At 32.1% G+C, this 72,089-nt stretch overlaps 5 protein-coding genes across 12 annotated transcripts; 3 read left to right on the top strand and 2 right to left on the bottom strand.

Annotated features, from left to right (window-relative positions):
- The first annotated feature begins 1,225 nt into the window (after positions 1–1,225).
- On the top strand, positions 1,226–1,889 carry LOC110639177 (glutaredoxin-C9). The gene has a single exon (XM_021790012.2). It carries the CDS (start codon positions 1,335–1,337, stop codon positions 1,779–1,781), a length of 447 nt encoding a protein of 148 aa, XP_021645704.1. The 5' UTR covers positions 1,226–1,334; the 3' UTR covers positions 1,782–1,889.
- Positions 1,890–3,058: 1,169 nt separating this feature from the next.
- LOC110639191 (protein ECERIFERUM 16) lies at positions 3,059–8,054 on the bottom strand. Of its 2 annotated transcripts, none has more exons than XM_021790030.2 (5): positions 7,971–8,054; positions 7,275–7,715; positions 6,151–6,263; positions 4,359–4,463; positions 3,059–3,820 (listed from the first exon to the last, which is right to left on the bottom strand). In XM_021790030.2, the coding sequence occupies exons 2-5, from the start codon at positions 7,645–7,647 to the stop codon at positions 3,143–3,145; spliced, it is 1,269 nt and encodes a 422-aa protein (XP_021645722.2). In that variant the 5' UTR covers positions 7,648–7,715; positions 7,971–8,054; the 3' UTR covers positions 3,059–3,142. The 2 variants fall into 2 exon arrangements, with proteins under 2 accessions (XP_021645722.2, XP_021645723.2); XM_021790031.2 differs by having other exon boundaries at positions 7,275–7,860; positions 7,971–8,040.
- A 16,996-nt stretch (positions 8,055–25,050) lies between these two features.
- Positions 25,051–28,077, top strand: LOC110668021 (zinc finger protein NUTCRACKER). Of its 2 annotated transcripts, XM_058150137.1 has the most exons (4): positions 25,052–25,384; positions 25,560–25,956; positions 26,566–26,947; positions 26,981–28,077. In XM_058150137.1, exons 1-4 carry the CDS (start codon positions 25,270–25,272, stop codon positions 27,536–27,538), a joined length of 1,452 nt encoding a protein of 483 aa, XP_058006120.1. In that variant the 5' UTR covers positions 25,052–25,269; the 3' UTR covers positions 27,539–28,077. The 2 variants fall into 2 exon arrangements, with proteins under 2 accessions (XP_021684740.2, XP_058006120.1); XM_021829048.2 differs by having other exon boundaries at positions 25,051–25,384; positions 26,566–28,077.
- A 3,498-nt stretch (positions 28,078–31,575) lies between these two features.
- LOC110667979 (protein-lysine N-methyltransferase rrg1) lies at positions 31,576–69,080 on the top strand. Of its 6 annotated transcripts, none has more exons than XM_058150136.1 (2): positions 31,576–32,347; positions 69,063–69,080. In XM_058150136.1, exon 1 carries the CDS (start codon positions 31,656–31,658, stop codon positions 32,331–32,333), a length of 678 nt encoding a protein of 225 aa, XP_058006119.1. In that variant the 5' UTR covers positions 31,576–31,655; the 3' UTR covers positions 32,334–32,347; positions 69,063–69,080. The 6 variants fall into 6 exon arrangements, with proteins under 6 accessions (XP_058006119.1, XP_021684723.2, XP_058006118.1 ...); XM_021829031.2 differs by lacking the exon at positions 69,063–69,080 and adding an exon at positions 38,959–39,091; XM_058150135.1 differs by lacking the exon at positions 69,063–69,080 and adding an exon at positions 38,372–38,457.
- LOC110668010 (homeobox-leucine zipper protein ATHB-52-like) lies at positions 34,039–34,667 on the bottom strand. Its single transcript, XM_021829039.2, has one exon. It carries the CDS (start codon positions 34,665–34,667, stop codon positions 34,086–34,088), a length of 582 nt encoding a protein of 193 aa, XP_021684731.2. The 3' UTR covers positions 34,039–34,085.
- Positions 69,081–72,089: the final 3,009 nt, after the last annotated feature.

Below are 72,089 nucleotides of genomic sequence, written 5' to 3'. Positions count from 1 at the left end.
AACTGAATTATTGGTGGTTCAAAGGTCTATTTTCTATAGGTATAATGAACCAAAATGTGATTGAAACATCATGTAAGCTTACGCACACAGTAATGTGGATAGTGTTTCAATGGGCATTTTGCACCTAAATTTATACTTTTCCCTACTCTTTATTTATTTATTTATTTTTGGTAAACGAACGTCATCACTTGTTAACATCAATATGACCACCACCAGCCCACCACCCCCACCACCCCCCCCCCCAAAACAAAAAAAAAAAAAAAAAAAAAGGCTGCGCCCTCTCTTATTTCTCATTCTTTATTTATCTAATTTACTTATGCCTCTTATAAATGAATTAACTGTCGAAAATTCTTATCCATTAATAGAATATTAGCATATTTATGAGTATTATCCAAATGTAAAGTTAATAGTGATATATAAAATCTAGGAATTATAATTATTTCTTAACCTGATTCAATTTGTCTCATTTAATAAATTTTTTTTAAACTTTGCATAAAGTTTAATATTGTATAGGGTAGAGATGAAGAATAGATTTCTCCTCTCTGAATCCCCAAAACTCACCCAATAATAATAATATTACTTTTTATTTAAAAATAATTTATTTATATGTATTTACATATTATAATTAGGAAAAAAAATATATGTATATTATTAAGATGATGTTTAAAACTTATATTTTCTTATAATTTATTCTTAATAAATAAATTTATATTATATAATAATAAATTAAATTAAAAAAATAAAAAATATGTAAATATAAATCTTAGTTAAAAACTCATCCCGACTTCGATCTCTTGTGAAGCGAAAAAAGAGGGAATGATCTTGCCTTAATATGTTCAGTTGCCATTCCTATTTAAATTAGTTTATTTACTTTTGAATTTATTTTCTTTAATAGAAAAATGAATGTATCGATAAGTTAATAATTTTTATATTTTTCACATTCATATACATTTAAAAATATATATAAAAAATATATATATATACTTAAGGAAAAAAAATAATTAACTTTAATTTAGTGATATTAAAACTGATTAGGGCTAATGATGGTGTGATTACGAAAGAAGACGTAAGAGCATTACATGTGCATAATAAAATAGGGAAGAAATGACACAATTTATACGTCACCCACAACCAGCGCGTAAAAAAGAAAAAACCAATTGCCGTTGACGGCCCAACCATTTCCATTTGTCCAAGTCTTCTCCTCCTTATATATACATATGCCAATATCCCCTCATTTCCCAAACCACACACACAAACTAGCCTTTTCCCATTTCAAATCTCTCTCTCTCTCCCTCTGTTTTTTCATTGATCTGTTCATCTCCAGCTAAGCAAAGATGCAACAAGCAATCCCTTACAAGTCTTGGGTGCCCTTATACACCAACACCAACAATCCTCTAGCCAACACCTCTACTAATAATCTTGTTGATACTAAACAAGTCTTAAAAGGGTCTAAAAATATGGCCACTATGGTTCAAGAGAATGCGATTATAGTGTTTGCTAGGCGTGGGTGCTGCATGAGCCATGTAGTGAAGCGGTTGCTATTAGGTCTTGGGGTCAACCCACCAATCTGTGAGATTGATGAGGAAGATGAGATTAGTGTTTTGCAAGAATTGGAGATGATTGTTAATAAAGTTGGAAGTGGAAATAATAATAAAAGAGTGCAGCTTCCTGGCGTTTTTATTGGTGGTAGGTTGTTTGGAGGATTGGATAGGCTTATGGCTACCCATATTTCAGGAGAATTAGTGCCTATATTGAAAGAAGCTGGAGCCTTGTGGCTTTGAATTTGATTGCTGCAGTTTTGGTCTCACCTGACTTTTTTCCCCCTTTTGTTTTCTGATTGCTGCATTCTAGTTCACAAGAAATGGAGGATTATTATTTTTTTTTTTTAATTTTTTTTTTTTATCTTAAACGCATGGTTTCCTTCAGGTTGAGAGTGGTACTTGGGTAAACCCCTCCTAATAATAGATATTTTAGGATTCAAACTCCTAATCTTGCAGGTAAATTTTACTCGTAAAATTTACTAAAAAATCATCAGTACGCCACTTATCCAATCAATTATTACAAGAAATTAAGATTTTCAAATTTTGGATTTTAATTAAAATTAAGATTGTAATTTTACTAGAAGGAAAGAAATTCAAATTTCTCTCTTCCCATGATTTGGGGAATTAAAAACGCTCTGGGTAGCAAAATTTTTATTCTCTTTAGTCTTTTTTTACAATTACTCGTGAAATTGAGCTTGATATCTCACAACTCTGTGTGCGACTTCAAATTTTGGTATTTTAAACAAGGCACAGCTGTTTCCAGGCATATTATACTTTAAACTTCTCACAACCAATTAGCAAATTTCTCTGGACACACCACCTAACATGCCTAATTTAAAAAATAAGGTCATATTCATTTCACTCTCATTGACAGCTAATGGCCAAGAAATTAATACTTCATCTAATTAGGCATGCAATTCAAAGAATATCACAACATCCCACCAACATTAATTTTGTTTGATTAAAAGAAATTTCGTCATGTAACCATTAACCAATGTATGAATTATAAAGAAATGAAACTCAAATCCAATCTAATCCCATTTCATTTTCATGAATGGAGTTTAAATAAGATTATAAATTTATAATATAACTTGTATTATTTTTAAAGAAAAAGAATACAAATTTTTAGGTGTGACGATCATAACTCCTTAAATTCAAGGTCTCAATTCCATAGAAAAACACCTACCACTAAACTCGAAATGGTCCCTAGATGTAGACGATCAACATTCACAATCAGACTATTTAATGTCAAACACTGATACGAAAATTAGTATGTGATTAAATATAGTCAAGACCAAAGGCCTACTATCAGGCCACCGCACCCGATGGTATAACTACCAATTGTTTGAAAAATACACAGAGTTAAAGCTATACAATGCATAAGTTGCGGTAGGAAACTGCACTGCCAGTAACAAAATTTCGAATCTTTGCTTTCTTGATTAAAAAATGACATTTTTTGATGGGAACGGCGCTTGTTTCAAAACTTGCCTGTCCATAAATAGGCTACCCATCCACAATGGTAAATATACTCCCTAGCTTGTATAGAGCATTAAACACAACAAATAACAATACACGAGTGAGGCATTTTTGCTTACAACGATTCAAATTGTATCTAACCATGAATCAAAATCATCCAAAACTTTAGAGTTGGTGACAGTCTGAGAGGAAGAAGATAGAGTTTCATTGTGGGCAGCAGTCACTTTCGTCAGCTGATATGAACCCTTTTTGTTCGACAAAATGGATGTTTCCTCAAGTAAATCATCGAGCACATCATCTAGCTTGACAGCAATGGGTGTTGTCTTTGAAGAACTTGGGTTGTTTCTTGTAAGTTGTGGCAGAGATATAGGAGCCTCTTTTTGGTACACAGGAATAGTTGCCGATGAGAATCCAGAAGAATCAAGTAACTTGGTCTCACTAAATGAGTCAAGAAGCATATCCAGCTCTGCCTCAGCAGCTGATGCCTCAAATGAGGATAGTTTCTTGGGTTCTGAAACAGAACTCACGTTGAATTCTGTGGGACACTCCAAAGCATTGCTTTGACTGTAAGTGCTGTCTTGACTTGAATTCTTAGTTTGACTTAATAAATCCAATCCCTGGTTAGGTGATTTGACATCCAAAAAAGATCCTGATGACATAACCTCAATATTCTGGTTTGCAACCTTTTTCTCCTCCGAAAAATCTTTGAATATCGATTCTTTGGATATTGTTGACGTTGCTTCAGTTTCACTTTTTTGCATTTGATCTGATTCCAGGCTGCTTGTCTTTGATCCATTGCCAGTCTGCCAAGTAAACCATGTTAGATTCAGCATTATAACCTTATTTTGTTATGATCAACAAATAGTTAAAACTTGGGCACCAAAAAACATCCCCACCAATCAATCCGTACAAGCAAAAGAATCCAAGCCAATAACAATATTCAGAACTGATTCATGCAACAGGAAACAAGCTTGAATACCAAAATAATTTCAATGAAAATTAGGTAATAATTGTTAATTCTGTCTTCTAGACATCTCAAAGAATCCCAGGATATTCTGTAGTGTTTGACTGTTTGTGACATACAAGGCAACTCTTTCCTAGCAGCCAGGGCACGTCTAAGCAGCTCAAAGAGGTTTTAGAAAACTTGTTAGAGGCCAAACTAGCCAACTATTAGAAGTTTACTCAACACACTCAAAGTCTCTATGTCATTCAACTAAACCATACTTTCAATCTAGTAAGGACCAATTATATGGATCATTTTCCATACAATTTGACAAATTTAGAGAAGTAGCATCAACTCTCAGCACGCATTCACAAACCAATTTAGAATGTCTAGCATACCAGCTCCATTGGTAATTGGTCTGCTTCAATGAAGAGCCTTGCTGAAATGTCTACTTTTGCTAATTGTTCCGCAAGAGCATTCAAATTCAGGGAGAGAAATGGTACCTGATTGAAAAACCATTTAGCAGGACAATAAGAAAAGGAAAAGGAAAAAAAAAAAAGAAAGCTAAGATAACATATGATAAGCTAAGCCATGAAAAAGAACAATAAAATACTGATAGGAATAATGGCATTGACATAATGATAAATGCCCAAACTCCAGAACACTGCTGCATATTCAACCAAAGATGCTTTTCATGTTTCCGTTCCATTTTCATTAGATGTTTAAACCTACAGAATTTATATGCTGTTGACATTTAATAGAGTTTGCAGCCAGTAAGCAACACAATTCTAGGAAAGGATCAGACTAAAAACTAAATCTCACAATCTCCAGCAAATTAGGATTGTGTCCCTCTCCTTTCCTTTGGCTTCTTTGTTGGAGAAAGGAAGTGCATCCCTTATCATTATTAACACATTCAATATTGTTTATGGTTTTTCCAGGTAACCGCAATTACACAAGTTTAAGTGCAGCATAACATTAGCTAAACTTGTAAAATTGTAATCCAGCCTAGAGCTGAGCACAAGTTTAGAATAATAATATAGTAATATTTCACCCTAATGTGAAGAGTTTAGTTGCAAAACAAACAAGATCAGGTTTAAGATAAGAGAAGGCTTCTTGACCATGTTCAACCATCTTAAGGAATCCAAAAATGATTTGTTGGAAAATGAGTACAATGAATCAGATTTATGTATAAAATAAAAGTAGCGAGCCTCAATATAAGATACTGAATACTAATGATGAAGTATTGGAAGAAGAATCAACTTATTATACTTAAGAATTATATTCATTGCATAATTAGGAAATTTAGACCTAAATTGACTTGGAGGAGAGTAGTACAACGTGACTTAGAAGCATTACACATTTCTGAGGATTTAACCCAAAATCGTTCAGAGTGGAAAAAGCGAATCCATATAGCCGACCCCAAATTTTTGGGATAAAGGTTTAGTTGAGTTGAGTTGAGTTGAGTTGAGTTAGATTATTATTAATTAGGAAGTTTATATCATATAGGAATGCTATTATATTATTCCTAATCCTAGCAGCAATAAGACTAGTTATTTTATTATCTATTTATGTGTTAACAAGGGATTTAGTGGATTCGATTATTATGATTATTGTTGAGAATTAATAAGAGTTATTGATAATCAGTTTCTCTTTTGTCTCGAGAATGTGTTTATCTTGATCTCTTTGTTCTTCTTGCTCTATATCAATTTGCCACTATGTTAATATGCATTAAATTTTCTAAACATTTAGTTCTACTCAAAGACAGATTGTCAATTCTAAACTGCAAATCTACAATATCAGGAATAATCTTAAGTCAAATAAGGACTCCTATGGTAGAGATATCAATTAAGGTAAGTGGGATTGCTCTTTGAGAAACTTGGGAAATCAACTCAAACTCAATTCTTTTGACACAGCAAATTACTTGATCTCAAGGATACCATCTACCCAGGGGTAAACACTAGCTTCATTTTCATAAAACTTAAGACATGGGTTATCACAAAAGCTGGCACAGCCAACATATAACCTACCATTAGCAAGGGGGACAATGAAAAGGGGAGAATTAATCTGTCCAGAATTACCAGCATGTCAAGGAGCTGTATGCTTAAAGTTTTTGAATCACAAGATTCCTTCTTTTCTCTTAGATATCAGATGTTATTATCACTAAAAACAGAATTATAAGTAACCAATTACCTCAGGGCTTGCAGCTGTTTGATCCTCTACCAAAAAATTATCATCCCCAATCCACAATAGAATGCTCTTTCCCCTGACTGAAAGCATTGACTCTACTCCAAGATTAAATTCTCCTGTAACATTATATGCCAACAATTTCATGCCAAGCATTTTAAATCCAATACCTCAACAACACTACTAAAAAACAATGCCAAAAGTACATTGACCTTAGCAGTGAAGCCATTCTATTTTCACGAACAATACATATAATCAAATGTCTAGATTAGCTAATCAGCACTCTAACAAACTAAGGGATGCAGTAAGATTTATTAGTTGATAGCTGAAGACAATATGTGAAAAATGGACAAACACTTTAATGAGGATATAATCAATCATTGTCAATTAAAAAAAAAACGAGATCTGTATTTATTTCAAACACCAAAATTAAACAAATAGAAAGAAAAGCCAACCGATATATAGAACAGCTATAAACATAAGTTTGAGATACCAAACTACCAATTTCTTTGGGGAAAAGATGGAAATGGAAGAATAAGCTACTATAGAGTTGTTTGAGTGAAACAATATTGCCCATCAATTGGAATCTAAAAGAAATTTATATTAGAAAAAGATGGGTCTACAAAATGGGAAACCTCCATTAATAGGTTGTAAAATTAACTTAGTAGGGTGTGCAGCCTTTTCTTAGGTTGTAAATGACTAAGCCATTCCTAGAACATAGATCCATAACAAGAGATTATCATATCTAGAGTCTAGATAGTGCAAGACTTACACAGTCTACATACAAGTCTTCATCAAGTTTATTAAAACTTGCATGTACTACACAAAATTGATTTAGTCCTGATACTATGCAGTATGGATAGAATAACTTTTAATTCTAATGAACTATACTGCCCAGGAAGTGCTAATCTAGTTCCATATATAAGCTTCTATAGCATATTGGAAATGGACCTATTACATTCTATTTCATCATTTCATCCATCTTTAAAATGCAGAAAAGTTTTTCTTGCACAGCATCGTAGTTAGAAGTTTGGAACTTCCAGTAGAAAGAGATTATACAATTAACCAACATTAAATAACTTAATCATACTGCTATTCACTGGTGAAGCAGAAAGCATCAGGAAAAATACCAGGCAAAATGTCATCCATTGAAGGAAAGGTATCCAAGTAGGAATCTGACTGGCACTGAGACTGAGCTTCAGCAAGCAGGTAACCGTAGTCTGCACCTTTACTCTTGGGCAAAATAACATCAGAGGCTTTATTTGTAGCATCCCCAGATGGGTCTTCAGAACCTGAATTAAATTCTTCCTCATAACGATCCCAATTCGAAGGAAGGCCGGACTGGCGAGCTTTCTCCTTGGTTTGCTTCCCCAATGCCTTATTTCCACTTCCAGCAATGTTAGCACCTCCAGACGTGGCTTTTGATTTTTGAGCAGAATGGGGCTTTTTGCTATGGTTTAGCGAGTGAGCCCTCTTTGATTTTGCCAACGCTTTTGCATCCATTATTGAAAACAAAGCTTATTGAAATACCAATCCCATTGCTATTGGAAATTGAATTCTGTAATTCACCACTGCCGTGCCATAGAAAATTAAAAATTAACTTCAATGGTTTACTTCTGTATGGAAATTGAAATTCCAATTTGAACAATCATCGAAATCAATCATGAGAGAAATATAAAACTTCCCTCTCAGGCAAACAAAATCAAACCCAGAAAACTGAAAGACAGAAGCAAAATTATAAAAATGGAAACGAATTGACTTATGTTAGTTCTACTAAAGCAAAAACCAGACAAGAATCTTCGATCAAGTGAATTGGGTAATCGCACCTGGATTTTCAGGTATCGGCTTGTACTGGAGAATCTGATGGGTGTTTGGTTTCGCTAAAGTAGTAGAAAGTATATTAGTATTTTATATAATATATTTTAATATTGAATTTAATTTTCAAATTTATACAAATTTAAAATTTTTAACCCTACCCAAATTTAAAGTTATTTAATTAAATTTTTATTATAATATAATTTTATATAAACTTTTATAAAAATATCTTTATTTTTATTTTTATAAATAATTTTTTAATAAATCTTAATAAAATTATTTTATAATTATATTTAAATTTATGTAAAAAAAATAAAAAAATAATAATTTTATTATGCAAACATATAAGTTTTTTTATTAATTTTTTAAAATTTTCATTTAAATTAATTTTTATAAGTTCATTAAAAAATATTTCATATAAAATAAATTTATATTTTTCTAAATTATAGATATATTTTTAAAATTTTTAATTATTACATTAATATATAAATTAATTTTAATTAAAATTAAATTTATAAATTTGATATATATATATATATATATATATATATATATATATATATATATATATATATATATATATATATATATAATGGACAAAATATTTCATATTCATTAATTTATAAAAAAATATTTAATTAATATGTAATATATATTAAAATTATATGAATATAAAAATTTTAAATAATATTTAATTACTTACAAAGCATAAAAATAAATTATATATATGAGAAAAAATATTTAAATAAATAAATATATAGTACTTAAAAGCTAATAATTAATAGAATATGTTAAGTTTGAATTTAATTGTAAAATTAATATAATTAAGAGGATAATTATAATTTATAATACTATTTTTTTATTTTAAAATAATACATTATTAAAATTTTATCAATGTTGATATCTGTATTTATAAAAAAAATAATTTTTTAAAATTTTTTAATATTATAATATTATCTAACTTGATAAATAGGGAATATATATAAAAAAAATTAAATATTATATTTTTAATATAGAATTATTTCAATTTAATAAATTTATATTTGAATATAAACATAAATTGATAATTTGATTAGAAAATGTCATAATTTTCATATGAATACAAGTATTATATTATTTAATAGAATTTTTATTTGTATAGATTTAATAACTTTTTTTTATTAAAATTTTATGTTTACTTCTAAAAAATAATTATAAAAAAATTATTTAAAAATATATTATAAGTTAATTTAATAAAATATTTTACTTTAAATCGAATTATTATTTATACATTTTTATTATAATTATTTTAATTAAAAATTATAATATATTAATGTTAGTATTTTTTATTCTATTAGCATTAATTTTTTATTTTTTTATATAAAAAGAACATTTTAATTATTAATTTATTATTTATAAATAATTTATTAGTATTAATATATTTTTCAATCTTATTTTAAAAATTTTATCTACATCATAAAGAAATATGAAATTATGTAAAATATTATATATCAAATAAAAATTAATAATATTGATACTTATTACTATGGATGCGCAAAATTAATTTTGTTAAATAAAATTAAAAATTAAATTGAAAATAACTAAAAATAAAAAATCAATATTATATAAAATTATATTAAATTGAATTTATTTTACATTATGTGTATAAATTCTTAAATAGTGATGTAAAAAATTTAAAATTTTCATATTAATTATATATGTTTTATAAAAATTGTAAAATAGTAAAAATTAATTAGTCTTGATAAATTTAATACTTATAAAATAACAAAATAACAAATGGTTAAAGCTATAAATTAATAAATAATAATAAAATTTTCATTATAAATTTCATCTCTATAATTTTTTTTTTATTTATATATTTTCATTTTCATTAACTTAATCGGAAAATGATAATTACATATTCAATATAAATATCACAAAAAATAAAAATTATTATATTATAATAATAATAATAATAATATTATATTATATAAAAAATAATATGTATTAAATTACGAGCACATACAGTGAATACGAAAAAATGTGTTTAAAAAAAATAATAAATTTAAAAAGGACCAAAAAGATTGTTAAAGTGTCTAATAATTACTCTTATAATCAAATAAGTTCTTATAAATTTAGTTGATATATTTAAACCCCTGACAATTACTATAAGAGTTAAATAAGCTTTTATCAATTTAATATAATACTCAAAATTTTAAATTTTATTATTTTATGAGCATTTTTGGTATTTTAATTTTATTTAAATTTTAGGAATTTTTTTGAGATTTTTCAGATTTTAAAAATCGGGTTCGATTTTCCGAAAATATAAACTTTGATGATTTTTAAAAATTAATTTAAAGACCACGTGGCAAAACTAAAATTATATTTGAAGTCTACGAATTTTTCTGAGTTTTCTGGAATTTTTTCGAAATTTTTTGACCTCGTTTTCTGTCCCGAGGCAAAGTAAAAATTCAAAATTTTGTATCCTGAATCGAACCGACCGAATCGAACCGAACCGGATCGGATCGATCGAATCGGACCGGCCTTTTCTTTTTCTTCTTCCCTTCCCTGCGCCCGTTCGACCTCCCCCCCTTCTCTCTCTCTTTTCTCTCTCCTCCCTCCTCCCCTTGCCGCACCGCCACCTCCCCTGCCTCCCCACCTCGCCGACACGCCACCTCAGCCCTCCCCCACGGCCGGCCGCCGCCTGGAACGCCGGAAAACGGCTCCAAAAATGACGCGCAGCGCGCGCGCGACTCCTCGACTTCCCGGTCGAAATTCGGCGGATCCAGCCACCAATTGGACCGGGTCTTGTGTCTAAAATCATCTACTCGTCGAGAGCTTTCCATAGACACCAAGAACACCGAAATCCATAGAGCGGTTTGTTCAATTTTTTGCCGGGAAGTTTTAGCCCATTTTGACTTTCGGGCTAGATTTCTCACAAACCGTGAATCCCACGAGAAAAACGAGAGTACCAGAGCGCTCCACTCGTCGAGAGCTTCGCGGCGACATAAATTTCGAATTTTTCCGAAACCGTTTTTCGATGGGTCCCACAGAACTTCACAGTGTTTTTCCGAGCATTAAATGAGCTTAGAAAATTCTGAAAAATTTATGTACTAACCCCCGTGTTGTGGGCTTCGTGTAGGTATCCTCAATTCGCGGAAATTCGACATTTGACCGGGTCTGTGAATTTCCGGCCAGACAGACCCATTACCGGAAAAGTCTCCGAATTGGACCGAGATTTTGGCTACCCCCTATTGTCGGACATCCCGAGCACGTTCCCGAAGTGAGAATCGGCAAAGGTAAACCTGAAACTTGCTTTTTCGTAATTTTCTAGTGCTTAAATAGGATTAAAAATCCATAAAATATTCGTGGTAGCTCAAAAAATTATGATTCTTTTTGCAATAGCCTAGTAATATTGCTAAGGACCGCGGGTCAAAGTTTTAGAATTTTTAAAGCTTGTTTGGGTAATTTTTGCAAAAATGATCAATTATAAGGACTAAATTGAAATTTTACATATTGTGATGGATGACTGATTTGATGGGCCCAGGAGGGGCTGTGTGATGTGATTGAATTGTGGATATATGGATTGTGAATATAGAAGTGTGTTTTGAGCCCTTTTTCAGGTTGGGTAGGTCCTAAGTATAGGGGAGACTCTGCCGGATTTTCGGCACGACTTAGGACGTACTTAGTCTTTTCTTGATTTGTATTGAGTCATTTGTATTAAATAAATGTAATGTAATTGTCAGGGAGCCGGGACAGCCTTCTTCCTCCGCCCAGCTACCACAGTGACCGTTGTCAAGTTTGTGAGTAAAATATTAATTTTAATTGTAATTTCACTATTATTATATGTTCAAGCATGCCCATGCATCACTTATATGCATATATCTATATAGATAAACTTTAGGCACGAATTATGTGGCATTCATAACTGTGAAAGTGCCATGTATGTTGCTGTGATAATTTGGAGCAGTGTGCGTGCGTTGGCGTGCGTGTAATGTGGTGTGGACTATGGATAGGACGGGTAGTCACGGCTTGAGATCTTCGCTGGGACCCGATCCTTCGGGGGGGTAGTCACGGCTTGAGTTCTTCGCTGGGACCCCCGATTTGGTTTATTAAGCGAAAGTCCGGCTTGAGTTCTTCGTTGGCACCAAGTTGGATTTAAGAGAGCTATATAGGGGATCAGCTCCCATATATTATGATTGATATCACTGGATGTGTGAATGCTCCAAATTACCTTTTTGATGTTATGATGTGAAAATGTTGTTGATGTTGCATTTCACTCTACAGGGTGCATTAGTTTTAGATAGTTATAAAGATTATGGTTAAAATTGATATTTTACTTTCTGAGTCGAACGCTCACTCCTGTTCAATATTTTTTCAGGCTACAGGAGGATTTTATTGTGGTTAACCTGCTTTTCTCCTTCGCAGGTTGTTTATCAATATTTGTGTAATTTTATTTACTCCTAGAATTTTCGCATGTGTTAGAAATATTTAATTGATTCGGGTCTGTAATATAAATTGTTATGTGGACCTGTAAAATTGTTATATGCATGTTTGATAGACTGGATGAGGAAGCTGAGCTCCCATTTATTTTATGCTGATATGAGTATGTGGAGGGTGAGCTGAGCTCCCCAATTGATGGTATATTTTGTTTACAGGTCGGGTGAGTCAAAAACTCCTCGTTGAAAGGTCCATTTTATGGCCGGACTTTGTCCGGTTGATTTCTTGGAATTTGGCCCAAATGGGCCTTCGAGTTGGGTTAGTGAATAGTTAGGCTTACTACGGGCCTCGGGGGCTTTAGGCTGGCCCAGGTCCTAATGCCGGTGCGGCCCATAGGTTGGGTCGTGACATAGTTTATCCATTTAAACCCCGTGATAATTACCATTAGCGTCAAATAAACCATTGTCAATTTAGTTGATCCATTGACAATTACTTTTTAAGTCAAAACATTGAAAACTTGGAACAAAGAGATTTAGTCTCTATTATGTGACTTATACGTGATGGACATATATTTAGTTAATGTCCATTTTTGTTACATAATTTAAAAGTTAAACTCTCTACTAGGACTTTCATTTCTCTCTTTGCAACTTAATTCCATCAATAGAAGACAAATGATCAAAAATATAAGTGTTATGCACTATTATTAACATTCACAATGCCTAGTACTAAATTCAGTACTTTTCGGCATGCCCCATGATAGATGCAAAAGATGAGCTTCAGGCGCTGTGAAATCCAGTGGCACTGGGTATGTGCTAGATTCATGTTTAACAGAACACACACAAGATCAAGTACGAGCTTGTAAAAATGAATTTTCAATTCATAGGGACTTAAATTATTAATTAAATTGATTAAAACTTATTTGACTCTATAAGCAATTAACATGAGGCTTAAAAGGATAAATTAAATTGATAAAAATTTATTTGATTCTAAAAGTAATTGTCAAGAGTTTAAAAAGATTAACTAAATTGATAATGATTTATTTGATTCTAAAGATAATTGTTATAGGCTTAAAAAAAGCTTTTTACCTTTAAAAAAATTAATTAATTAAGTCATGTATCTATTTACCATAAAATTATTTTTTTTAAATAAAAGATTATATTGTTTTAATAATTTTAAATTATTAATTTTTTATTTTAATAATTATAATATTATATTTTTTTATAATTTTAATAAATTAAATTATTTTTAAATATTTTTAATTAAATATTTGAATTATTTGAAATTTTATTTTTAAATAATTTTTTAAATAAATAATTATTTATTTTTAATTTAACTCATAAATTAAAAATAAAAATTATCTGAAATGAAAAGTTAATGGTAGTAATCAAATCGAACACCTGCTGAAGAAGAAGTTTGGTGGCGCCAGGAAAAACTGAAAACTTTCATGCTTTACGCGCAGAAGTAGGCTAGCACACAGAGAATCATTGGTGGGCTGATGCGCCTATTAGAAGCCCAACTTTGAAAAGACTGATACTTTTCCAGCCTCTCCATTTGCAGAAAGTATAGAGGCTCGATCCATTGTTGCCTTCATGCACCCACCCACGAATGCTCCAAGCAGACGTGGATGCATGTCATAAAGAATTAAAAAGTATTTGGCCTAGTTTATAAAAATTAATAATATTTATAAACTAACATAAATTTATAAGTATTTAAAATTTTAAATAATTATATATTTAATTAAAATATTTATAAATGGCTAATTATAATCGAAACGTTTGATAAAAAGTAATTTATAAATATATTTATTATTAAAATTATCAAAAAGGTTAATTATAAAAAATCTTAAAGTTTCATAACTTTACAATTAAATATTAAAGTCTGTATAATTATCAATTAGATCCTCATATTTTATTGATATTTCAAATTAATCTAACCATTCAAAAACTTAGTACACTTAATGAGAGTTTCACATTAATTATCATATCATCATTATAGAAACCACGTCAAAAACTCTAAATTAGGATTAATTATAAAAAAAAAAAACCATGATATTTGCTAATTTTTGTAATTAAAACCTAAAGTTTGCATAATTGCTAATTACCCTCACATTTGATTAATGTATCAAATTAACCCGATTGTCAATAAATCGTTATTATGTGATGCTTGGAAAGTAAATGCAATGGCTTTTATTTTGACTATTTTGATTGCGAGCTGCGCTTTGTAAGTTTGTTGATAGCTGATATTAATTAATAGTTGATTAAGGAGAATGATTGTTCTTTTTGCCAGTAGTTTGATCCACCTTATAATGGCCTGGAGAACGAGATACTGACACATTTGCTTCAGTAAAGAAATGTTGTTAAGGAGAAGGAGAAATTTAATAACAAAATAACTAAGAAATGGATGCAACTTAGTAAATAGTGTGATAAAATTATAAATTAAATAATGATTTGTCGAGCAGAGTTGAAGTATTGACAAAGGCAAAAAGTATAACAAAATTTGACTTGTAATTTTTTATTCATTGAAATATACTAATAGTTTATTGACTGCAAAATCAATTTGAGAGATCAATCAAACGTAAGAGTTTAATTGATAATTATATAAATTTCAGGGTTTAATTAAAAAGTTAGCAAATTTCATAGTTTTTTGGTAATTAACATTAATTTTGGGGTTTTTGATGTGGCTTCTACAATGATGATATGGTAACTGATATGAAATTCTTATTAAGTATACTAACAATTTTTTGATGGTCAGATCAACTTAAGACATCAATCAAACATGAGGTTTAATTGATAATTATACAAACTTCAGGGTTTAATTGTAAAAATTGTCAAATATAGGGTTTTTTTTGGCAATTAACCCATACTAAAAATGATATTAAATGAAATATGAAATTTTAAAAATTAAATGCTAATAACATGATAAGATATATTTAAAGGGTGCTTGGTTGGCTTATGCTTATAAGCTAATTTGAATTTATAAACATTTAAAATTTTAAACAGTTACATATTTGGTTAAAATATTTATGAGTAGCTGATAAACAGTTGACGCATTTGATTAAAAAATAGTTTAAATACATTATCAAAATGACTAAAAGGGATATAAATTATTTTCTCAAACAATAAATTATATTAAGTCAATGTTTTATTATAATTATCAAAATATATTTCAATCATATTACAATAATTTAATTTTAAATTAAATAAACAAATATTTTATTAAAATTAATAAAAATAATTTTCTAATTTATTAAAAGTAATGTAAAAAATTTATTTAAATTATTGCAGGAAACAAATTTTTTAACATGAATATGCGAATAAATACATTAGGATATATAGTAAATTATAAAATTAATTGAGGGTACCAAAATGAAAAACTCCTCTCCTCCAGCTTTTTTTTTTTTAATTACTTATAAGCACAACTTATAAGCTCTAAAAATGTTTTAAACAAACAGGTCAACTTAAAATTATAGCTTATAAACTGGTTTAACTAACTTATAAGTTAAAACAAACACCTTATTAAAAGGATATTTGGCTTAACTGATGAAAATTAGCTTATAAAGCACCTAGTTAATTTTAGTTTATAAGTATTTAAAATTTTAAACAGTTACATGTTTGATTAAAATATTTATAATTGACTAATAAGTAGTTAATATATTTAGTAAAAAATAACTTATAAGTACGTTTATTTTTAAAATAACTAAAAAGGATATTAAATAAGATTTATGATAAAATTTTAAAAATTAAATGAGGATGATATAGTAAAATATTTAATCAAATAATTAGTTTATAAACATATGACTTACATTAAAAGTTGGGTCCTCCTAGCTTATTTTTTTTAGCTTACAAACTCAACTTATAAGTTTACAAATCATTATAAATAAACAGGTTAGTCTATTTTTAAAACTTATTAAGAGAAATACCCTCTTAGTCAAACTAATTTATAAGTATCAAAATAAAAAGTTGATCTCTAATTTTTATTATTTTTTTTAACTTATAAACTTAAAAAATGTTATAAATAAATAGGTAAACTTATTTTTATAATTTACAATAAGTTGTTTTACAAGCTTATAACACCCTCTTATTACCTCTTATTATGCAATTTTCTCCAAACTGAATGGAGAATTATTCTTATTCCATCAAGTATAGTGAGAAGGAGATGGGTTTAGATATCCCATTCCAATTTTACATTGATTTTTAAAAATATGTGTATATTATAACCTTGTGCAACAATACAAGGACTGGTAGATCTTTGAACATTATGACTTGTTATTTCATGTTATTCTTTCTTTAGTTCTCAAAATATTAACTAATATTTGTTATGATAATATTAAATGTGGTTTTTAATAATTCATAAATTTATATAAAAAAAAATCAACTAGGATTTATTAGGAATGTAATGGATCAGGTTTTTGCAGGTACCTGATCTGATCGAATCCTAATAAAACGAATTTGGATAATACGTAATTGGGTTTGGTATGGTTTCGAATTTGAAAAATAATACACGTGACGAGTTCAAATTTTATATGTTGAGTATCCATTATCTAAACCGTTTATATAAATAGTCAATTAAATATAAAATATATGTTTTTTATATAATAATTATATATTTTTATATATTTTATTTTATATAAAATAGAACTTAAATATTTTATGGAATTATTAAATTTTTAAAATATAAATTATTAATTAAAATAATTTTTTTATGTATATTATTAATTAAAATATATAAAATTAAACAGGTAAGAGTTTTTTTTGAATAATAATAATTGGATTTATGACAGGTTTGGGCAGTTAAGAATTTTAATTAGGTTTAAGACGAGTTCAAATTGTGAAAATATTAATTAGATTCGAATATGGTAATTTTTGTGAGTACCCTACCCCTTGCCATCCATAGGATATATAGATGTACTTGCTCATTCATTTTAGAAAGAAAAGCATTCAAGCGGTATATATATATACACACACACACATATGTACATATATCCTCCAATTAGGATTCAAGGTCAATTAATTTCACATGGATAAGGTTGAAAGATGAATATTGCTACTTAGGGTTGATAATTAATTTGACTTCAATATATGATTAAAAATTTGTAGAGAGGATCAACAGTTAAAGAAGATGTTATAACAGACACACAAACCTAATCGTAGTAAAGAGAAAAGGAAAAAAAAATACAAAATTTATTTTATTTGACTATAAAATTAACGTCTATGAACAAGATATAAAAGAAAAAATTTATTATAATGAAAGCAATAAGATGAAATCTTATAAAACTCTTTAAACCCTAATCCCCCCATAAATTAATCCTAACTATAATAATACTCTTAAAAAAGATAAATTTATTAGCACTATCAATTTTCATAAGATATTTCATTTTACATTACAATGTAGGATTAAAATTTAAATCCATAAAAATACATATAAAATTTAATAGGCAAGTTATAACTGAAGAATTAGGATTTGAAAATAAATTAAAAGGACAACATAAGTGGTAATGGGGTATAGCAGCACACAGATAGCATATGCAAGTGGGTTTAGAATGGTAATGGATGCTGTGGCAACTAATGTGATACATTATGCATTTCAATAAGACTTAATTAATTATAAGCATGCCAAAGCCTACTACTTAATTAATTAATTTATTAGTTTTCTTTCATTTGTTGGGTTGCATGATAAAGCATGTTAATTAGAAAGCAAATAATCTGAATCTTTTACTAATATTCTATTTCAATCACAAGTGACTAATTAAACTGTGCACAACTGACCTACATGTAGCTATTTATGATCTTTTATGAACACATCAAGCTGTAAATTATATATTCACTTTTCCTTTTTTCTTTTTCTTTTTCTTTTTATTTATGCCTTTATCTAATGCTCAATTATTCCATTTCACTTGATATACTTCAAATTCTTGCATATACGCAGACCATATAATTGAAATAATAAATATTCGAGTTCAAATCTTTTTTGTCAAAAGTAAATTTCATTAATAATCAGAAAGAGAATACAGCCATGGCTTAATACAGTAATATCCTCACCGGCAGCCTACGCTCAACCCAAAAGAAAAGGCCTAAAGCCCATACAATGAACAACCCTAGTTAGATGGAGATTCGACTCTAAAAAAGGGAATCCCACAAATAAAAGAGATGCAATGCCGCCAGTCACGTCAAGCCAACTGGTCTCAAGAAGACGCTGAAATCACAAGGAGCACAAAGGGAGCCATGCATGGCCAAAAACAGTTCAAGAAAAGGCCCCAAAAAAACATCAACATAGGATCTCAAGCAAGGCCGAAGGAATCAAATACAATGATTTAGAGAATACCAGAGCCATGGAGATGCTGGATGAGGGAAGGCTTGGCATAGTTCTAGCTTGTCACTCTCTTATAGCCATTAAAGAATAGGAAACCTGAAACTGGTAAACTAATAATCTTTAAACTTGACTCGATTATAAATTTTAATTCCAAATTAAACGAACCTTTCACCAATATTAATCCTATCATTATAAATCCAAATATTTAGGATATAACCAACATCAAATTATGGGCACTACTAATTAATAAAGATAAACAAATATTACTTTTCTTAATCAATTTCTCTAATCATTGCATGCTTTTCTTGTTGGAATAATTGTAGTGATCAAAGAGTGGAAGATGCATGGCACTGCTTTTGAATGTTTGAATTAGCTAGTGAATACACTTTGAACAAGTTCTTGTCTTTTCTTATTTTGCTTCTTTGTGTAAATGAATATGCAATAATATAACAATGATTAACGATGGATAATCACCATCGCAAATCCTTATCAACATATATTACATATTGAACTTCTTTTTTCTTAGTGGAATTTAAGTGCTCATCAAGAATTTGATGGAGACCCAATACCTTGTTTCTTCTTAATACTTAATTGTGATTATGTTTTGAATATGAATACTTAATTCTTTGATTTGGGCATTATATGGTGTCTCTCTCTCCCTCAAACACAAACGTACACTTAAAGGTGAATCAAGAATAGGTATGCTAGTTTCCCATTTAAGAGAACAAGTAGGGACCATATATTCCATGAGAGAGAGAGAGAGAGAGAGAGAGAGAGAGAGAGAGAGAGTGGGATGTGCTTTAATTTAGCTTTGCTTTAATTTCCCGTGTCAAAAAGAGAAGCTTTAATCATCTTATTATATATGGTATTTTTGAATGGGTACATTATCATTTGGTTGATTGAGCATGTAGTGGTGGTCTCTTTCAATGTTTCTCGGAGGATATCCATTGCTTGAGCTAGCTTAGAAAAAGGCAGCTCTTGATATTTTAATTTATTTTTCAACAGAGCTAGAATATTGCTTCTTACAACCTAAATTAATTAATGGCAAAATGTTTAATTTAGCTCCCTCTACTTATCAGGGAAGTTTAATTTAGCTCATTTTTAATTTTTTGTTTAATTTAGCCCAAAAATTTAAATTTAAGCTCAATTAAGCTCAAAACTTTAAATTTATGGGTTAAATTTCTTGATTTTTTTTATTTAAATAAAAAATTAAAAAGTTCACTTTCCTGATTTTATGTCTAAATTTCTTCATTTCTTGATTTAAGTCCAAAAATTAAGAAACTAAATTTCTTGATATTCTTAATTTTTGAGCTAAATTAAACTTAAATTGAAAATTTTAAATTAAATTGGATAAAAAGTTAAAAAGAGCTAAATTAAACTTTCCCAAATAACTATAGGAGTATAATTGAGCTTTAATCCATTAATTAATTGTCTATTCATAAAAGAGGGTAATTAGAGATAGCAAATGAATTTGTATTCAACTTGAAATGATTTAAATCTAAATGATTATTTGAAATTAATATCTTTAGATTTGACTTGAAGAACTCAAATTTTAACTAATAAATAAATTAGTTTTTTTAAAATAACAATTTAATTCAAAATGACATACATATCGCAAATTGATAAAAATTTTTTCCAAATAGTAACTTAATGAATACTTAAAATAAAACCGTAATTCAAAATGATTTGATTGGATTCGCTTAAAAATAGACTCAAAATTACACGATTTCAATATAAATCGAAACCGTTGTGTCTAAATGTAATAATGTAATATATAGAACATTGTGTGTAATAGATATTTTCAATTCAATTTTGGGACAATTTGGATAGGGAGACTAATATGAAATTAAATCGACATTTATTAATTAAGTTTCTACTCTAACCGAAAATAATCTATGCTGTAAGTAGCAAAAATCAAAATATTATTTCATTACAAATGATCATATAAAAATATATTCAAGCACACTTTTATTAATTTTTTAAAATAAAGTGTTTCTTCTCTAATATACTCATTTATAGGGAATTCTTACTTAAATGACATAAATCTGCATAACTCCACTTTAAAAGCTAATTTTTAAGGTAAATGTTACAAATATATATATATAAAACACCCAAGACTCCTTTGCTGATGTGGCACGCGGCATTCTCAACCTTTGTAAATTGTGCATTATCATACAGAGAACTGGGATCATGGCCCACTTACCAGACAAGATGAGACTTTGATATCAAATAACATGAACTTGCCTAATGTTACCTTAAATGCCAACTTGTAAGGGGATGGTTATCCATATATACATGGTTTAGGAAGAGAAGTCTTGAGTGTTATATATATGAGTTTCCAACCCTCCCCTTACAAGTTGACTTTTAAGATGGAGTTAAGTAGATTCATATCATTAATCTCCTTGCTAAATTTTAATTTAATATTTATAGTTTTCTATCATTGGGTTATGGATCCTTTAATTTTCTATTGAATATTACTTAATTTTCTATCATATTGTTGATATTAGCTTAAGTAATTTTATTAGAAGAATTTAATATTGAGCTTTCGTGTGATTGAATCAAATATTGGTATTGGATTCTTTAACAAGTCTGGAGGAGTTTGCATCACTAAACCTAGTTTATCATGAATCCAAGACACATTATATATAATAATTAAGACCTACATATTAAATAGATAAAATCTACATATTTATATCTTAAATAATGATAAACTAAATAAGTTTCCCCTCTTTCACAATCACAGTCAACAAATGACAGCTACTCCTAGCTACTTTGTTTATATATCTTTTCAATTTGACCAAAAGTATGAAAGGGATCATATATATATATATATATAGGGGAGGACTGAGGAGGATGGGTTAATGGCTTGGTCAATATATACACAAGTAAAAACAAAAAAAAGAAGCCATTATCACCCACTAGGTGACATTTCCATACTTTAGTCTCTTCATAATTAAGCTCTATAATGTGTGGGTATGTGAAGATTGAATTATTCAGGGAAAACAATTTGTCTTCTTCCATATCCAAAATGCTTATAGATACTATCACTAACACATTAAGGGACGAAATTGTATGTGCTACCTTTTTTCGCTAGGCAAGTTGTCCTTCATCTTCATCACCTGCATATTATGAGACCTAGGTGGAATGCCCAGATACTGAAGTTTTTCAAAGTGGGGTGTATATATATATATATATTATACAATACTTTATATCAGAATTAGCTCCAACTGCAGATAATGACCATAATTAAAGAGTCATGCATGGTACCTATTAGAAGATTTTGATTAGTTCAGTGGAGACCTTTCAGATAATTTGCAATTGGGAGTTAATTATATGGTAGAATAGGAAAAATTATTTAATGAAATAGATGTATGTATAACGATTTCATTATAATTATTGATTGTGATGGGTTCTACCATGATCAATGATTATAATTAAACCATTGTATGTACAATGGTTGCACCAAATAAAAATTCAGTAAAATAGACATGATCTATTATGGACTCAAGATACAAATACGTGGAATCCATATATATTAGCAGCTTTCATGTATATCAGCAGCCTTGTCAGTTTGGGAAATTAGGAGGAAAATAATGGGGAGGAAAAGAGAAATACCTTCAAAGAATATTCACATCAACTTTCTTTTCTTTTTTATGTGTTTAAAGTTGGTTGGATTAGATTTAATGAGCCTTCCACTGCAATGTACATGCGTATCACAAATAAGAAAAAGAAAGTTATATAAAGAAAAAGGAGAAAAAAAAAAAAAAAGAGAAATAACATGGTTTGCAAAAAGGCATATATTCTCTAGCTTTTGATAGAGCCATAGCATGTGAGTTTCTGTAGGATTCCTAGATCCAAAATCTGCTCTCCCTTTTGGGATATTACTTGTTCATCTGAACTATAATCAATCTTACCTTCATTACAAAAGATTTCAGATTACAAGTAAACCCTTTAATTTCCACTTGTAATTTCAAAATGGAAAGTTATCTATTTATTGTAACATAATTAATTAAGTTAAATCCACAATATTATAATCTCTTTCATCCTATTCAATTTTAAAAATTAAATAAATATAAAAAATATTAATCAATGTTGAGTACAGTGATAACACTCATTACGCTCTTAAGAGTAGAACTCCAGTTCAATATTTAGAAAAAATATTATTAAGAAAGGCAGTTATATAATTTTGAAGATATTAATTTTTTATAGACCATAAAATAAATATAGAGAAATAACTTGATCAATAAAAAATAAATATGAAAAATGGAATGGAATGAAATCACATGACTATGTTTTCAGGGGATTTATCCATGTAATCCATCAAGAAACATAAGCTTGTGAGGATTTCTTTGAATTGCACAAACAATTATAAACTAATAATATAGGCATTTTTCAAAGTAATAGACAAGCAAAGAAACAAACATACTCTTGGTGACAACATTTTGATTTCCCTAAACCCTTCTATATATATATATATATTTCAAATGCCTATTAATTACATATCTATAGTATCAAATTGTTTCTAATTAAATTAATTAGATATAAAATTTTCCTTTTATTTATGCATTTCAATATCTCCAAAAGAGAGAGAGAGAGTAAAACTTTGATGTGCGGTTAGTATATATAAGAATCCCATAAGACATTGAAAGTTGAAGCCTTAGAGAGAGAGAGAGAGAGAGAGAGAGAGAGAGAGAGAGAGAGAGAGAGAGAGAGAAGGAGAGAATATTCTGAGGCTGCTTGAGTTCAACAGCTAAAATCCAAAGATTACATAATAAACTAACTTAGAAAGCAAAAACATCATTAGATTATGATTAATGTCAGCAGGAAGTCAGCCCACAAGGAGACGACTGCTCATACTTCCAAAAATTCACTGCCTTTGTCAGCTGGCTGTCTTAATGTGTACATATATTTAATTAATTAAACAAACCCTTGATGGTTAATTTTCTTTTCTTTACCAGAAAACAATATTAAATTATGTGATTGTATTACTTAATGGTTTATAACAAAAACCCAATATAAATAATAAGGAAAATAAAAAGAAAAATAGAAGTAGGCAACAAAAATAGAAGGGCAAGTGGGTAACATATCTAGTGAACTTGATGAACAGGGGAATGTCATGTTCCTACTGTCATTAGGACGATTATTCCCTTTTATGTGTAACTTTCGTCGTTTCCTTTGGATTTTACCTTCCTTGACAGTTGGGCACGTGCATGGTATGGATGCACGTGCATGGCAGATTTGCAAAATGACCAAGAAGATTTTCATCAAACATGAAAGCAATAACATAAGAAAATTGAATAGCCTGTGCATGATATCCATTTGTTGTAGAGATCATATATCTTCTTTGGAAAAAGACTAATAAGCTAGCTTTAGACTTTGACAAAGGAGGAAACCAAAATGAAGATAAAGATTTTTAATTACTTTTGTGGAAAATGAGGTTAAAAGAGAGAGTTTTGAGTGGAGGGGTGTCTGAAGCCAGTCACACTCAAACTCTGACATGCTAACTCATCTTTTTTGACAAAAAAACCAACAACATAATATATAATCAATGCCACTGCTTTTTTTTTTTTTTTTTTCATCCTATCATGAACATATAGCATTTTCATTTTTCTTGAAGGGATCAATGAAAAGTGGACACGCAACCACTAAATCACTAGCATTTTCATGATACTATGTTTTAAATGCAAAATTCTTGCACTTCCTGGGGTAGGGAACCGCCACCACCACCAAACTTCAAATTTGGAGACAGCACCTAGTTAATTTCTCCTTGAAGAGTTGCATGACTTTGTGTGGGGTATTGAGTTAGGTGTTCAATAGTCGTCCATGGGGTTATGGCCTATTGTAGGGATGCCAAATATTCAAGCATATGCATGTTACCCTTTAGTTTTAACTATACAATTAATCAGATCATTTTGGTTAATTACATGGCTAAATGGTTAGTAATAATTAATTAAAGATAAAGAAAACAATTGAATCTACTTGCTTTTGAGCATATATATATATAGGATAACCTAGGTAGGTAGTCTTGCATACTAATATTTTCAAAAGGGTTCTTGCATATATAAATTAATTAGCAATTTATAATATTTTAATATGGTAGATTGATTTATTAGAAAAATAGGAGAACAAAAGGCAAACAAATTATGGGATAATCATTCCAAGTAGAAAAGGCATAGAGACTAGCTTTCCCAACCTCATCATATGTGTCATCATGCACCTTTGGTTTTTGGCCTTCTTCGCTCTCTCCCTCCTCTGCCCAAAAATTTTTATTATTCTATTCCACCTAGCCAAAAAAGCAAAGTAATTAAAATGACTCTATCATATTAGAGAGAGAGAGAGAGAGAGAGAGAGAGAGAGAGAGAGAGAGAGAGAGAGGGATCGATCAAAATCTTTGTATATATCTGCTTATGTTATTAGGGTTCAGACCCATAACAAAGTATCTTTTCTCTTTGGGTTTTCTCTTAATTACACTTCTAATATATAACTCCTCTTTGATGAGACTTTCTTTCTCTGGGGCTCTTTCATACAGCTGAATTTTTTTGAGCCAAGTCAACTGAGAAAAGAGAAACCTTGCTTTTTGACATGTTAGAGAAGATGGCTGAAGAAGCAATCTCAAGTAATGATTTTGTTCAAAACCCGGTTGGTGGATCTAATCCTCCTGCTGTTAAGAAGAAGAGAAACCTCCCGGGAACCCCAGGCAAGCTCTCGCTTATCTTCATGATTAATCTTCTCCTTTGTCATGCTATATTATTCTTTCTGTCTCTCTTCTCTTCTCTCTTTTATGGTGACCACGAGTATATTCAAAGTTATTCATTTTTTTTTTCAAGATTTAATCCCGCATATTTAATGGGATATACTAATTCTATATACAGATCCTGAAGCCGAAGTCGTAGCCTTGTCACCAAAAACTCTCATGGCCACCAACAGATTCTTGTGTGAAATATGTGGCAAAGGCTTCCAAAGAGATCAGAATCTACAACTTCATCGCCGTGGACACAACCTTCCGTGGAAGCTAAAGCAGAGGACTACTAAAGAAGCAAGAAAACGAGTCTACGTCTGCCCAGAAAAGACTTGTGTCCATCACCACCCTTCTAGGGCTCTTGGAGACCTAACTGGTATAAAGAAGCACTTCTGCAGAAAACATGGGGAGAAGAAATGGAAGTGCGAGAAGTGTTCAAAGAGATATGCTGTACAATCTGATTGGAAAGCACACTCAAAAACCTGTGGCACTAGGGAGTACAAATGCGATTGTGGAACTCTATTTTCTCGGTAGGTATATTGTAAATATAGCTAGCCAAGAATTTCATTTTTCAAGAATTTATAGTGATGTTGATACTGGAATTTAATTCTCTGCTAATATAGTTAACAAGGCCTAAAAGAAGATAACAATGAAGGAGGGGCTAAAGTAGCTATAGCAAGATAATAAAGCACGAAAGTGTTCCCTGTGATTGTAATATGTTTGTGTGATAGATATATATATAATACAGAGAATCAATCACTTTTTTTCATGACAACAGAAATTATCAAACAACTCAAAGAAGAAAGTGATTTTTGTGGTTGTGATATCTTTGCTTGTGTGCCTCTTTTCTCTCTGTTCTCGAGAAGACAGAGAAAAGGAACTTGATGTAGTCAAGGCAAAGAGATAGGCAGAAAGACAATTTTGTTCATTCCCATATAGTCTGAAAAATATTTCTTTCAGACAATGATTTATACTTGTTATTTATCTTGGAATTTTTAGTGTACACCTTTTATGACCTATACCCACATCAGTGTTATTCTGCTTAATCTTGAAAATGTCAAATAATTAAATCTTGTTTAGTTAATTAAATTTCTGAATAACTTTTTTTTTTTAATTTTTTTTTAATTTCCTGTGGGCAGGAGAGATAGCTTCATCACTCACAGGGCATTTTGCGATGCCTTAGCTGAAGAAACAGCAAGAGTAAATGCAGCAGCTAGCATAAACAGCTTAGCTGCAGCTGCCACAAGCTTCAACTATCATCATCTTATGGGAACCCCAACAAGGCCTAACATGGAACCGCATTTCTCGTCTATTTTCAAGCCAATCTCAAGCAATGACCTGACAATAGACCAAACAAGAAGGGGACTCTCCTTGTGGGTGAGCCAAGGACCCCCAGTTGATCATCATGAAGTAATAGGCAACAATAGTATCCAAGAGATTCACCAACTTGGGTCTATGGGTTCATCAGGAGGAATATTTTGTAACCCTCTTGTTTCATCCTCAAATCCTTCACCATCTCATCTTGTTTCATCCTCAAATCCTTCACCATCTCACCATTATCAGTTAAACTGGCCGCTTTTTGGAAATAAGCTTTCTTCAAGTAATGCTCATGAAGAGTTAACAAGCACTAATACACTTCCATTAAACAACGTTAAAGAAGCTACAGCAGTTCAACTAGTAAGTGTTCCTTCCTTATATAGCACCCAACAACAGTCGTACCAAACCACTTCAGCAGCAAATATGTCAGCCACAGCATTACTTCTAAAAGCAGCTCAAATTGGTGCAACTTCAACTGACCCATCATTTCTTGGGAGTTTTGGGTTAAAGTGCAGTAGTAATAACAGTCAATTTCATCACGAAGAAAACAAGTTCTGCGGATTATTAGGTTCAAACCCAATAAGCACCTGCACTACAAATCTCCCAAGTGAAGTGGAAAACTCATCAGGGAATGATATTTCCAGCTTGAATGAGCTGCAAACGTACCCAACAACCAAACGCCAGAAAACACGGAGCGACCATCAAGATGCTACAGGAGGGCAAACTAGAGACTTTCTTGGGGTTGGTGTACAACAAGCCATATGCCACCCATCATCAATCAATGGATGGATTTGATTCTGATATGTTACAGTAATTGCAAGTGTCGCGTGTTTTCGGTCTCAATAGAAATTAATTTTAGTAATAATGATATGGAGGTCATTTTAGTATTGGGAAACTTTGCAGGAAGGAAAAGGAGGGCATTGAGTGGCATGATGGGGGCTAAAAGTTATGGTTAGATAACCATTGAAGAGGTGAAGGAATTAGAGATCCATGCATATTCCTGTTGAGACCGGAAAGCTGATACCTTTAAAAATTGTGGCTTTTTTGTTTTTTGATAAAAGGGGAAGGGAGTAGTGGGGGCAAAGTATGAGTGCCTTTTAAGCTCCATTATTGCATTTGTTTCATCTCTCTTTTGTGGTTGTTATCTTGTCGAACTAGGACTTGAAAGAAAGAAAGAAAGAAAGAGAGAATAGTATTCATATTTCCTAGTGGCAATAAGCATCATATATAGACTTAGCCCTATTAATTGTTTAAAATAAACTAATTATGTAGCTTTCTTTTCTTCCAATATTACCAAACCATGAATAACTGTATTATGAGAACATTAGCTATCATGCAATTACTTCATGCAGAAAATGGATCGAGGGACGCACATTACAATTTTTTTGTCATCCTCTAGCTGCCATAATATATAATGCAGTTAATTTTTTTTTTCCTCCTTATAAATGATTTCAATTATGTCTCTTTTCATTTATCTTGGATTGAAACTCAAATTCAAAATTTCAAGGCCTAGTAAATGACTCAAGTATTATTAAACCAAATTTCACATAGTCAATATTTGGAGATTGCAATGAGGCACTAGTGTTAAATTCACCATTTGCATGACCCTACTTGCCAATTTAACTTTTAATGGTGTCCCAAATCAAATATAATAAAATTCGATTCACATATTGAGGGTTTGAATAAAGGGATATGTAATTTTTTTTTTTAAATAAATTGGTGTTTAGTATAAGTTAAAAAAATTACTTAAAATAAGTTAAAAGTTATAAACAAATATTCCTTACTTATAGTTTACCTATTTATTTTAGAATTACTCTTTGGCTAAGTGAAAAATTGTTATCTTTATAATTTTTTTAAAATATTAATATTGTGCTCATTTTAACAATTACAATGTTCAACACATATTCTCTTTGATATTTTGGACAAATTAATTTACTTTTAAACACATCTTAATTAAATACTTAAACTATTTAAAGTTATTTTTAAATAATTTTATCAAATAATTAATACTTATTTTTAAATTAATTTATAAGTTAAAAAAAGTAAATAACCAAACTAAATATCATCTTACATCTTTGATGGTTGTTGGGGCAATTTTGTATTTGACAAATATTTGATGGAAGTCTTTTGATTTATGAGAATATATTCATTCCATTATATGTTCAGACAAATAGGTAGGTAAGGTTAATTGGTAAAACTTGGAGCACAAGAAGTACACAGTACCCAAATAAAAAGAGAGAAACAAAGATCAAAAGAAAAAGAAGTAAAGAGAAAAAGGGAACCATATTCTTGCATTATATGAGTGTCTTTGATTTTGTAAAAACTTTTATTTGATATGATTGATTGAAGGCTTTAATTTGCTTTTTGTGAGGCATAGGAGCTAATTTCATGGCAGTCGAGAACAACCCAGCTCCAAATTTTAGCTTTTGAAATGCCTATAATTCGAAAGAAATTAAAAAAAAAGTGACCCATTTCTGGCCGTTTAGCATACATATTCTACAATTTTGTGCCTGCTGTGTGGATGATGCCTCTGCATGCATGTGTTAGTGTTAAGCTTTTGGGGTAGTGCCAAAAACGTAATGGGGTTTTCAGACCCCCAAAATTCTTCAGGTGGACCATATTCGATAAAGAGATTTATTTTCTGGCTTATTTGATGCAAGAAAATGTATATGGTCTCACAGCTTTGTCCCACCATTTTTTTTATTTTAAATATATATAGAATATGCTGGTTTATTAATTAGCCAATTATTTTCAGTTAATTTGCCGTTAAAGAAATTATATATGTTCTTCACTTCACTTAGGACTTGGTTAAATTTTATATTGGATTTAATTATACATTAGATCTTTTTAATAGCTAGAAATTAAATTCTCATACTTTAAATTCATGTACAATTGATTTATATTTTTTTTACATACATCACTATATTTTATAAATTTTTAATTAAAATGGAAATTAAAAATTTTTTAAGGAAATAATTAACCATTTTCATGTGAGAAATTGAATGTTAGTGAATAATTGTTTTATGCTTTTGAAAAAGGTAAATTTTCATCAATGATACTTAAGCTTAAAGAACTCTCTCATTTTAATTTGTAATACAAAATTTTATGACTTTAAATTAATAAACATAAAAAAAAAAATTAAAATATTATATTTGGTTTTCCTACTACCAATTTTATTATATAAATAAAAAATAAAATGAACTAAATACTCCTGAATAATTAATTAACCATCTTCCCATCCACTATTTATTATTTTTTTAATTATTTAATCTTTGTAATTCATTTACTGATTCTTGAACATCACTCGGTTCGAACCTCTACTTAGTTTCACTCAAGTTTTATCTAGATTTTGGGTAAATCACCGAGATTCGAGTTCATTAGCAGTAACAATTGTTTTATAAAGACTCATTTTTCGTTACGGCTCCCTAACCAAGCCACTACCTATAAGTTGTCGACTTATTCTTCAACAGGCACGCGGTCAGAGTTTGGGACTCCTCTCACACTATTTGGAAGCTTAGAGTTTTTTCTCTCTCTTACTTGATTCATAGTTAGGGTAGATTTAGTACCCTAAAATGTATTACTCATCATTTTAAATTATATGCATGAAAATATGTAATTAAAATTTAGACTATATATGTATATAAAATTCAAATAACAAAAAGCAAAAAAATTCAATAACTCTAATATATATATATATATATATATATATATATATATATATATATATATATATATATAATTAAAAAATTATTTTTATTTCTTATATTTTTCTTTCTCTTTCTATAGTTGTTGCATTACATTTATTTTAATTTTTTATATAAAATATAAAGAAGAGGGCCTTTTCACTTCACCATTGATTCTATCTAAAAAAAAATTCAAAATATAATTCTCATTTTTCTTAGTTGTTTAGATTATCTAAATTCCATTAGAATTTTTTTTAATTTATTATTATTATTTTAATTTTAGAAATTTTTATTTTTATTTTATATATTATCCTATATTTATTCTATAAATATTATTATTCTATTATATAAAATTTAGAAATTTATGTATTATTTTATTATATTTTATTATTATAATATTTTAATATTTATTATTAAATATTATATTTTAATAGTTATTATCATATATTATATATTATTTTATTTATTTTTAGGGCTGCAAGAACTCGAATACTATTTATTTATTTATTTTTTACTTTTTTTTTTTGTAAAATTCACCAATTTAAGTATTTTGATATGTAAATGTATAACGTTTGAGTACAAATAATTGAAAGCGTGATACGAAAAGGATATAGGAGAGATTTAGGTCCACCACTCTCTATCCTTTTGAATCATTAGCTACAACAAGATTCGAAAATGTCTTCAAGATATCCTCAGGCTTTAGGACAAGGCTCTTGGAGCACATCTTCGGTAGAATTCTTTCCCTCTTCCCTCATAAATACTAAGCAGTAATGATAAAAAAAAAACCTAATAACATTACGATAGCACATCTTCTACTAAAAAAGAAGAAAAATATGACAGGATAAATGAGAGAGAAGGAAAGCAGGGAGAAGGATTTTTTTTTTTTAATTGTATTAATAAATTAATCAAAGAAATTGACACTAAAACTAAAAGGACTTTTATATTAAAATTAAGAGATTTTATATTAAAAATTATAATTTAAAGACTATTATTATAACACTCTAAATTCAAAGGCAATAAATTTTTATTTACCCTTTTGAAAAATATATGAAAAACATTAAATGGTTTGGACTTGGAAAAACAATGAACAGTCGCATTCATGAATGTGGCATGGGCCTAAACTGTTCCAAGAAAGTCAAAATCTCTCATGCATCCAAAACCCAAACACAAATCTCCCACGCATAAAAACAGTACAACAGTCAACGGAAACCAACTGGAAAAAAAAAAAAATGAAATTCACCGACTCACCGGTGATCGAACTTCAGATACGAGACAAGCTCCTTTCCATCCAACAGGACAATGCCTCCATGCACGTCGGCACCTCCGTCTGGCCCTGTTCTCTCGTCCTAGCCAAATTCGCCGACCGATGGGCGCCACCTACCACTGCTTCTGCCCCAAATCCCTACTCCGCCCTCCTCGACTTCCGCTCCAAGCCCCGCCGCGCAATCGAGCTCGGCGTTGGCTGCGGTGCCGCCGGCATGGCATTCTACCTCCTCGGTCTTACTGACCTCGTCCTCACCGATATTGCGCCGGTCATGCCCGCTCTGAAGCATAATCTGAAGCGGAACAAGCAAACCCTAGGAAAGATGCTGAAGACCTCCATCCTCTACTGGAACAATCAGGATCAGATCAAGGCGTTGAATCCGCCGTTCGATGTCGTGATTGCCACCGATGTGGTTTATATTGAGGAGTCTGTGGGACAGCTCGTGGGTGCGATGGAAGCGCTGGTGGCGGACGACGGTATCGTTCTCTTAGGATATCAATTGAGGTCGCCGGAGGCGGATAAGAAGTTCTGGGAAATGTCCAGAGAGGTTTTTGACATCGAGAAGGTCCCGCACGAGGATTTGCATCCGGAATACGCGTACGAAGAGACCGACGTGTATATATTTCGCAAGAAGAGGACATAGCTACACACTTTTTGGTAATTCTTGTGCTTGTTTTGAATTGTACTTTTCTTTGTTGATCTATGATAATTGCAGAAGCAAGCATTTGAATTTGTAATTGTTTTGCAATAGTTTTTTTTGAGGTCTTGTATGGTTGATGACCCTTGAATGAATTATACAGGCACATTGTAAAATTTATGTCCTTGAATTGAGTTTGTTAATATATTGATGCTGTAGTTGTCTGTAGCAGTAGTAGTAGAAGTAGAAGAACTTGTGCTTTTAGCACTGAGTCAAGGTAGAGTGGATAATCGATTTATAATAGTTGTTGCATTGTAATGTGACTGTGGGCTTAAGTTTGGTCTGAGTGAGAAGTATGATTTGTCAATTCTTAGTTCTGAAGTGTACTATTTGGATCATATATTTGTTGGAGGCCAAAAAGAACATAAATGTTGTAACTTTATTTTGAAATTAGAAATTTGGGACTTATTAGAACTTAGGCATTCTAGAAAAATCATAACTTTGCTGGTGGCTCGACAATCTGTGGAAGTATCTTCGGTTCTGTAGTTGATCTTTGTGCAATAAAGGACAACATATGAATAAGAGGTGCAACCCACATGGATAGCTGCCATACTCTTTGGTCATGTTAGTTGGCAGCACTAAATCATTAGTGTATTATTTCTCCATAGGAAAACTTAGAAGGTGCAAGGAGTTAATTATCTGATTGTTATTGACATAAAGTCATTGGAATGGTCCGTGATTCTGAAAAATATGTCATTTGTTAACAGGAGAAGTGTATTGTCTATATAAAGCCAACCATTGTGGGCCAAAATATATCATTTTATCACTGTCTCTCATTGGTGGGTGTTGCCATGGTTCCTCCAGGTACATAATACATTGAATAATTTCATATTAGAGGTAGATAATGTGAAGTCAAGTGGTCTGTTCAAATTCCTTTATCGTCCGCCCGCCCGTGGATATGTCTTGTTTTTAGTTAAGGGTTATTGCGTAGATTCCACTATTATCTTTTGCTGTATAATTCTAGAGGTAAGAATCAAACAATGTAATCCATTTTCTTCCTCAGAAGTGGGCTTCATTTCTATCTTCTGGATGATCTTATTCTTGTTAGGTTTTCTCGTGATCAGTTTGCCTTGGATTGGATAATGCTGCTTTTATTATATGTATTTTTTTTACTTGCACAAATTGCAGACCAAGTTGTCACAATTTTGGACCAAGGTGAGAAGTGTCTGTGTGGCTTACCAAACTGACTGAATATTATTATACCTCTATATACATTTTTGAAGGAAGAAACTTATTAAATGGGGCCCATTTTGACTTAGGAACAGCCTAAAATTATTGACAAATCCAGCCAGGCTTGTTGTATAAGACCTAGAAGAGGGCAATGAAAATGAGAAGTTGTCAAGTGCATGCATGTTCCTAAATCTAAACCTAAAGGTATTTGGCCCAAGAACTAATTATGGGGATCAGAAATGAATATTGAGAATTTGAACTAGGAGTGACAAAAATGTGTGATGGACACAGTACAGAGTCAGGAACTTGATGCTACCATCTAGTATGTATCCATGTTGATGTCCTGAAATTCTAGGTTGTAATCTTATGTTGTGAACTTACAAGATTCCTGCTAATATCATAAGGTCATAACTGCATGCCTTAGAAACATTATCCTTGCAATAGCTCTTTGTATATGAACTATGAGCTGCTAGTGGAACTATTGAATAAACTTATTTCACATTGACATGAAATTTGAAATTCTACATGTTACAGTCTACAGTTTGTACCATGATTAGGTTTCACTGATTCTGCTAAGAGGTCCTGGTTGTTAGTGTACATCTCTAGCATGTCGAGAGGACCAGTCAGGTAAGTGTGTTGTTCCTCTCCTGGAAACTTGCAGGGATCTAGCCAACATTTCATGTTTCCTGGTGAGTGTGTGTTTGCATGATCATCATCAGATGTTGAGCCTGATAGGAGAATCATCATGGGTGGGGTAGATGCAAGCACTAGCATCTCTTGAGCCTGGTTTAGCTCATATTTTAGTGTGCGAACTTCTTTCTCAAGCCTAATATTTTCTGCTAATACATTACCTAGCTCTTGCTGGATGTTCTTAAACTGATGCTCTTTGGCTTCAATTTTGTGCCTGGCCCTTTTGTTCTGATACCAGATTGCAACTTGTCTTGGAGGAAGTCCTAGTTGGCAGGCAAGCTTGAGCTTGAGTTCAGCTTTGAGCTTCTGATTGGCATTGAAGCTTGTTTCCAGGATCTGAAGTTGGTCTCTGGCGAGCCTTTTCTTGCTGGGTCTAGGAGAGTGGTGGCTTGGGGTTTTGGATTGATGGAAATGGGACATTTTTCCTTAGTGTGTAGTTTGAGATAGGTTCAATTCTTGCCTATGTTGGAGATGGAAAGAAGAAGCTTGAGTAATCTCTTCTTATAGGCCTCTTAACAGAGAGGGAGGCGGTTGTGGGGGGTGTTTTAGGTTGGTCCTACCGGTGCCAAGTGCATATTGGAATGATTGATAAATTAGGCACTACCAATCTTCATCGCAAATTGACCCATCATCAAAACTTTTGTTTTATTCATTTTAGAAAAAAAAAAAGGCCCATAATTTATCATAAAGCATATCTATCATGTAATATTAGTGGGGTTAGATGGTTTTAACAACTTACATGAAATCTAGGAACTAGGCAGTATATTCTTGTTCGATTTGAAATTGACATTCATGAGATGCAAGAAGGCCTTTTCTTTTCTTTAAATAAATAGACCACTGCACAACAAAATTGCTAAAAATAAGAAATATCTAGGTAGACTTGGCTACGGAGCTAATTTTCGGTTGGAATTGGTGGTTCAATGTTGATTAATGGAATGACCCGAAATTGGATTGATTTTAGACGATTTAAGGGTTGGGTTCGGTCTGTTCATTAGTGGATTCGATTCCAATATTAAGGCATTTTTTGTTTTGGTTTTCACGCGGATTTCATTAAGGTTGAATTTGTCATAATTATTTATAAAAAAAATAAAAAAAGTAAGCTTTAGAATTAGGAAAAAATTAAAATTACGATAATAATAAATTTTATATACATTATAAAATTTATTTCATTTCCTAACTTATATATTAGGAAAAAATGTAAGCTAAAGAAAAACATAAAGTATATATAAAAAAATTCGTACAATACATAAAAAAATTTTGAAAAAATATTAAATGGGCTCTAAAAATCAGTACTCCTTACACTCCTAAAAAAATCAATTATCCTTGAAATGAAAAAGGTAGACCCTAGCAGCCTCTCAAGTGAACAATTCACTCCATCTTGTGGAGCTTCTGTCTTTGAGTTTACCGGTCATCTAGTTTAAGTTTCTTTGTTTGAGTTCTAGGTTATACATTTATTCTTAATCTCTGCCTTTGTTTGTCCAACATCCAGATCATTTACTTGCTTCTTTAAGTCTCTCCTAACTAATATTGTGGCCTATTTATACCCTTACTGTTTTCCACCTACTATGAGCGATAACAATCAGTCCTTTTCTAATATTATAACCATGATAGAGAATCTTAATTGTGAAGAACCCTTACTGGATCTTCATTCCTCCTCTGAACCTAGCTTGCTTATTACAAAAAACAAACTTATTCCCAAAGTTGTGGTCACTAAGAAATATAATAATCATCCCTAGATCCTAAAATCCACTTTTAACAAAGTTTAGGGCTTAGATTTATCTTTCCAAGTCGAGCAAGGTGTAGATAGCCTTTTCATATTTGTTTTTGAGAATGTGTGGCATGTTTAAAAGGTTATTGATAAAGACCCATGGACGATTGATAACAATCTCGTCATCTTCAAGAAATGGCCTCCAGATAAGGCATATCATTAAGTTGATTTCACTACCATTACTTTTTGGATTCAAATTTATGGCCTTCTCCCGGTAACTGGAATGAGAAAGTGTAAGACAAATTGCCGGACTTTTTGAAGGTCTTGTTATGGTTGATGATAAAGTAGTAAAGCAAATGGATTGGGTTCCGTATTACCAAATCAAAGTGTTGGTTAATGTAGAGAAACCACTTCTCACAACTTTTCATCTCAGTAAGGAGGGATCAAAGCGATAATGGATCAAATTCAAAATTGAAAAATTACCCATTTTCTGTTTTCATTGTGGTAGACTTGGGCACGTTATCAAAAACTGTAGAGAAAGAATAGCCTCTACAAAGCCATGTGAGGTTAAAGCTAGTTCCCTGAAGGTTGGTACATGGTTAAAGGCAACAGGACCAAAACCTCAAGAAACACCGAAGACCCGCTTTATCCTTCCATCACAAGAAGTAAACAAGACTATGATGTTACCAACACCACCACCACCACTAATTCAGGCAACCCAGCATCCCCTATAGCCCTAATCCACCGTCCAAAATCCCCACAAACCAGAATAGAGATCCAAGTTGTGTGTTTTCATGATGTGTGGTGTTCTCCAACCAATATAACTCTCTTTCCAAAGACTATCCTCAACATTAATTGTGCACATCCTAAAAATTTGGCAAAAGAAGGAGATTCAGAGCTTATTACCTTGGAAACAGGCCAAGATCTAATGTCCGATGCTACTTTGAGACATGGGAAGGACAAAACCCTCATTTCCTTACCTTCTTTGACAACTGCTAATTTTGACAATTCTTGTGGTTTAGGGAGTAGTTTGCTCATGAGGATAATCTCCAATTTTAGTAAGAAGAGATCTATAACACCCACCATTTTCTGACGTTAGAATTTCTATCATAGATGGAATATTCTAGTGAATTCGAAAGTTCCTCAAATAAGGGAATGGGGGTAGAAGTGTATGTGTATATGTATGTGTATGTGTGTGTGTTTGGAATGTCAAAATGCTTTTAAAAATGAAAAATGTTTTAAAGGTTTCCTTCTCTAAAAGTTTTCAAGTATTTGTTTTGGGCAGAAGGAACTTCGGCAATCAAAGGATGGACTTTCGGCAACTGAAGTTCTTTTTATGGTTTAAATGCCTATTGGATAGAATGGACTCTGGCAGCCGAAAGCATGGCTTCCTGCAATCAAAAGTCCCTCAACTATCAAGGGTATAAAATGGACCAAGGCTTGTGTTTCTACTAAAAATACTTGGATTTTCTCTTCTTCTTCTTCTTTTCTCTCTCTCAACTGCTGGAGTATATAACGAGCTCTTTGAAGAGATTTCCTTAGGTTTTTCAAGATCTGGAGGTGGATTCTTCTATTTAGAAGTTTGAGAGAGCAGATTTAAGCTTTGGGACTTTGATATTCTCACTTTCAAGCTCCAAGAAAAGAGGTAACATTCTTTTCTTTTTGATGTAATAGGTAGATCTAAGAAAGTTGATGAGAGATTAAGTTTCTATAACTTCAATTTCATGTAAAGTTGTTTTTAAGATAAATTTTGTGAAGTTTATGCATGTTAGGGTTTGGATTTTGTGATTTATGTTGAAATTGCATGTTTTGTTGTAAGGTTAGTTATGTTTAAGTGTTATGAGTCTTAAATGGCTAGTTTCCCTTGATGGATTTGAAGAAATCCATAAATATGCTATGTTGGGTTTGGGAAAAATCTAGGATTTGAGTTTTTAATTAATGCATGTGGGTATTAAGTATGATTTCAAGTTATTTTAGGTTCTAGAAACTTGTTTATATGGTTGGGTTGAGTTTTAGAACTTTGGAGTGAGTTTGGGTATTGATGGGAGAAGGATTATGCAGGTTTTTGAGTTAGAAATTTAGAAATTGCTAGGTTCGATTGCAAAAAACAAAAGGTTTGGCAGCCGAAGCATGCAGTTTCTCAGAAAATCTAGGAAGTCTCTAGGTTTGACAGCCAAAGTCCCAGACTTTGATAGCTACAGTGGCTACTATCCAAAATGGGCGCCCGATGTTCCAAGGTTCAACAACTGAAGCCCATGACTCTAGTAGCCAAACTTAGTTCTGTCCACTTTATTTCTCCTTTGATTTTAAGGTTCCAAAACCTAATTTCATGGTTCTTAAGGGCTTAGAATAAGATATTTATTATGTGTATAGAGTTTTAAAGCCTTGTATAACTCTATAGGGTCCGATTTTATAGGATCAAGCTTGAGGAACTCGAGACGTTAAGGATCCAAAGATAGCTGCCATTCGAGTTAGGTGGTTGATAGGCTGAAAGAGGTGAGTAACTCTAATCTTAATAAATGTCAACTATTAAATTTAATTTATGATTATCCTCATGCATCATGTCATATTTATTTAGTATGTATGTATCTATAATACGGAGATGTTGCATAATTGTATAATTATTATTGGTGCATTGATGGATGACTTATTGACTCCCCCCATTTTTATGATTATATTATGTTATGTATGTTGTGGATCCATAAGTATGTTATGTTATGTATGTTATGGATCCATAAGTAAATTCCATGGGAGATCTTTACGATGCCGTGTCAGGGGAGATCTCTAAGTTGCCCGGGGGCATGATGCATGTCATGTTTTAAGCAAAAGTCCTAAGTTGGATTTGGGGAGTCACTGGTGACAAAGTCCATCATATGTGAAATGTTTATGAAGTGAAAATCCATGTAAATGATGCATTTCATATGTATGAAATGAATCATATAATTAATATTGGTTAGTTTACTCACTGAGCTTGTGTAACCTTCCATTTCCCTTAACCCCCAGATGCAGGTTTGTAGGATTAGAGGAGTTCTTTAGAGAGAAAGCAACAAGGATAGCTTTAGCGCTCTTTCTTATGTATCATGTTTGGGTAGATGAATGTGTAAAATGTGAATGGATAGTATTGTGCTGGTAATTATAAAAAATTAGAGTTATGTAATATTTAAGTATGTTTAATGATGTTTATGTTAACTCTTTTGGCAGTATATATGTTGAACCATTACATTTTGGAGCTCATGTATATTAAGGTTCAAATTATGAACCAATGTTATGCTAAAGATGTTTTTGTATAGACAAAAGGACTAAAATGTAATGGTTTGTGGTATGTTTGAGTGATGATAGTACACATGTTAAAGGTATGTCCAAAGGTTTTAGGCTTGCTACGGGTTCTAGCAACCTTAAGTTGACTCGATCCCTTGTCACACCCTACCCCTCTGTAAGGCATAACATGATCCCGTAGTATACCTAATGAATTACCAACTCCGTCTACTGATAATCCATTAAATATACTACAAGGGATTTTAAAAACTTTTCTTGCTTCTTTTACAGTGGTGAGCACTATTTACAAGTGTTAAAAACTTTTGAGAGCTGAAGTGATAGAACTAACATATTTGAATTATTTGGAATTTCTGTAAGATTTTTTTTTTGGCAGAGTGCCATCTGTATTTTGGATAAAACAGTTCTTCAGAAAACCTGTAAAAAGCACTTCAATATTTTTCCAAATCTCAACTCCAACATATTTTCTCAACACAACATGTTTCTCAACTCAAATCCACAGTGATTTTTCAAAGACTGAGATAAAAGAAATATAATACAATTTTTACAAGTCAAAATAACTCATAATTTACTTTACAACTTCAATGTACAATTTTAATTTACAACTGCTCAAAACCAACAACAATATGTACATACAGTGAACATACATTACATTACAAAATACAAAATATTGGTATACTCATTATACTCGGTAGTCTCTCGCTGGAGGTACTAGCAGCCTAGTCTGCTGCACTGTCTGTCTGTCTACCTGTGATAGCAATAAAAAGCTATCGCTGAGACAATGTCTCAGTGGTGCACAACATTAACCAAATACAATTTAAATCACAATTCATAAATCATATAAATAGTGGATACTTAAAACCATAGTTAATTTCAAGACAATAATTGTCAACCAGAATTTAAACTCCATTTCTCAATATCATAATAAATTTTAGTAAGTCAGATCATGGTTGAATGCAAAAGACAGTATATGTCCATAAGAGTTTAAATTCATTTCACAATCTCACAATAAATCTCAATAATCAGAACACAGTTAAATTCGAAAGACAGTAAATGTTAATAAGAATTTAACTTCATTTCACAAATTATCAAATCGCATAACAACACAATTTAGTCGAATAAGTTAAGAATACAGTGTTGCCAATTCATTCACAACTTAAGCCATGACACAAATTTCAGATCAATGCCGCGTTGTACACCACGACAAAGCAATCACAACCCCACTAATCGAAATCAATGAGGAAGGGAGCTAGCTATATAATGAGTACTCATCCGATCACCTCAACTGGTAAACCAGAGAGGGAGAAAAATAAACGATCACGACTCCATAAATGGAGAAGGAAAATAAACGATCACAACCCCATAAAAGGAGAAGGAATGATATGATACTGTCATGCTAAGTGTGAATACAAAATCAATTCCAAACATTTTATTCAAATGATTCGTGAGAATCCAATAAATTTCCAAAGTTATAATTTTATTCACAAAATGGCAACACAATTCATAATTATCTTTAATTTTCACAAAAACCATTTACAGTGCTTTTCAATCAATAGTATCCATCAAATCATTTACAATGCTTTTCAAGCAATAAATATCCATTCAAACACATTTCCACAATTTAAAACAATAATGTACAAACAGTCATAAGTCATTTCAATTGAAAAATTCAAAAGAAATACTATTGTGCACAAACACAATTTAAATCAATAACATATAATTAATCATATGAAATCTTATTCAGAGTAAAATCAGTTGAAAACTAGTTGTGCACAAACCTCTGATAATTGTCTCCTGGTCTGGACTCAGTGTTTCCTTCCCTTTTCCTGAGTCTTTGGTAACTGAGAAACACAATTTGAAGTGTTTCAGTACTAAATTAAACTGTCTCTAACGATAATGTTCGATAAGTAATTCACTGAAGGCTATTATTTGCTCAATTACCTAATATAACGACCCTCGATGTGTTTAAGGTAAATTAGGTTTTGGTGTCCTTAATATGTCACATTCGATAGGGTTTTAGGGTTGGTACGTTTTACCAAACTCATTTCCTTGTTTAGTGCATTTTCTTGCAATTTGCTGGGTTCCGGGATACTAGTTTGACCTAACCGGAGGACCTAGTTCCCTCTGTTTTTGGCTTTCGGTCAAAACTACAAACTTGTAGATCTATGTCTTATTGCACTCAGGGCAAAATTTCAGGTCAATCCGAGTTATGTAGACCAAGTTATGATCATTATACTATTGCTGGTCAAATGGCATCAAATTAGGTCAATTTTAGGTCAATTTGGTCAACTTTGGTTCGGCCAGTTTTTGGACCCGAACTGTGCAAGCTTTTTGACTTGCTTCTGGTCATTTATGGGTTTTGGTGTATTCATAAGACTTGTAGGTATGGGTCTTAACTATTCATGGTTAAAATTTCAGGTCAATTGGACCTGTTTTGAGTGAGTTATGGCCTAAACACTAACTGCTGCCCAAATGGTCAGTTTTTAGGTCTCAATTGCACTTAATCCGAATTGGTCATTTTTCATATCACCTTGCAAGCAGAATTTTGGTATGCTTTCTCAATGAAAGTTGGCACATTTTGTGCCTAGTTTCACCTCCAATTGGTCTCATACCAATTGAGGTTACACATCTAAAGTTATTGACTAAAATGCATACTGCCCTTAACTACCATGCTTAAACACACATCAATTACACATGTACCTTACTATATGTTCACTTCCCTTACCATTTCTGTTTTGGTTCATTACCAAAACCATATCCCACTTTACATTAACATCACTTTGGGCAGATTACAAACATCCTTAATACACCAATTAAAGCTCACATTTACAAAGTCTAAATACAATTACATACACACCTAAACATCACTAATTCTTACATACACTTTACACAATCAATCTTTACACATATCCATCAATTCTCAAGGTCAATATTCTGCCAATACCTTCATGAACATATACATTTATCCAAGAATCTCAAGGCTGTCGAAAATTTCCTCAACACCAAAGTATCCCACAATTCATCAATTTCCATCCAAGTGCAAAAATCACTATATACATATGAAGTAATTTATTAGGATATTAAATCATCATAACCAATAACATTTCTCATCAAATATATGCACAATTATTTCATCAATTACATAACTCCATGGCTGTCCAAAATGAACATCTCAATAACTCTTCAAACTTAAAAATTTTCTTCACAAATTCAACACCCATAACATGCACACAAAGTTTAACAAAGCTATCTTCAAAAATGCTAACTTACCTTATAGTTGGAACTTGTTAAACCTTGATTAAACTTCTCAAATTTGGTATCAAACTCTTCCTTGTGATGTGTAGACAATTTTTCATGAAGGAACCTAAGTGAATGGAGTTAAAATGGAGGAGTTAGGAGAGCTTGATGAAAACGGCCATGGAGGGTTCTTCACCTCTTCATTTCGGCATGGATGAGGAACCTTGGGGAAGATGAAGTTTCTGCTGGTTTAGTGGAGTTACAGCTGCCCCTCTTTGTTTTATTTTAATCCCTTAGTGACCCACTCACAATTTTAAATCATATAATATGTTAAATTCCTACTTATTCCACATTTAACCTTTAATTTTTATTATTTACCTTAGGTACCACCAATTTAATTTTTCATTTCATTTTCTAAGTGTAATATTATTTATTTTTAATGGACATTTATGTCAAAAGACATTTCGGGGTGTCAAATGACCATAATGCCCCTGTTTGAGTTGCATTCCCGATTTTTCGATAATACCGGGTTTTGTCTGTTTTTTGATTTCTCACTTTTCTTTGTACTAATTATTTAATTTTTCTTTGATCTTTCTAATGATATTTATTCTTCAATAAGGGTCTATTTAAGTCCTAAAAAATGTTTTCCAGGGTTCCCCGTAGTCCAGGGCTAGTCAACGGTCCACGCTGTGACTTCCCGATGCGGTCACCCATCGCGAGGGTTCTCGGCTCGCTTAACTTGATCACATTTCTTTGCTATTATTTTTCCTTTATTTTTCTTGTATTTTTTTTTCTTGTATTTCATTATTTTATGTCTTCTTACTCATATCAAAGTGTAGTTCTAGGCATTCTAGCTGTCCGGACAACACTGGTCACCGGAGCAGCAGAATGCACTACCGAACTTAGGGGTGTTACATCCCTAGCGTTGGTAACGGTCTCTAGCTTGGGTCATTACAAGATCCTTATTGTTTCAAAGGCTCAGGGCTCGAAAAATCAAATGTCAGAAATAGAAGTGACAAACCAATATCCTCAAAGAAGGAAGGGAAAGATGCTATGGATAAGGGTATGTGCAGAAGCTCTTTAGTGGGCTAGAAGCGAAGTTGATCAATAAATCAGACCCATTTATAATAACATATCAACCAAGTACAAACTTTTGTCAAATGGGCTGGTACTCAAGGAAAAAAAATGACCTAATCTTCTTTATCCCAACTTCAAATTTCCAAATTGACCTTACCAAACCCAATCTATTTAATCCAAAGCCTTTTGACTTTATGGTACACCTTGCGCGTAGTTTGAAGAAGCTAGAGTCCATAGTAGCAGGCTCAAATCCATATGAGATTGCTAAAATCTTGGGCATCACAGAGCCAAGCCAATAGCCTAAGATAAGCAATAGTTCACCTCTAATTATTATTGAAAGAGAGGAGCTAAAAACTAACTAGTATTCGATTGGTGTTAATGATACTACTACTAAATCAAATGTTTCAGAAAAAAAGGGTGCTACTTCTGGGAGTGTAGTAAGGCAGTAGAGGAAAAGACAAGCCAAAGAGATTTCTCATAGGGGAATTGAAGGCAACAAGGAGGAGATAGAATAATGCTTACAGATGAACAACAAATCAAGGAAGGGAAGAAGGGGGAATCTGGAAAAGCTAATGATGATAAGGTGGGAAAAGAATATACTGATGCTTTGATGGTTGGCCAAAAGCCACCACAGTCACAATGACAACCTTAGCTTGGAATTGCTAGGGGTGTGTGCACTCTTGGTAGTTTGAGTTTTGAGAGAGCTCTCTCTCAAAAACATTGCCCTTCCATTTTATATCTTATGGAGACTAAAAATAAGGGAAGGTATATTGAATTAGTTAGAAGGAAATTGATTTTTGTAATTCTTGTTATGTTGATCCAGTAGGGGTCTAGCCTTTTGGTGGTCAAATGAAGTGGACTGTAACACCCTCACTTTAGCTAGTCCGTGCTCTCGACTGTTCCGATGATTAATGTCAGTCCGGACAGTCAGAATGTCTGGAATGATACAAAATAGAGTGAGGAGTCATAAATAACCAAATAATGGTAAGAAAAAAAATTAAGGAAAAATTTTAGAAATGAAATACAACAAAGTTAAATGAGTTGGTGCCCCGGTAATGGGTGACCTAACGGGAAGTTATGGTGAAGACAGCTAGTAGCTATAAACCCGAGGGAAACCTAGTGAAATAATTTCTGAAATGTCAGAGAAGAGTTACGGCGCCCTAGGTAGCATTAGAATGCCAAAAAAAGGTTAGGAAAATTTTTAAGATTGGTACAGACAATTTTAGTCTGTTAAGGAAAACGAAGAGTATTTTGGTCATTTCGCCTTCAGAGATGATTTTTAGCCAACTTGTCTAGTTAAATAAATAATTATTATGACATAAAATATGAATAAAAATTAATGAAAATTAAATTAAAAATAAGTGGAAAAGAAAAGAAAGGAAAATGAATTAAAATTGGAATTTTGACATCATTATGATGTCATTAAGAAGGCCTCCACCAATCAAAACTTAACAACCACATTTAAAACAATTAAAAAGAGGGAAAAATGTGTCAAAAATTAAGAAAAATTTTCTGGTTCTTCTTCTTCCGCCAGCCGTTTCCTTCTTTCTTTCCTCTCACCATTTTTGCTCAAACTTCTCACTAAAATTTCTTGATAAATCACTCTAAAATCCTAAATTTGCTTCATTAAAACTCCTCCTTACACCTTAAATAACCTCTAGGCAGCAATTTGAAGGAGAAATTTAGGAGATTTACAAGCTCAAGTTAGCTCATCAAAAGGTTAGTGCTATAATCAAGTTATTTTCCTTCTTTAATCCTTATTAGTGTAGTGAATTAAGTTAAATTTTTACGAAATTGAAAGAAGTTGATGAGAAATTGAAAGATAAATTTTTGGCAGCCATGGAAGAGAGTTGAAATTTGTTGAATTGGTTGAATTAAATTTACTTAAAAATGGTTTTTGATGAGTATGTTTAAGTTAGATTTTGATTGGTGTGTGTTTGATGTAATTGAGGATTGTTGAGGTTAGGGTTTGGGGCAAACTTAGAGTTTTGCTCAAGTGTTGGTGAATGGAAGTCCTAATGGTCAATTAGTGACCATTTGGCTATATTTGATGAGGAATTGAAGTGATTTATGCCAATGGAATTGAAGTTAGGTATGCTGCCTTAGGTGACTTGTAGGGCTGGATGTGAGTCCAGCAGATTTGGGCAGCTGTAACTTGAGAGGTGTAGGTTCAATTGGTGCAAGACCATTTGGACATGAAATTAGACACATAATGACACAACTTTGATGAAGAAACCTTACCCAGAAAATAAACTTAGAATACCCTAAAAATTGACCAAATCTAGGTAACCAATTCTGGACTTGGTAAAAGTGACCAAATGATTTGTTCATTTGGCCATAACTCAGTGTAGAAATATCCAATTAACCTTAATTTTATATCAATGGAAAGCTTAGACAATTTAGAACAGCCTTCATGTGTAACACAAACTCAAATTCTGGACTTAACCTAATGGAATTATCCACCAAATTTAGGACACCAAATCTGGCAGAACCAGTTTTGCCCAGAATTTTTGGGTAGAAAGCAATCCGGCCAGCCCTAAAGAAATTAGCATAACTTGAGCTAGAAAACTCTAAATGGAGTGATTCAGAAAGAAAATTGAAGAAGACACATAAAGGAACAACTTTGATTAAGAACATTTGGCCAAATTCTCACTATATAATTGTCTAATGAAACAGTGAACTCTAGCACCAAAAACTGAAATTTTTTATTTATTTCCTATTGGTTTATTGGCAACTAATGCCAACAGTTTTGTAAACCAAAATGTGGTAATCTCATGTGGTTAGAACTCATGTAACTATTATGTGTGAAAAAGTCAACAAATTGAGTGAATAGTAATGTTTGAATAGTAACCCCAAAAACATAGGAATAATAAAATGAATTAAAGAAGCCATTATGAGTACTAATATATATAGTATAATTAATAAATTTAAATTCTTGAAGTTGAGTGACTCTAGGATTTAAGAAAAATTTAGTTAAATTTGAAATCCACAAAATGTTCATGGATTACTTGAAATATGAATGATAATTTATATAAATAGTATAATGAATAAATGGATCATGTTAATGTATGAATGAGACATTAGTTCTCATTATTGTAGAAAGGAAGAGTACTTTGAGTACAATGGCATATGAGAATCATTGTTGTGAAGTGTAATAAACACAAATGATATAATGAATAAATATATGAATTATGATGAAGGCAAAGTTTATGTAGAAATGTATTTTAAAAATTTATACTTCTATTGGGAATAAAATTGAAATGTTATAAATTATAATTGGAATTTGTCATGAAATAATGAAGTCATAAAACACAATATATTAACATTTAATGGTACCTATGTGCCCATGTATTGCCTAGACAAGTGTGTCAGATTGGATAGATTGGCATGCCAATAGGGTATTATTTTATCAGTACTGTGTAAGGCTTTATGCCTGTATTCATAGCTTTTATGCCCGATTACTTGTTATCATGGCTTTTAGCCATACTGATATGTTATCATGGCTTTCTAGCCATACTGACTGCATACATGGTTGACGTTCCGCATTTCATGTCCCATGATATGACGGCTCGAGACACCGTGGTGTCCAGTGCCAACGACCCGTTATCCAGTTTAGTCAGCCTGTCATAGGTTATTTGGGCAGTGAAATTATTGAAATAAGTTAAGAATATTAGCAATTAAAAATATTAGAAATTAAATAAATGAGTAAGAAGATCTAAAATAAATTAGATTAGTTATTTAGCAGAAAGAATTGAAATGAACTGAACTGATGTTAAAAATTTATCTATTATGAAATGACTTTGAGAGCCTTAGTTATTATGAAATAATAAAAGATAACCTAGAAAGTATTAAATTAAATGATACAAAAGATTAGTAATAGAATTATAATTTAAATAAATGTTACAATGAACCATGTTTTATTTTCATCTGTATTTTGTAAATTATTTTCTTTATTATATTATCGCACCACTAAGCAGCAATGCTTAGCGTGATGGATTTTTTTTTCTTTCGCGCAGGTACTGCAGGCAAAACCCAGTGGATATTAGACTGTGATTTTGAAGTCCAGAATTGCAGAAGTGTCAGAAGTGTTCAAGTTGTTACCTTCTCAGCAATGCATGTAGATAGGGCCCATATAAGTCATTTTATATATTTTGTATATTATAAATATTTCTTATGCTGTAATGTAAACTAGAAAATTGTAATTAATATTTATGTGTTATAAATTAATAAATCGGTTAGTTCATATGTGATTAAATTATATCATGTAAATTAATGAAGATTGAAAATTTTCACATATGAGTTGAGAATGAATGGGAATATATGGAAATGAAAATGAAATTGAATTATATAGAGGATATTCGAATTGATGAGATAATTATGATTAGTATAGATGAGATTTTATTGTGAAAGTATTGTTGAATTTTCAAGCAGGTGAAAAGTAAAACACGCCAACCGATAATAAAATAGGAGAAATTTCGTCAGTTTCTCCTTATACCATAATTTATTTTAAAATATAATAAGTTCAAAATTAATAAAGGAATAAAATAAAATAAGAAAGGGTGCTCTAATACCGAGTGTGACATGCCTTGCTCGGCTACATTATAGTTGGGTGAGAGGTGTCACATTTATTGGTATCAGAGCACGGTTTAGGCATTCCTAGGCATCGATAGATAGAATGAATAATATGCATAACATGCATTGCATTCATATGAGTCGAGGTGACACTAATGCAGATCCTTGACTAAGTACATCTGGTAAATTTCATGGACGAAAGTTTTATTAGAGGGGAAGAATTATAACACCCTCACTTTAGCTAGTCCGTGCATTCAACTGTTCCGGTGATTAATGTCAGTCCGGACAGTCGAAATATCTGAAACTATATGTAAACTAGAGTAAGGAGTCATAAATAACCAAATAATGGTAAGAAAAAAATTAAGGAAAAATTTTCTGGTTCTTCTTCTTCCACTAGCCGTTTCCTTCTCTCTTTTCTCTCACTATTTTTGCTCAAACTTCTCACTAAAATTTCTTGATAAATCACTCTAAAATCCTAAACTTTCTTCATTAAAACTCCACCTTACACCTTAAATCACCTCTAGGTAGCAATTTGAAGGAGGAATTTAGGAGATTTACAAGCTCAAGTTAGCTCATCAAAAGGTTAGTGCTATAATCAAGTTATTTTCCTTATTTAATCCTTGTTAGTGTTGTGAGTTAAGTTAAATTTTTTTGAAATTGAAAGAAGTTGATGAGAAATTGAGAGAAAAATTTTTGGCGGCCATGGAAGAGAGTTGAAATTTGTTGAATTGGTTGAATTAAATTTACTTAGAAATGGTTTTTGATGAGTATATTTAAGTTAGATTTTGATTGGTGTGTGTTTGATGTAATTGAGGATTATTGAGATTAGGGTTTGGGGCAAACTTAGGGTTTTGCTCATGTGTTGGTGAATGGAAGTTCTAATGGTCAATTAGTGACCATTTGGCTATATTTGATGAGGAATTAAAGTGATTTATGCCAATGGAATTGAGGTTAGGTATGCTGCCTTAGGTGACCTACAGGGTTAGATGTAAGTCTAGCAGATTTGGGCAGCTGTAACTTGAGAGGTGTAGGTTCAATTGGTACAAGGCTAATTGGACGTGAAACTAGACACATAATGGCACAAATTTGATGTAGAAATCTTGCCTAGAAAACAAACTTAGAATACCCTAAAAATTGACCAAATCCAGGTAACCAATTCTAGACCTCATAAAAGTGACCAAATGAACAGTGTTTGTTCATTTGTTCATAACTTAGTGTAGAAATATCCAATTAACTTGAATTTTATATCAATAGAAAGCTTAGACAATTTAGAACAACCTTCATGTTGAACACAAACTCAAATTCTGGACTTAACATAATGGAATTGTCTACCAAAATCAGGATACAAAATCTGACAGAACCAGTATTGCCCAAAATTGCTGGGTAGAAAGCAATCTTGCTAGCCCTAAAGAAATTAGCATAACTTGAGCTAGAAAACTTTAAATGGAGTGATTCAAAAAGGAAATTAAAGAATACACATAAAGGAACAACTTTGATTAAGAACATTTGGCCAAATTCTCACCGTAGAATTGTCTAATGGAACAGTGAACTCTAGCACAAAAAACTGAAAGTTTTGATTTATTTCCTATTGGTTTAAAGTATTGATTGGCAACCAATGCCAACAGTTTTGTGAACTAAAATGTGGTAATATCATGTGGTTAGAACTCATGTAACTATTATGTATGAAAAAGTCAACAAATTAAGTGAATAGTAACCCCAAAAACATAAAAATAATAAAAAGAATTAAAGAAGCCATTATGAGTACTAATATATCTTGTATAATTAATGAATTTAAATTCTTGAAGTTGAGTGACTCTAAGATTTAAGGAAAATTTAGTTAAATTTGAAATCCATGAAATATTCATAGATTACTTGAAATAAGAATGACAATTTATACAAATAGTGTAATTAATAAATGGATCATGTTAATGTATGAATGAGACATTAGTTTTCATTATTGTAGAAAGGAAGAGTACTTTGAGTACAATAATTCATATATTTATTCATTATATCATTTGTGTTGATCACAATTCACAACAATGGTTTATGGAACAGTGAACTCTAGTACCCAAAACTAAAAGTTTTGATTTATTTTCTATTGGTTTAAAGTATTGATTGGCAACCAATGCCAATAGTTTTGTGAACCAAAATGTGGTAATCTCATGTGGTTAGAACTCATGTAACTATTATGTATAAAAAAGTCAACAAATTAAGTAAATAATAACCCCAGAAACATAGGAATAATAAAAGGAATTAGAGAAGCCATTATGAGTACTAATATATATAGTATAATTAATGAATTTAAATTCTTGAAGTTGAGTGACTCTAGGATTTAAGGAAAATTTAGTTAAATTTGAAATCTATGAAATGTTCATAAATTACTTGAAATATGAATGATAATTTATATAAATAGTGTAATTAATAAATGGATCATGTTAATGTATGAATGAGACATTAGTTCTCATTATTGTAGAAAGGAAGAGTACTTTGAGTACAATGGTGTATGAGAACCATTGTTGTGAATTGTGATCAACACAAATGATATAATGAATAAATATATAAATTAAGATGAAGGCAAAGTTTATGTAGAAATGTATTTTAAGAATTTATACTTCTGTTAGGAATATAATTGAAATGTTATAAATTATAATTAGAATTTGTCATGAAATAATGAAGTTATAAAACACAATATATTAACATTTAATGGTACCTATATGTCAATATATTGCCTAGACACTTGTGTCAGATTGGATAGATTAGCATGCCAATAGATTATTGTTTTAGCAGTATTGTGTAAGACTTTATGCCTGTATTCATGGCTTTATGCCCGTATTCATGGCTTTTATGCCCGATTACTTGTTATCATGGCTTTTAGCCATACTGATATGTTATCATGGCTTTTTAGCCATACTAATTACATACGTGGTTGACGTTTCGCATTTCACGTCCCATGGTATGACGGCTCGAGGCACCGCGGTGTCTAGTTCCAACGACCCATTATCCAGTTTAGTCAGCCTGTCATAAGTTACTTGGGCAGTGAAATTATTGAAATAAGTTTAGAATATTGGCAATTAAAGATATTAGAAATTAAATAAATGAGTAAGAAGACCTAAAATAAATTAGATTAGTTATTTAGCAGAAAGAATTAAAATGAACTAGACTGATATTAAAAATTTATTTATTATGAAATGACTTTGAGAGCCTTAGTTATTATGAAATAATCAAAGATAACCTAGAAAGTATTAATTTAAACGATACAAAAGATTAGTAATAGAATTATAATTTAAATCAATGTTACAATGAACCATGTTCTATTTCATATGTATTTTGTATATTATTTTCTTTATTATATTATCATACCATTAAGCAGCAATGCTTAGTGCGATGGATTTGTTTCCTTTGCGTAGGTACTGAAGGCAAAACCTAGTGAATATTTGACTGAGATTTTGAAGTCCAGATCTGCAGAAGTGTTAAAAGTATTCAAGTTATTAACTCTTCAACAATGCATCTAGATAGGGCCCATATAAGTCATTTTATGTATTTTGTATATTATAAATATTTCTTATATTGCAATGTAAACTAGAAAATTGTAATTAAAATTTATGTGTTGTAAATTAATAAATCGGTTAGTTCATATGTGATTAAATTGTATATCATGTAAATTAAAGAAGATTGAAAATTTTCACATAAGAGTTGAGAATGAATGAGAATGTATGGAAATGAATATGAAATTGAATTATATAGAGGATATTCGAATTGATGAGATAATTATGATTAGTATGGATGACAATTTATTGTGAAAATATTGTTGAATTTTCAAGCAGGTGAATATTGAAACATGTCAACCGATAATAAAATAGGGAAAACTCCGTTAGTTTCTCCTTAGACCAAAATTTATTTTAAAATATAACAAGTTCTAAATTATTAAAGGAATAAAGTAAGATAAGAAAGGGTACTCCGGCACCGAGTGTGACATGCCTTGCTCGGCTATATTATAGTCGGGTGAGGTGTAACTGTGACACCCCTTACCCGACTACAGTGTAGCCGAGTAAGTTATGCCGCTCAGTGTGCCGGAGCACTCTATTTTATCTTAATTCATTTTTATCGTAGTTTTGAATATAACTTGTGAAATATAATTCATTTATTGAAATTGTAATTTATTTGAGGTTCCGAAAATTTTAAAGAAAATCCGGCGGAGTACCGGCTAAAAATGGAGAAAACAGTTCTTCGGAACCTGTGAAAAACACTTCCTATATTCTTATTCATTCATCTCAACTCCATTTATCAAAATCTCAATATTTTTCAGTTCACATTCATTTCTCAATCATTCACTTTTCCATTTACAAACACAAATTTGCATTATTTACATGAAAATCAAAATACATTACATAAGTTTCATTACATATGAGAAAATCAAAATTTATTACAGAATGCCAAAATGACACCTAGTGTCCTACCAATGCAATCGCAGGTTGAGGTGACACGGACACTATGCGTAACTATGAACGGCCTTACCCAACTGCGGGTCTACCGGGCCCTCTGTCCAAATCTTCGATCACTACAGCGTTGCAAAGCGACGCGCTAAGCATAAAGCTTAGTGGTGCCAATAATACAAGAAAATACAATATGCAAATAAAAATAATAATTTCCTTGCTATTGTGTTCATAAGAAATGAATAATTACTAACTTATTGTGTAGTCGAGGGCTAATCATGTTTCATGATATTAACTTCTTCATGCATTTCGTTAATTATTTTCTTCATGATATTGAGCTTCTTTGTATTTTTGTAATCATTCCTGATACTTAATTTTCGTATCTTCTTTAATAATCAGTTCAATCACAGTTATACTTTTCCATGCCCAAGTAACCTATATTGGATGATCGATCGATAACGGGTCGTTGGCACTGGACACCGTGGTGCCTCGGGCCGTCATACCATGGGACGCAGAACGTCAACCACGTATGCAGTCAGTATGGCTAAAAAGCTATGATATCACATAATCGGCATAAAAGCCATGAATACGGGCATAAAAGCCATGAATACGGGCATAAAGCCATGAATACAGGCATAAAGCCTTTCGCAGTACTGCTAAAACAATACCCTATTGGCATGCCAAACTATCCAAACCAATCATATTAGGCCTACTAGGGCATTTTGCATTTTTTAAGTTTCACAATTTTTGAATTTCAAGTTTTCATGTCACTATTCATTTCATTAGTGAACTAAAATATTGACTTTTGCATAAACAATAGGTACATTGTTTTTAGTACTCCCAACATACCACATTTTGTATTTAAAACTTGTTGGTTTTGGTCACTTTCTCAAAGCTTAGGTCATTTTGGCAAAATTGCCAATTTTTGGTTTTGGTGTCACTATTGACCTCATTGGTCAACAAAAATGTTGACTTTTGGATAGAAAATAGGTGTATTGGTTTTAACACCCCAAACATACCACATTTTGTATTTAAAACTTGTTGGTATTGGTTGCCAATACCATTTCCAAGCTTAATACTAATTGAACAAAATTTTCAGATTTGGTGCTTCATCTTTACTGTTCCATTTGTTATTTTTACAGTGGGAATTTGAGGAAATGGTAAACATGAAAGTTGTTCCTTATTTGGTCTAGTTAAATTTCCTTTTTTGAATCACTCCATTTGGAGTTTTTTAGCTCAAGTTATGTCAAAAATAAGTTTCGCTCACGCAATCGCTCATCTTGCCGCACTTTTGGGTTTTGTGATTTTGGTCCAACTTTGGTCAATAATTTGATCAAGTTAAATTAATAATTTGGTCTAACTTTCTTCTTATGAAATGTTCTACCATACCTTAAGTTTCCATCGGTTTAAGAATCGCCTAAATCCGAGTTTTCTAGAGAGAGTTATAGCCATCCAAACATTACTGCTCAAGTGAAAATCTGCAGAGTTGCAGGTTTGATAACTTAACTTTGCCCAATAATTTGAATGAGTTAATGGCATAATTTGGGGTAGGTTTCTTCATGAAAGTTGTTTTTCTATATCCTATCTTGTTGCTGTAAAAATTTCAGGTCAATTTGACCACTCTACAGTGAGTTATGGCCAAATGAACAGTTTGGTCATTTCTGCAGGGGCTGTTTGCAGGGTATCCGGATTGGGGCCAAGTTTTGGTCCTCTTGCTTTGGTCTTTTGGGCATGGTTTCTTCAGCAAAAATGTGCCATTATAAGCCTAGTTTCATGTCCAATTGGCAAAACATCAATTGGACCTACACAGCCAAAGTTATGGCAGTGCAAGTGGACTGAATTTTCAGTCCCTTTCTTTCTTGTCTAGGGCAGCCTACAACTTCACTTTGCAATCTTATTTTTCAGTCCATAATATGGTCAACTTACCTAAAATGGTCACTAATTGACCATTAAAATGTGCTCTAACAATTTCATAAGCCAAATCAATTTTTCACTTCTCAAAACCCTAATATCCAATTCAATTTGCCCATAAACCTCAATTAGCACACTAGTTCAACATCCATGCATATTCATACCTTAAACATCATTTCTATCCACTCTAAATTCATTAAAACAATCAAACTCATCCTTCCTTAGGGCTGCCAAAAATTCAAGGGATGCATACACTTAACTTTTATTCATTTAATTTACAATTTCTCACTTATTTCAAGCTTCTAACATGGAATCAAAGAAGTATATATATAAGTAGGCACTAACCTCACTTTAACCTCTTGTAGGGCAGATTTCTCCAAGTTAAATCTTCATTTTCTTGTACTCTCTTGACTGCCAAACACTTCCTCTAAGTCCAAGGATTCATTTTAGTGTTGGGGTCTTGAGGAAATATGGTGAGGAAGCATGAGAAATGAAGCTTTTGTTTGAAAATCAATGGAGGGAGAAGAGGGAGAGATTCACATTTTGGCTGAAGAAGAAGAAGGAAACAGCAGAATTTTGAGTCCATTTGTCTCTTTTAATCGTTTAAAAAAAGACTTATTGAATGGTGATTGGTGGAGGGTATGTAAATGACATCATGTGATGTCATTATCCCTAATTTCCTTCATTTTTCTTTTCTTTTCTTTTCTATCACATTTCAATTTAATTTTTAGCAATATTTCTTCATATTTTATGTCATATTAATTATTTACTTAACTGGACAAGTCGGCCAAAAATCACCTCTGAAGGCGAAATGACCAAAATGCCCTCCGTTTGGCTTAATGGGTCAAAATTGTCTGGACCGATTGAAAAATTTTTCTAAATATTTTCTTGGCATTCTAATTCCATAGGAACCTCAATGACCCTTCTCTGGAGTCCCAAAAATTATTTTATGAAATTTTTCCTGGGTCTAGGGCTCCTCGTTGCGAGAACCGCAACTTCCCTCTGGTTACCCTTCACTTGGGCACCGGCTCATTTGACTTGGTTGTATTTTATTTCTAAAATTTTTACTAAATTTTTCTTATTAATATTTGAGTAAATTTTGGTTCCTCACTTTAGTTTAAATATTTTTCAGGACGTTCTAGTATGCGGACCGACACCGTCCACGAATGTGGAATGTATGGAGTTGCTACCGGGAGGGTGTTACAACTCTTCCCCTCTTATTTAAATTTCGTCCTCGAAATTTATCCGGTGTAAATAGTCGAGGAGCTATTACCTCCTTATTTCTTCACCTTTCCGTGTTATCATACTTTACTTTCTTCTAGTCTCAATCCTATCCTCAAACAGTTCTGTACTCATTCTTTTTCATCTTAAATATAGTCTCCTTCTCATTTCCATTCGCTATCTCATTGTCTATTCACTCTCTTATTCCATACCCTAACCTAAAATAAACAGGAAATACAGATCTGCAATAGTGTCACCTCGACTCTTATGAATGCAATGCATGATATGCAATCTATCTAGGTCCAGAAACGCCTAAACCGCGCTCTGATACCACTAAATGTGACACCCCTTACCCGACTACAGTGTAGCCGAGCAAGTTATGCCGCTCAGTGTGCCGGAGCACTCTATTTTATCTTAATTCATTTTTATCGTAGTTTTGAATATAACTTGTGAAATATAATTCATTTATTGAAATTGTAATTTATTTGAGGTTCCGAAAATTTTAAAGAAAATCAGTAATAATACCAGCTAAAAATGGAGAAAACAGTTCTTCGGAACCTGTGAAAAACACTTCCTATATTCTTATTCATTCATCTCAACTCCATTTATCAAAATCTCAATATTTTTCAGTTCACATTCATTTCTCAATCATTCACTTTTCCATTTACAAACACAAATTTGCATTATTTACATGAAAATCAAAATACATTACATAAGTTTCATTACATATGAGAAAATCAAAATTTATTACAGAATGCCAAAATGACACCTAGTGTCCTACCAATGCACTGCAGAAGTTGAGGTGACACGGACACTATGCAGAACTATGAACGGCCTTACCCAATCTGTGGTCTACTGGGCCCTCTGTCCAAATCTTCAGTACCTACGCGTTGCAAGCGCTACGCTAAGCATAAAGCTTAGTGGTGCCAATAATACAAGAAAATACAATATGCAAATAAAAATAATAATTTCCTTGCTATTGTGTTCACAAGAAATGAATAATTACTAACTTATTGTGTAGTCGAGGGCTAATCATGTTTCGTGATATTAACTTCTTCATGCATTTCGTTAATTATTTTCTTCATGATATTGAGCTTCTTTGTATTTTTGTAATCATTCCTGATACTTAATTTTCGTATCTTCTTTAATAATCAGTTCAATCACAGTTATACTTTTCCATGCCCAAGTAACCTATACTGGATGACTGGACTGGATAACGGGTCGTTGGCACTGGACACCGTGGTGCCTCGGGCCGTCATACCATGGGACGCAGAACGTCAACCACGTATGCAGTCAGTATGGCTAAAAAGCTATGATATCACATAATCGGCATAAAAGCCATGAATACGGGCATAAAAGCCATGAATACGGGCATAAAGCCATGAATACAGGCATAAAGCCTTTCGCAGTACTGCTAAAACAATACCCTATTGGCATGCCAAACTATCCAAACCAATCATATTAGGCCTACTAGGGCATTTTGCATTTTTTAAGTTTCACAATTTTTGAATTTCAAGTTTTCATGTCACTATTCATTTCATTAGTGAACTAAAATATTGACTTTTGCATAAACAATAGGTACATTGTTTTTAGTACTCCCAACATACCACATTTTGTATTTAAAACTTGTTGGTTTTGGTCACTTTCTCAAAGCTTAGGTCATTTTGGCAAAATTGCCAATTTTTGGTTTTGGTGTCACTATTGACCTCATTGGTCAACAAAAATGTTGACTTTTGGATAGAAAATAGGTGTATTGGTTTTAACACCCCAAACATACCACATTTTGTATTTAAAACTTGTTGGTATTGGTTGCCAATACCATTTCCAAGCTTAATACTAATTGAACAAAATTTTCAGATTTGGTGCTTCATCTTTACTGTTCCATTTGTTATTTTTACAGTGGGAATTTGAGGAAATGGTAAACATGAAAGTTGTTCCTTATTTGGTCTAGTTAAATTTCCTTTTTTGAATCACTCCATTTGGAGTTTTTTAGCTCAAGTTATGGCCAAAATAAGTTTACTGTTCACGTGCACTGTTCATGCTGCACTTTTGGGTTTTGACAGATTTTGGTCCAACTTTGGTCAGTAATTTGATCAAGTTAAATTCATAATTTGGTCTAACTTTCTTCTTATGAAATGTTCTACCATACCTTAAGTTTCCATCGGTTTAAGAATCGCCTAAATCCGAGTTTTCTAGAGAGAGTTATAGCCATCCAAACATTACTGCTCAAGTGAAAATCTGCAGAGTTGCAGGTTTGATAACTTAACTTTGCCCAATAATTTGAATGAGTTAATGGCATAATTTGGGGTAGGTTTCTTCATGAAAGTTGTTTGTCTATATCCTATCTTGTTGCTGTAAAAATTTCAGGTCAATTTGACCACTCTACAGTGAGTTATGGCCAAATGAACAGTTTGGTCATTTCTGCAGGGGCTGTTTGCAGGGTATCCGGATTGGGGCCAAGTTTTGGTCCTCTTGCTTTGGTCTTTTGGGCATGGTTTCTTCAGCAAAAATGTGCCATTATAAGCCTAGTTTCATGTCCAATTGGCCAAACATCAATTGGACCTACACAGCCAAAGTTATGGCAGTGCAAGTAGACTGAATTTTCAGTCCCTTTGCTGCTGTCCTAGGACAGCCTACAACTTCACTTTGCAATCTTATTTTTCAGTCCATAATATGGTCAACTTACCTAAAATGGTCACTAATTGACCATTAAAATGTGCTCTAACAATTTCATAAGCCAAATCAATTTTTCACTTCTCAAAACCCTAATATCCAATTCAATTTGCCCATAAACCTCAATTAGCACACTAGTTCAACATCCATGCATATTCATACCTTAAACATCATTTCTATCCACTCTAAATTCATTAAAACAATCAAACTCATCCTTCCTTAGGGCTGCCAAAAATTCAAGGGATGCATACACTTAACTTTTATTCATTTAATTTACAATTTCTCACTTATTTCAAGCTTCTAACATGGAATCAAAGAAGTATATATATAAGTAGGCACTAACCTCACTTTAACCTCTTGTAGGGCAGATTTCTCCAAGTTAAATCTTCATTTTCTTGTACTCTCTTGGCTGCCAAACACTTCCTCTAGGTCCAAGGATTCATTTTAGTGTTGGGGTCTTGAGGAAATATGGTGAGGAAGCATGAGAAATGAAGCTTTTGTTTGAAAATCAATGGAGGGAGAAGAGGGAGAGATTCACGTTTTGGCTGAAGAAGAAGAAGGAAACAGCAGAATTTTGAGTCCATTTGTCTCTTTTAATCGTTTAAAAAAAGACTTATTGAATGGTGATTGGTGAAGGGCATGTAAATGACATCATGTGATGTCATTATCCCTAATTTCCTTCATTTTTCTTTTCTTTTCTTTTCTACCACATTTCAATTTAATTTTTAGCAATATTTCTTCATATTTTATGTCATATTAATTATTTACTTAACTGGACAAGTCGGCCAAAAATCACCTCTGAAGGCGAAATGACCAAAATGCCCTCCGTTTGGCTTAACGGGTCAAAATTGTCTGTACCGATTGAAAAATTTTTCTAAATATTTTCTTGGCATTCTAATGCCATAGGAACCTCAATGACCATTTTCTGGAGTCCCAAAGATTATTTTATGAAATTTTCACAGTGCAGGGCTCCTCGTTGCGAGAATCGCAACTTCCCTCTGTTACCCTTGAGCAGAGCTCATTTGACTTGGTTGTATTTTATTTCTAAAATTTTTACTAAAATTTTCTTATTAATATTTGAGTAAATTTTGGTTCCTCACTTTAGTTTAAATATTTTTCCGGACGTTCTAGTCGGTCACCGGAACAGTGGAATGTACGGAGTTGCTACCGGGAGGGTGTTACAGTAACACCCTCCCGGTAGCAACTCCGTACATTCTCTATTCGATGACGATGTCGTCGGACAGCTAGAACGTCCGGAAAAATATTTAAACTAAAGTCAAGAACGAAATTAACTCAAATATTAATAAGAAAAATTTAGGAAAAATTTTAGAAATAAAATACAACCAAGTCAAATGAGCCGATATAGCGATGGGTAACTCAGAGGAAGTTGCTCGCAACGAGGAGCCCTAGACCTGGAAAAATTCATAAAATAATTTTTGGGACTCGAGAAGGGTCATTGAGGTTCCTATGGCATTAGAATGCCAAGAAAATATTTAGAAAAAATTTTACAATCCTGCATGATTAATTTTGACTGTTAAGCCAAATGGAGGGCATTTTGTCATTTCGCTGAGACGATTTTGGCCGACTTGTCCAGTTGAGTAAATAATTATTATGACATAAAATATGAATTAATATTGTTGAAAAATTAATTGAAAGTTAGTAGAAAAGAAAAGAAAAGAAAATGCAATAAAATGCCAAATATGACATGTTGTGATGTCATTTAAAAAGCTTCCTCCAATCACAATTAAACAACCCTTTAATTAACTAATAAAAGAGACCAAAGGAGACCAAAAATTCTGGTCATCTTCTTCTTCTTCTTCAGCCAAAACGTGACCTTCCCTTTTCCATAACCCTCCATGAAAGTTTCCTTTAATTTCTTCCATTTCCCATGAAATTCCACTACTAAACCCTAAGTCACCTTCACTAAACTTGTCCCCACATCACAAGGCAACTCTAGGCAGCCACAAAGAGGAGAAATTCTAGAGTTTTCACAAGCTCAATAAGTTGAGCAAAGAGGTTAGTGCTTAATTATGCATGTATATCTCTTGTTCCATATTAAGGACTTAAAAATGAGTATGAAATTATGGATTAAATGAATGAAACTTATGGGTATGTATGCCATGGATTTCGGCTGCCCTAGGGAAGGAATAGAATTGGGTGTTTTTGATTGACTTAGAATGAACTACAAATCAAGTTTAAAGTATATAAACATAAGGATATTGATTTAGTTAGTTAACTAGGGTAGTTTGTACAAAACTATAAATTTGAGCTAGGGTTTAGGAGATAAAACTTGACTTGGCTTATGAAATTGTTAAAGAACACTCTAATGGTCAATTATTGACCATTTTAGGTAAGTTGACCACAATTTGGACTGAAATATAGCTTGGCAAAGTGAATGTGTAGGCTGCCTAAAGACAACAGCAAGGTGACTGAGATTTCAGTCCACTTAGACAGCCATAACTTTGGCTGTGTAGGTCCAATTGGTGTTTGGCCAATTGGACATGAAACTAGGCTTATAATGGCACATTTTTGCTGAAGAAACAATGCCCAAAAGCCCAAAGCAAGTGGACCAAAAGTTGGCCCCAATCCGGATACCCTGTAACAGCACCTGCAGAAATGACCAAATGAATAGTAACTGTTCATTTGGCCATAACTCATTGTAGATAAGGTCAATTGACCTGAAATTTTTACAGAAAAAAGTTAAGACATAGAAAAACAACTTTCATGAAGAAACCTACCCCAAATTATGACCATAACCTAACCCAAATGGCAGTGGCAGTCACTGTTCATGTAACTATAGATATGGTAATTTCTGCAGAATGGAAATCCGGCCAGCTGTGGTTTTTGGACCATATCTGGAGCTACAAAACTCCAAATGGAGTGATTCAAAAAAGGAAATTCAACTAGACAAAATAAGGAACAACTTTCATGTTTGCCATTTCTTCAAATTCCCACTGCAACAGTGCTTAATGGAACAGTAAAGTTAAGCTTCACAAACTGAAAATTCTGCTTCCCTTGGTTTAAACTTAGAAATGGTAATAGTAATCAATTCCAACAAGTTTTAAATACAAAATGTGGTATGTTTGGGGTGTTAAAACCAATACACCTATTTTCTATCCAAAAGTCAATATTTTTGTTGACCAATGAGGTGAATAGTGACACCAAAACTTGAAATTCAAAATTTGAAAAATTTAAAAGTATCAAATGCCCTAGTATACCTAACTAGATTGGTTTGGATAGTTTGGCATGCCAATAGGGTATTGTTTTAGCAGTACTGCGAAAGGAAAGGCTTTGTGCCTGTATTCATGGCTTTATGCCCGTATCCATGGCTTTTATGCCCGTATTCATGGCTTTTATGCCTGATTATGTGATATCATAGCTTTTAGCTATATTGATCAGATACGTGGTTGACGCTCAAGGCCCCATGGTATGACAGCCCGAGGCACCACGGTGCCCAGTGCCAACGACCCATTATCCAGTCCAATCATCCAGTATAGGTTACTTGGGCAATCAAATGAATGGAAAAGTATAACTGTGAACTGATTATTAAAGAAAATACGAAAATTAAGTATCAGGAATGATTACAAAAATACAAGGAAGCTCAAGATCACATAAAAAAAAAAAAATTAACGAAATGCATGAAGAAGTTAATATCATAAAACATGATTAGCCCTCGACTAAACAAAAAGTTAGTAATTACTCATTTCTTATGAACACAATAGCAAGGAAATTATCATTTTTATTTGCATATTATATTTTCTTGTATTATTGGCACCACTAAGCTTTATGCTTAGCGCTACGCTTTTGCAACGCCAGAGGTACTAAAGATTTGGACAGAGGGGCCCAGAGACCACGATTCGGTAAGGCGCTACGCTTCAGATAGTGTCCGTGTCACCTCACCGTCTACAAGGCATTGGTAGGACACTAGGCTTCATTTTGGTATTTTGTAATTGATTTTATTTTCCTTTGTGTAAATGAAACTTATGTAATGTATTTTGATTTTCATGTAAATAATGCAAAATTGTGTTTGTAAATGGAAAAGTGAATATTGATCCGTGGATCATACATGACTATCAAATGTGATGAATGATTGAGAAACGAATGGTTGAAAAATATTGAGATTTTGATATTGGAGTTTGTGAATAGATGAATATGATTATTAGAAGTGTTTTTCACAGGTTCCGAAGAACTGTTTTCTCCATTTTTAGCCGGTACTCACGATTTTCTTTAAAATTTTCGGAACCTCAAATAAATTACAATTTCAATAAATGAATTATATTTCACAAGTTATATTCAAAACTACGATAAAAATGAATTAAGATAAAATAGAGTGCTCCGGCAGACTAAGTGGCATAACTTGCTCGGCTACACTGTAGTCGGGTAAGGGGTGTCACATGAGGGGTGTCACATTTATTGGTATCAGAGCACAGTTTAGGCGTTCGTAGACATCGATAGATAGAATAAGATAGTGTGCATAACATGCATTGCATTCATATGAGTCGAGGTAACGTTAATGCTGATCTTTGACTACGTACATCAAATAAATTTTGAGGACGAAATTTTTGTTAGAGGGGAAGAATTATAACAACCTCACCTTAGCTAGTCCGTGCATTAAATTATTCTGGTGATTAATGTCGATTCGAACAGTCGAAATGTCTAAAATTATATGTAAACTAGAGTGAGGAGTCATAAATAACCAAATAATGGTAAGAAAAAAATTAAAGAAAAATTTTCTGGTTCTTCTTCTTCCACCAGCCGTTTCCTTCTCTCTTTCCTGTCACCATTTTTGCTCAAAATTCTCACTAAAATTTCTTGATAAATCACTATAAAATCCTAAACTTGCTTCATTAAAACTCCTCCTTACACCTTAAATCACCTCTAGGCAGTAATTTGAAGGAGAAATTTAGGAGATTTACAAGCTCAAGTTAGCTCATCAAAAGGTTAGTGCTATAATGAAGTTATTTTCCTTCTTTAATCCTAGTTAGCGTAGCGAGTTAAGTTAAATTTTTATGAAATTGAAAGAAGTTGATGAGAAGTTGAGAGATAAATTTTTGGCAGCCATGGAAGAGAGTTGAAATTTGTTGAATTGGTTGAATTAAATTTACTTAGAAATGGTTTTTGATGAGTATGTTTAAGTTAGATTTTGATTGGTGCGTGTTTGATGTAATTGAGGATTGTTGAGGTTAGGATTTGGGGCAAACTTAGAGTTTTGCTCAAGTGCTGGTGAATGGAAGTCCTAATGGTCAATTAGTGACCATTTGGCTATATTTGATGAGGAATTGAAGTGATTTATGCCAATAGAATTGAGGTTAGGTATGTTGTCTTAGGTGACCTGCAGGGCTAGATGTGAGTCTAGTAGATTTAGGTAGCTGTAACTTGAGAGGTGTAGGTTCAATTGGTGCAAGGTCAATTGGACATGAAACTAGACACATAATGGTACAACTTTGATGAAGAAACCTTGCCCATAAAACAAGCTTAGAATAACCTAAAAATTGACCAAATCCAGGTAACTAATTCTGGACCTGGTAAAGGTGACCAATTGAACAGTATCGCCATAACTCAGTATAGAAATATCCAATTAACTTGAATTTCATATCAATGGAAAGCTTAGACAATTTAGAAAAACCTTCATGTAGAACACAAACTCAAATTATAGACTTAACTTAATGGAATTGTTCACCAAAATCAGGACACCAAATAAGGCAGAACCAGTTTTGCCCAGAATTTCTGGGTAGAAAGCAATCTGGCCAACCCTAAAGATATTAGCATAACTTGAACTAGAAAACTCCAAATGGAGTGATTTGAAAAGGAAATTAAAGAAGACATATAAAGGAACAACTTTAATTGAGAATATTTGGCCAAATTCTCACCGTAGAAATGCCTAATGGAACAGCGAACTCTAGCACCCAAAACTAAAATTTTTAATTTATTTCCTATTGTTTTGAAGTATTGATTGGCAACCAATCCAACAGTTTTATGAACCAAAATGTGGTAATCTCATGTGGTTAGAACTTATGTAACTATTATGTATGAAAAAGTCAACAAATTGAGAAAATAGTAATGTTTGAATAGTAACCCCAAAAACATAAGAATAATGAAATGAATTAAAGAAGCCATTATGAGTACTAATATATATAGTATAATTAATGAATTTAAATTCTTGAAGTTGAGTGACTCTAGGATTTAAAGAAAATTTAGTTAAATTTGAAATCCATGAAATGTTCATAGATTATTTGAAATATGAATGATAATTTATATAAGTACTGTAATTAATAAATAGATCATGTTAATGTATGAATGAGACATTAGTTCTCATTATTATAGAAAGGAAAAGTACTTTGAGTACAATGGTATATGAGAACCATTGTTGTGAATTGTGATCAACACAAATGATATAATGAAAAAATATATGAATTATGATGAAGGCAAAGTTTATGTAGAAATGTATTTTAAAAATTTATACTTCTATTAGGAATATAATTGAAATGTTATAAATTATAATTGAAATTTGTCATGAAATAATGAAGTCATAAAACACAATATATTAACATTTAATGGTACCTATGTGCTCATGTATTGCCTAGACACGTGTGTCAGATTGGATAGATTGGCATGCCAATAGAGTATTGTTTTAGCAGTACTAAGTAAGGCTTTTTGCCTGTATTCATGGCTTTATGCCCGTATTCATGGCTTTTATGCCCGATTACTTGTTATCATGGCTTTTAGCCATATTGATATATTATCATGGCTTTTAGCCATACTAACTGCATACGTGATTGACGTTCCGCATTTCACGTCCCATTGTATGACTGTCTGAGGCACCACAGTGTCCAATAGCAACGACCCGTTATCCAGTTTAGTCAGCCTGTCATAGGTTACTTGGGCAGAGAAATTATTGAAATAAGTTAAGAATATTAGCAATTAAAAATATTAGAAATTAAATAAATGAGTAAGAAGACCTAAAATAAATTAGATTAGTTATTTAGTAGAAAGAATTGAAATGAATTGGACTGATATTAAAAATTTATCTATTATGAAATGACTTTGAGAGCCTTAGTTATTACGAAATAATCAAAGATAACCTAGAAAGTATTGAATTAAACGATACAAAAGATTAGAAATAGAATCATAATTTAAATAAATGTTACAATGAACCATGTTTTATTTCTATCTGTATTTTGTATATTATTTTCTTTATTATATTATCACACCACTAAGTAGCAATTCTTAGCGCGATGGATTTATTTCCTTCACGCAGGTGCTGAAAGAAAAACCCAGTGGATATTAGATTGGGATTTTGAAGTCCAGATCTAGAGAAGTGTCAGAAGTGTTCAAGTTGTCACCTCCTCAACAATGCATGTAGATAGGGCCCATATAAGTCATTTTATGTATTTTGTATATTATAAATATTTCTTATGTTGTAATGTAAACTAGAAAATTATAATTAATATTTATGTGTTATAAATTAATAAATTGGTTAGTTCATATGTGATTAAATTGTATATCATGTAAATTAATGAAGATTGAAAATTTTCACATATGAGTTGAGAATGAATGGGAATGTATGGAAATGAATATGAAATTGAATTATATAGAGGATATTCGAATTGATGAGATAATTATGATTAGTGTGGATGAGATTTTATTGTTAAAATATTGTTGAATTTTCAAGCAGGTGAATAGTGAAACACGTCAACCAATAATAAAATAGGGGAAACTCCATCAGTTTCTCCTTAGACCATAGTTTATTTTAAAATATAACAAGTTCAAAATTATTAAAGGAATAAAGTAAGATAAGAAAGGATGTTTCGACACCGAGTATGACATGCCTTGCTTGGCGACATTGTAGTCGGGTGAGGGGTGTTATATTTATTGGCATCAGAGTACAGTTTAGGCTTTCCTAGGCATCGATAGATAGAATGAGATAGTGTGCATAACATGCATTGCATTCATATGAGTCGAGGTGACACTAATGTAGATCTTTGACTACGTATATCAGGTAAATTTCAAGGACAAAATTTTTGTTAGAGGGGAAGAATTGTAACACCCTCACTTTAGCTAGTCCATATATTTGACTATTCTAGTGATTAATGTTAGTCCAGACAGTCGAAATTTCTGGAATTATATGTAAACTAGAGTGAGGAGTCATAAATAATCAAATAATGGTAAGAAAAAAATTAAGGAAAAATTTTCTGGTTCTTCTTCTTCCACCAGCCGTTTCATTCTCTCTTTCCTCTCACCATTTTTGGTCAAGCTTCTCACTAAAATTTCTTGATAAATCACTCTAAAATCCTAAACTTGCTTTATTAAAACTCATCCTTACACCTTAAATCACCTCTAGACAGCAATTTGAAGGAAAAATTTAGGAGATTGACAAGCTTAAGTTAGCTCATTAAAAAGTTAGTGCTATAATCAAGTTATTTTCCTTCTTTAATCCTTGTTAGTGTAGTGAATTAAGTTAAATTTTTATGAAATTGAAAGAAGTTGACGAGAAATTGAAAGATAAATTTTTGGCATCCATGGAAGAGAGTTGAAATTTTTTGAATTGGTTGAATTAAATTTACATAGAAATGGTTTTTGATGAGTATGTTTAAGTTAGATTTTGATTGGTGTGTGTTTGATGTAATTGAGGATTGTTGAGGTTAGGTTTTGGGGCAAACTTAGGGTTTTGCTCATTTGCTTATGTGTTGGTGAATGTAAGTCCTAATGGTCAATTAGTGACCATTTGGCTATTTTTGATGAGGAATTGAAGTGATTTATGCCAATGGAATTGAGGTTAGATATGTTGCCTTAGGTGACCTGTTGGGCTAGATGTGAGTCCAGTAGATTTGGGCAGCTGTAACTTAACAGGTGTAGGTTTAATTCGAGCAAGGCCAATTGGACATGAAACTAGACACATAATGGCACAACTTTGATAAAGAAACCTTGCCCAGAAAACAAACTTAGAATACCTTAAAAATTGATCAAATCCAGGTAACCAATTCTGGATATGGTAAAAGTGACCAAATGAATAGTATAGAAATATCCATAACTCAATGTAGAAATATCCAATTTACCTGAATTTTATATTAATGGAAAGCTTAGACAATTTAGAATAACCTTTTTGTAGAAAAACTCAAATTCTGGACTTAACCTAATGGAATTGTCCACCAAAATTAGGACACCAAATCTAGCAAAACTAGTTTTGCCCAGAATTTCTGGGTAGAAAGCAATCTGACCAGCCCTAAAGAAATTAGCATAACTTGAGCTAGAAAACTCCAAATGGAGTGATTCAAAAAGAAAATTAAAGAAGACACATAAAGGAGCAACTTTTATTATGAACATTTAGCCAAATTCTCATTGTAGAATTGCCTAATGGAACAATAAACTCTAGCACCCATAACTGAAATTTTTTATTTATTTCCTCTTGGTTTGAAGTATTGATTGGCAACCAATGCCAATAGTTTTGTTAACCAAAATGTGGTAATCTCGTGTGGTTAGAACTCATGTAACTATTATTTATGAAAAAGTCAATAAATTAAGTGAATAGTAATATGTGAATAGTAACCCCAGAAACATAGGAATAATAAAAGGAATTAGAGAAGCCATTATGAGTACTAATATATATAGTATAATTAATGAATTTAAATTCTTGAAGTTGAGTGACTTTAGGATTTAAGAAAAATTTAGTTAAATTTGAAATCCATGAAATGTTCATAGATTACTTGAAATATGAATGATAATTTATATAAATAGTGTAATTAATAAATGGATCATGTTAATGTATGAATGAGACATTAGTTCTCATTATTGTAGAAAGAAAGAGTACTTTGAGTACAATGGTGTATGAGAACCATTGTTGTGAATTGTGATCAACACAAATGATATAATGAATAAATATATGAATTATGATGAAGGCAAAGTTTATGTAGAAATGTATTTTAAAAATTTATACTTCTGTTAGGAATATAATTGAAATGTTATAAATTATAATTGGAATTTGTCATAAACTAATGAAGTCATAAAACACAATATATTAACATTTAATGGTACCTATGTGCCCATGTATTGCCTAGACACATGTGTCAGATTGAATAGATTGGCATGCCAATAGGGTATTGTTTTAGCAGTACTGCATAAGGCTTTATGCCTGTATTCATGGCTTTATGCCCGATTACTTGTTATCATGGCTTTTAGCCATACTGATATGTTATCATGGCTTTTTAGCCATACTGACAGCATACGTGGTTGACGTTCTACATTTCACGTCCCATGGTATGATGGCCCCGAGGCACCGTGGTGTCCAGTGACAACAACCCGTTATTCGATTTAGTCAGCCTGTCATAGGTTACTTGGGTAGTGAAATTATTGAAATAAGTTAAGAATATTAGCAAATAAAAATATTAAAAATTAAATAAATGAGTAAGAAGACCTAAAATAAATTAGATTAGTTATTTAGCAGAAAGAATTGAAATAAATTGGACTGATGTTAAAAATTTATCTATTATGAAATAACTTTGAGAGCCTTAGTTATTATGAAATAATCAAAGATAACCTAGAAAGTATTGAATGAAACGATACAAAAGATTAGTAATAGAATTATTATTTAAATAAATGTTACAGTGAACCATGTTTTATTTTCATATGTATTTTGTATATTATTTTCTTTATTATATTATCACACCACTAAGCAGCAATGTTTAGCGCGATGGATTTGTTTCTTTCGCACAGGTACTGAAGGCAAAACCCAGTAGATATTAGACTGGGATTTTGAAGTCCAGATCTGCAAAAGTATCAGAAGTGTTCAAGTTGTCACCTCCTCAGCAATACATGGAGATAGGGCCCATATAAGTCATTTTATGTATTTTGTATATTATAAATATTTCTTATGTTGTAATGTAAACTAGAAAATTGTAATTAATATTTATGTGTTGTAAATTAATAAATCGGTTAGTTCATATGTGATTAAATTGTATATCATGTAAATTAATGAAGATAAAAATTTTTCACATATGAGTTGAGAATGAATGGGAATATATGGAAATGAATATGAAATTGAATTATATAGAGGATATTCGAATTGATGAGATAATTATGATTAGTATGGATGAGATTTTATTGTGAAAATATTGTTGAATTTTCAAGCAAGTGAATAGTGAAACACGCCAACCGATAATAAAATAGGGAAAACTCCGTCAGTTTCTCCTTAGACCATAATTTATTTGAAAATATAACAAGTTTAAAATTATTAAAGGAATAAAGTAAGATAAGAAAGGGTGCTCCGGCACCGAGTGTGACATGCCTTGCTCGGCTACATTATAGTCGGGTGAGGGGTGTCACATGGATATTCTAGTTTTAGATAGCAATAATAATTTTATAGATGTTGAGGTTTCTTTATTGAGCAAAGACTTGAAGTGGCACATGGCATTCATTTATGGTTTTTCGAATAGGGGGGTAGGAATTTCTTATGGAATGTCATTCTCAACCTTCAATCGCCTTCCCCAGAGCCTTGGTTATGCCTTAGTGATCTTAATGCTATCTCATATTCAGATGAAAAACAAGGTGGCAATCAAGTCCAAAGCTCTCAAGTTAGAGATTTCTAGGACTTCATTGGCAGCTGTGATTTTATGGAGGTGGAAAGCAAAGGATCTCTTTGCACTTGGTTCAACAAGCATTTTGGTCATTTAGGAGCGTCTTGATAAGGCATTTGCAACTGTGGATTGGTGTGAGATGATGCCAAATGCTTATGTTCTTCATGAGGCCCTTTTAGCTTCAAACCATAGACCATTAGTATTATACCTTGAGCCATCACCTACTAAAAGAAATTCCTATTCAAATTTGAATCGAAATGGCTCCATGATCAAGACTGTTTCTTGATGATTGGAAATTCTTGGAATCAGATAGTAATGAGTTCACCTTTGTACACCATGGTGCAAAAGCTTAAAATGTGTAGGCAAGCTCTTAGTAGATGGCACATAACTCTTTTTGTGGGAGAAAGGAATGAAATTAAGACCCTACAATCCCAACTGGAGAAAATCTATGAGGAGCCTTCTAACCCAGAAAAAAAGAAGTTGAAGTGGGTATTCTGTCAAGACTCCATGTGTTATAAAAAAAAAAGAGGACCATTGGTAGCAGTGATCTTGAATTAATTGGTTATATGCTGGTGATCGTAACACTAAATTTTTTCACCTCACGATAATCCAAAGAAGAAGCATTTGCAAGATTCAGAAACTTGATGGGTCACACATTGAATTTGAAGTGAGCATTAAAGAGGAGTTAGTGTCCGATTTCAAATTTGTTTTTCAGTTGCTTATACAAATAATATGGAAGATGTTACTAAACTGCTTCCCAACATTTTTTCATAGAAAATGAATGATTATCTAATGGCTCCTCCCAGTGATGATAAGATAAGAAAGGCAGCATTTGAGTTAGGAGGATCAAAAGTCCAAGGTCTGGATGGCTTTCCTGGGATGTTTTATCACAGTAGTTGGGATGTTATTAGTCATGATGTATGTAAGGCTGTAAGAAGTTTCTTTGAAAGGGGTTTTATGTCAAGAGAAGTCAATAGAACAAATGTTGTTTTGATCCCAAATGTAAAAATCCCATCACTGTTAATCAATTTAGGCCTATAAGCCTATGTAATTTCCTTTATAAAGTAATCTAAAAAACTATTGTGAATAGGCTTAAACCTTAGATGTCTTATCTTATTTTGCAGGACCAAGCGGCCTTCATTCCAAGAAGAGCAATTGAAGATAACACAATTGTGGCTCATGAAAATTTTCACTATCTCAGGACCTCTAAAAGCAAGAGGCATGCAATAGCAATCAAATTAGACATGTTCAAGGCTTATGATCAAGTCAATTGGGATTTCCTTAATAAAGCTCTTTTACAGTTCGATTTTGTAGTCCCTTGGGTCCATTTAATCATATTGTGGGTTTTGATAGTGAGCTATTCCATTCTTATAAATGTTTCCCCTTCAGAGCATTTGTTCCTTCGAGGGGAATAAGACAAGGCAACCCCTTGTCTCCTTATCTTCTCCTACTAGTGTCTCAAGCTCTACCTTGTCTCATATCGAAGGAAGTTTAGGTGGGCAATTTTCTATCTACTTTATAATAACAAGGTAGACTCTTACAATCACTAATGTCTTATTTGCTGACAATATACTTTTATTTTACAGAGCCACAAGAACTGAGACGGACACTACTTGTGCTACATCAAGCGGTACTCTGAAGCTTCTGGGCAAAAAGTTAATTTCCAAAAATTAAGTGTGCACTCCAGTAAGAGGGCTCTTTTAAACCTAAAGCTTGATATTTTATCCAAGACAAATATGGTAGAAATGCAACCTTCTGAAAATAGGATTGCCAAATTTTTGGGGTAGATCAAAATCAAAAGTATTAGATTTCATTAATGACTGCGTCCATGCAAAACTGCAGGTGTGAAAACAATCTATCCTATCATAAGTAAGAAGAGAGGTTATGGTGAAGTATGTTATGAATGCCATCCCAAAATATTCCAATATTCCATGGCTATTATGAAATTCTTGAAGACATTTTGTGAGAAGCTAAATCATATGTCACAACCTACTCCTCCGTAAGATGTAATATGATCCCGTAGTACACCTAATGAATTATCATACTTCGCCTACCGGTAACCCATTAATATACTGCAAGGGATTTTAAATCAATTTTCGTGAAATTTAAATCATTGATTAAAATCTGGTGTTATAAAATTTTTTCAAAATTTCGACAGAGTGCTGGC

The sequence above is a fragment of the Hevea brasiliensis genome, chromosome 7 (assembly GCF_030052815.1).
Source record: "Hevea brasiliensis isolate MT/VB/25A 57/8 chromosome 7, ASM3005281v1, whole genome shotgun sequence".
NCBI classification, from domain to species: domain Eukaryota; kingdom Viridiplantae; phylum Streptophyta; class Magnoliopsida; order Malpighiales; family Euphorbiaceae; genus Hevea; species Hevea brasiliensis.
Note: the sequence above shows the minus strand (reverse complement) of the source record. Positions and strands in the feature narration are given on the sequence as shown.

Bases quoted from the DNA above. Each gene is read 5' to 3' on its own strand.
- LOC110639177 (XM_021790012.2), top strand. From the start codon at position 1,335: ATGCAACAAGCAATCCCTTACAAGTCTTGGGTGCCCTTATACACCAAC.
- LOC110639191 (XM_021790030.2), bottom strand. From the start codon at position 7,647: ATGGATGCAAAAGCGTTGGCAAAATCAAAGAGGGCTCACTCGCTAAAC. The intron at 4,464-6,150 runs GTAATTGGTTAC...TTTTTCAATCAG, and splicing joins AAACAGCTGCAAGCCCTGAG to GTACCATTTCTCTCCCTGAA. The intron at 3,821-4,358 runs GTATGCTAGACA...TTTACTTGGCAG, and splicing joins ACCAATTACCAATGGAGCTG to ACTGGCAATGGATCAAAGAC.
- LOC110668021 (XM_021829048.2), top strand. From the start codon at position 25,270: ATGTTAGAGAAGATGGCTGAAGAAGCAATCTCAAGTAATGATTTTGTT. The intron at 25,385-25,559 runs GCAAGCTCTCGC...TTCTATATACAG, and splicing joins AAACCTCCCGGGAACCCCAG to ATCCTGAAGCCGAAGTCGTA. The intron at 25,957-26,565 runs GTAGGTATATTG...TCCTGTGGGCAG, and splicing joins TGTGGAACTCTATTTTCTCG to GAGAGATAGCTTCATCACTC.
- LOC110667979 (XM_058150136.1), top strand. From the start codon at position 31,656: ATGAAATTCACCGACTCACCGGTGATCGAACTTCAGATACGAGACAAG.
- LOC110668010 (XM_021829039.2), bottom strand. From the start codon at position 34,667: ATGTCCCATTTCCATCAATCCAAAACCCCAAGCCACCACTCTCCTAGA.